Source organism: Labrus bergylta, chromosome 10, assembly GCF_963930695.1.
Source record: "Labrus bergylta chromosome 10, fLabBer1.1, whole genome shotgun sequence".
Lineage (NCBI taxonomy): Eukaryota > Metazoa > Chordata > Actinopteri > Labriformes > Labridae > Labrus > Labrus bergylta.
In genome coordinates this window covers 4,264,521-4,336,609 of record NC_089204.1, presented here as the reverse complement: position 1 = coordinate 4,336,609, position 72,089 = coordinate 4,264,521, and the positions used below count along the sequence as shown (strand labels likewise).

General features: G+C 40.4%; 2 protein-coding genes across 3 annotated transcripts; one reads left to right on the top strand and one right to left on the bottom strand.

Moving 5' to 3' along the window:
* Window positions 1-16,352: 16,352 nt before the first annotated feature.
* On the top strand, window positions 16,353-19,387 carry nanp (N-acetylneuraminic acid phosphatase). Its single transcript, XM_020652006.3, has 2 exons — window positions 16,353-16,499; window positions 18,255-19,387. The coding sequence occupies exons 1-2, from the start codon at window positions 16,410-16,412 to the stop codon at window positions 18,894-18,896; spliced, it is 732 nt and encodes a 243-aa protein (XP_020507662.1). The 5' UTR covers window positions 16,353-16,409; the 3' UTR covers window positions 18,897-19,387.
* Window positions 19,388-28,787: 9,400 nt separating this feature from the next.
* On the bottom strand, window positions 28,788-62,291 carry xpo1b (exportin 1 (CRM1 homolog, yeast) b). 2 transcript variants are annotated; one of them, XM_020651993.3, is made up of 25 exons: window positions 62,014-62,291; window positions 60,489-60,620; window positions 60,076-60,177; window positions 56,105-56,177; window positions 54,292-54,353; window positions 52,059-52,103; window positions 47,344-47,525; window positions 45,921-45,969; window positions 45,685-45,804; window positions 45,377-45,505; window positions 45,130-45,288; window positions 44,584-44,781; window positions 42,656-42,794; window positions 42,237-42,418; window positions 41,594-41,750; window positions 41,316-41,479; window positions 41,098-41,232; window positions 40,826-41,018; window positions 39,497-39,603; window positions 37,294-37,488; window positions 35,017-35,185; window positions 32,880-33,014; window positions 32,608-32,767; window positions 32,422-32,518; window positions 28,788-30,154 (listed from the first exon to the last, which is right to left on the bottom strand). In XM_020651993.3, exons 2-25 carry the CDS (start codon window positions 60,612-60,614, stop codon window positions 30,008-30,010), a joined length of 3,225 nt encoding a protein of 1,074 aa, XP_020507649.1. In that variant the 5' UTR covers window positions 60,615-60,620; window positions 62,014-62,291; the 3' UTR covers window positions 28,788-30,007. The 2 variants fall into 2 exon arrangements, with proteins under 2 accessions (XP_020507649.1, XP_020507650.1); XM_020651994.3 differs by having other exon boundaries at window positions 40,835-41,018; window positions 62,014-62,290.
* Window positions 62,292-72,089: the final 9,798 nt, after the last annotated feature.

Below are 72,089 nucleotides of genomic sequence, written 5' to 3'. Positions count from 1 at the left end.
CTCATGTAACTATTATGAGCTTCCTGTTTCCCTCTGTTCATAAAGTGGTTAAGATTTACGAGCAGCAGCAGGACTCGACCTCGTCTGCTCAGAGGTAAGATGAGCTGTCGACGAGTTATTGTTACAGTGCAACCATCACGTGTGGCAGCTCTGCCCCAACAACTCTCTGTTGCACCGTCTTCTCACGAAAAGATCGAGAGAGGGAGGGGAGGATTTGCAGCACGGTGCAATATCTAATGAGGAATCTCTCAGAAGCAGCTATTAGAGTCAGTGGCATCAGATAAATGGGGAGCTTTGCAAGGAGATCAAGATGAAGCTTGAAAGCCTTGAAAGAGTTCATCTCAGCGGGACAGAGCTGTGTGTGTGTGTGTGTGTGTGTGTGTGTGTGTGTGTGTGTGTGTGTGTGTAAACAGAGCATCATATATCAAAGTGTGTGCGTTGTAGACAACGGATAAAACATTGTTTGAAATACACACTTAGTTGAACACTAACTAGAGAGGATGTCACGTCATTTATTCAAAAAGAAAAGAGTCTCACACTTAAGTCACTCACAGGTCTAAAAGAGGAACAGGTCATGCAACAGTTTCTCCTCACTGCGTACTTTACAAAGCTTGTCACAGTTCAGGCCAGAATTATTCAAAATACTTACTGTTGTGTTTTTAAGAGTTACCTAAAACATTAAAGGCTAAACACTTTATTAGAAAATAAAATCTGAACACTATTTAAATTTACTGCAAAGGAATTTAATAGGTACATTAATAGTGCTTCACAAAGAAACTCCTGAAAAACTCCATATTTTTCACTCAGACTTAGTCCAGAGTTTCTCCTGCCAGTCCGCAAGCATTTTTTCACGAACAGTCTGACAGTGAGCTGATGTGAGAGCGCAACAGGATATCATCAGGAGACTTTATGCACACGACCGCTCGATTTTCCAAGCATGTAGTTAAACTGCTGCATTATGTTTTCTGTTTGTCAGTATGTTCTTCTCTGCTTTCTTTTTTGTTCATATTGTGATTCTTTCAAACTAAAAAAAAAAAGCAAATATTCTCAGCATAGCCACGTATAGCTCACTCTGTTGCTTCGTCCACCACTTTCACATCGATCTTTTTATCGATGTCTTGCCTCAGGAGACCCCTCTGCTCCCCCCTCTCGTCCGACAGGGATAGTCGTCGGCTGTGAGGTGCATGTGTCAACAACCAGATCAGGAGGTTTTCAGGTTCAGACCATTTTTCAGGAATGCACATGTAAAAACAGCTATAAGTGTAAAGCCTATAATAGATTGAAATAAAACACTAAGAGAAGTGGATTTACTCACTGTAGCAGGATGAGCTATATATGAAAGCTATATATAACCAACAATGAGTGGTTCAGGTTCATCAAATATGAGTGTAGTCAGCTGGCTGATTTGGTAATACCTTGTTTGTTATTAACCATGAATCACAGATTTGGTTATCTTTCTGAATGTAGCCCCCTATTTGAGACTGTACCTGATGTTTCTAGTTTCACAGGAAACACTATGTGTTGTGTTTTCTCTTTGTGAGCATAACTTTGGACTAAAACTGAGCCACAATGTATGCCCAAATGTTCAGGTGCTTAAAAAGAGGCACCTTTCGAGAGTACCCTCTTTGATGGCCTTTAAGTGACACTCGAGCCGGCCCTCCTCCTTCTGACATAAGAGTTCAGTATAATTACCGAGCTGCTGATTGTGGCTCTGACAGCTTCTCATTGTGTTGTGTAAGCCCTGCCTGTGCTGCGTGCTGCTGACATGTGTGTGCTGAATTTGACACTTTGAACAGAACTTAGTGACAGACCTTTGTTGTCCTGTGTTTACTCGTTGCTAATTGATGTCGACATGTGCGACTTTCCTTCTCACACCTCAGCTTCAACGCAGCACGTACGAGAACGGGCAATAAGATCAAAGTCACAGAAAAGAGAAAAGAAAGTCATTTTCAGTGTACTATTATTCTTTTATCTAATAGTTTCCTACACTGAGGTATGACGTGACTCTGCATCCACACAACAATGTGGTCACCATGGATCGCATGTTTTTACAGGCATTTAGGTGTATTAAAGCGATCTGTGTCCCACCCTGGAAATTAAAGCAATGCCCGTCGACTGGAACCTGGTGTGAAGGAGTGACACGAAGCCTCCTGGTGATCAGATAAAACCTGCATGCACCTGTGGGAATGTTTTCTAAAATGGGATTGTGTGCCTGCCCTGCAGTGTAGTCTACGTGATATTACCACATTTCTATCTTTAACACTGATGAATTCAGTAGTGGCGGCTATTGTGTTTGCACAGTCGGCTGCTTTTGGTCGCTTTGATGTGTGGTTGGAAATAACCATCAGGTCAGGTAAGGGAAACAGAGTGGTGCCATTTTGTCTGTCTGTTTCTATCAAGCTATTTACAGTTAGGGATCCGGAGGGGTGGTTGACGCTGTCTGCATCTTGATTCACAGTACGATAGCCAATTAGGACAAACAAACTACAATTGCCAAAAATTTCATTGAGAGAAACATGCAGCGATTTTAGAAACTAAATACATTTTGAAAAGCTTATGAAAATACAAACAAACAAAACAATGAAAATGTGCTAAAAAGAAATAAATTCCTGCAAAAAGCAGAAACAAATAAAACAGCAAAGGTGCCACAAATACTAAGAAGAGTTTCAAATTGAGAGACAAAAACACAGAAAATAAATGCAACAGAAAAGTTGTGATGACTGCATCTCCAGTCCTCACAACAGGCGAGCTCCAGGCCTGTAAGAGGATCCAAGTGATGTTTAAATAAAAGGAGATATAGAAGAGGATATAAAATGGATTTGATTAATTAAATTGAACTGACAAGGATCACGGGAGAAGGGCAATGTAATTCGAAGGATCTATCGAGACTAATTACTGAGCAAAAACTTACATCTTAGTACCAAAAAGACACAAACCCATTCTTTGAATTTGTTTAAGTGGGATCATAGTTTATTGAGTTTTAGTGCAGCTGATACATTCAGCGTGTTAGCAGCCATGCACTCAGCAGTAAGAGCTGATACTGCCTGTTTGGAGCATCAAGGGAGTGATGATGTTTTCACTTCTAGTTCAGGAGCTTTGGACAGAAAAGAGGTCAAAGTTGTCCGGCCCAGAGCATGAGAGATCTGCTAAAAATAAAAGGAAAACTGTGACAGCAGGGAGTAACGTTAAAGTTCCAGAAACCAGGATGTCTGGCCTCCGATCAGGACTATGACACTGGGGATTACCAAGACACGGCAGAGGAACACAATGTAGGGGGAGATGTATTTCCTCCCTCTGTATTCCCTGTGGCCCAACTGACCACTATTACACCACTTTCACACATGCACAAAGCTCCTGAAAAATGTCAAACATTGTTGTGGTGAGCTGCATGTGTTAGTGCAAATGGCCACATTTGTAACAAGTAACAGTCTTATTTGACACAGGCTCTAAATGTTTAGTGAAGTCATTCTGCTGCTGAACCGTCATCAGAGATAGTAACAGATGTGTAACGGGGGGGGGGCATAGTACCAATGTGTAACATCAGAACCAACATGAACAGCCCTGTGGTTGTGTACGTGTCTGAGTGTGTGTGTATGTGAAGCTTCCACTCTTGATACTCTTGTTGATACATCGGGCCTCTCGTGCTTCCGCTACATCACAGTCTTAAAAAGGGCTTTTGACTCAGCTTCGTTTCTGCATTTGCAACAACTTTGCATTAATCGGATTAGCTTTGTGCAGTTTGTTTTTTTATTATCAGCACATTTTGTTTTGGATTTGGATCTCTGAGCTTTCAACACTTCTCTTTCTAATGGAGATATTTTCGACTGTTGTAGCATCCTTGCATTTGTCAGACACTAATGAATTTATTTTATCATCTCTGTGGTGTCAGTCAAGTGCAGTGATTGACCAGAGAGTAGACCGTGATATACAGAACCAAGGCTGTGGAAGTTAAAGATAAGAGATGCTAAAGTGTCATTTGCATGGCCTGTTGTGGGTGAAGGTTCAATGACATATATGGTGCTGTAAATTCATACTCTCAAATGTCTTTTTCAAACCGTCTCTTCATTCATAAGACTGCAGGTGTAAAGAAGCCATGGTGAGTGACTCAGTGTACATATTTACTGTGCAACACACAGACACATGTCATGAGAAAGATAATCCAGTAGCAGGATTAGGCAATAAGACCCAGCAATTATCTCTCACGCTGTTCTCACTGGCAGCCACTTTGACTCACAACAGCAGAGCAGGAATGTAACCATAGTCATCGTTAGCATGCTAGCACACCATATCAGCCTTTACAAAGCCGAGTCCCAACACATCATTACACGCTTACTCACCGATCTTTAGTCATGGAAAATGATCTCAGGCCCAAAATCATTTCCAGCACGTACTTTATGTACCCTCAGGTTACACCATTCACAGCATAATTCACTCTGTACACACCTTTTCCACATCTGTCTGTCCCTGGTAGAGGATTCCCGCCTCTTCTGCTCCTCTAGGCTTTGCTAGCATATTTTTTTTACTAGGTCAAGATTTTTTTTAAGAGTGTTCCTTTATTCAAGAGGCTGATGTTGTATAAACTCTCAAAACTGCCAAGGCACATTTGGGATCTTGGGGGTTTTGGATTGGGGTGGCAGTAACTCAGTACATAGGGACTCAAGTCCGGATGTGGCTGCTTGAGAGGTTTTGGTTTACTACCAGAGTACTGACAATAGTCCGTAAATATTAATGGATGAAGGCTGTGTGATGTCACCCATCTGTCACTGCGGGAGGCTTTGGAGTCCCATGGATGGCGGGCGACAAAAATGTTACGCATGTTTGTAAAACAATTGATTTAAAGATTTACTGATTCCAGTCTGTCACTATTGTTTATGTTAAAGATCCAAGTACAGAGCCCTGGACTTCAATATGAAGGTCCATGGCCTGATTCTAAAGGCATGACCCAGTTCACTGAAGTTTTGCTGCTTGTTCTGCATACTGACCTCTACATCTTTGATTTCCTAAGGTTATGATGTGGACCTCCTACCTCTCACTGCAGTTGGATTTGGTAGAAACAGGGCTTCATGACCTTTCTGGATCAGAGGATACCAGCGGCTCACATCTGCCTGCAGGCTGCATCACTCACCATCCAGAGTTCCCCTTCAGTACTGAACCCTGTGTTTTAAGAACGTTCTTCAAATTTTCATACATTAAATTGGAAAAGCAGCAGAGCCAAATAGAAATAACTGTGTTTTTTTCTTGCATAGTGACCCATGGTCCACACGATATGTTTACTTGATGAAAATACACCATGTGTCTGTTGTTGAAGAGGACAACTGAGCTAGAATAACAAACTCTTCACTCGTCACTGTGATGTGTCAGCCGGATAATCTTTAAATATTTGTTCATTATCTCAAACTGGGATGCAAAAATATCACAGTATAACTAGAAATCTACTGGACTAAGTAAAGGTTGACTTGTACACTATTGACCCATTGCAGTGCACACATGAACACATAAGTTGTGTGCAGACGTCATTATTATAAATAAATTGTCTTGCATACGGTAAAGTAAAGCGGTAAAAATATCTCCAAGCGTACACCTTCATGGTCATTGATTTTTAGGTCAGTTTTTCTTAAAATTAGCGACGTTGTATGGTACAAATAGTCCCATCTGCAGGAGTGTATATATAGCCTATTCTGTGTGCTTGCCCTCCGGTCGGTTTCTTAATAAAGGGGGTCGCCCCAGCATCTCATGAGGCTAATATATATCACTTACTGTTGACGAATACCTCATACAATCACACTTCAGAAATACAGAAAAACTCTACCTGTCTGATTAAATTACAACAGCCACTAGACAAACCTCAACTGGTGAGACGCCACGGTGAAACCTTTGCTACTAGTGCTAGCATTAGCAAAAGCTAACCACATATATAACATCCACATCTTAGTGAAGTCTCTAGTTATCACGTCATCTCTAGATTTCTGTATTTCTGAGCTTTAAAATCTTAGTGTGTGAGTTTTCTTTCATCCATGAAGTAGAAAAAGGACTTGGGGTCAAATGGTACTAGATGCAATCGGATCAGAAATAAACATTCCTTGATAAATATATCTTTAAACATGCAGCTTCAAGATTTCAGCTTCAACGTCATGTATGTTCTTTGCAACCTTTCACCACACTATATTTTCTTGATATGATTTCCTTTTAAAAAACTTAACACTGATCTGTAGACTTGGTCGCTCTTTTTGAGGACCACATGCCGGTATAGTTTATTATTTTATACATATTGTGTTCTTAAAGCTCAGTTAGCACTGACTCTTTGATGTACCTCAGCCAAATAACCTGCCACTCAGCCCACTTCATGTTTCTACAGACACACAGGTGTACCTGATGAGAAGAGGAGGCTGATGCCTGACAGAGAAGGACTCTTTGTTGTCCTCTGGTGCCGCTGTACCATGCTGATAACAAAGGTTCCGTTGAGCCTCTACAGGGCCGGGTCAGAGGTCACACTGCTCTCAGCCAGGTGAGATAAAAGAGGGTCCGCCTATCAGTCTCCCCGGGGGCCATCTGTCACTGGCCCTTATCAACATCAGGATCCTGCTACATGAGAAACCCCTGCTAACAGACCCCCAGGATGCCCAGTGAGGAATGTACCATCACCATTGATACTCTCTCTCTCTATTTCCACAGAGTCATTAGATGTAAAAGAATACTGATAATAATGCAGTAACATGTTTACTTGGGCTGTAGATCTTCATTTGAAGTTATTCATAAATTCATATTGTTGTATGTGCTGTATTATTGAAAAGGGGTTCCTATAGTTTGCAGCATACTTGCTTTCATCGCCCTGGAAACAAAATCTACTTGATCCAATTATGTAATGACATAAGCCATAAAGTCACCTCTGCAAGAAGCAGATTTTTCCAACTTCCTGAGGCGAAGGATGGATGGAAAACTTGACTCCACGCATGCTCAAAATAACCACAACCTCTGTATGAACAGGTGGACCAAAACATAGAACATTGCGAAACAAAATAAAGGCAAATACATATTTATATAACAGACAAATATTATGGATCTCATTTGAAGTATCAAACTTTTCTGCTGGCTGGGAATTTAGAATTCATCTTGATTTTCCCTGCTGCAGAGCTCAGTACTCGTCTGTCCAAGATCTGTGTCTTTATTTGCTTTAAAGTCATGTTTTAATCCAGTTGTGATTTTTAAAGTCAACCATAATCTGAAGTTTCATATTACAGCAGAAACTTTGTCCATTTTCAAATAGTGTAATACCTATGTTGGTCCACAGCGCAAAACGTAGTATTTTCACCATTAGGGCTCTAAAATTGTGAAATATTTATGTTTCCTTTTGCCTATTCTTTTGTATAGGCATACCCATTTTCACAGAAAGAAAATCAATCCACTCAGAAGGCAAAGGCCATCCTGGATGACCCTCAGCACACTCTGCATGCAGAGTTCAGATTTCTGCCAACGGGGAGGAGGTTCACTTTTGTTAGGACGGCCAAATTAAACAGATATCTGAGGTAGTTTGTCCCATCAGCAGTTGGGTTTCTGAAAAAGCTGTCAGCATTATTCAAAATACTCTTTACCATGTTTTTCTGAAACTAATGTGTGTCTCTAGTCTGTCTACAAACCCCCCAATGATGAGAGAAGTCCATCCTCGCCATCTTTTACTTGCTCCACTTTTCAGTGTGTGTGCTCAAACAGGCTGTTTGGAGATGTTCCCTTCATGACATCACAAAGGGCAGTAACCCCTCCCCCAGGTGGGTGACACTCCCACAGCTAGGTGTTTGTTCTGCCCTCTGAGTCTGCCTTCTCACCGTAAACAATAGGACATGGAGCGAGAAAGCCCGAGACACCCAAGCCCTTCCAGAGAGGGGGCGTGGTCAGACACAGCTCATTTACATATTTAAAGGTACAGACACAGAAACAGCCTGTTCTGAGCAGGGCTGAAATAGAGGGGTTTATTGACACGATCAAATACAGGATCAGAGTGGATTTAGAACAAGACACTTCACAGACATGTTTGGGGAGCGCTGAGACTTATTTAAGCGCTGTTAAGAAAGAGAATATGTGACCTTTAAGGGGAAATTCCTAGTGAGTGTCATGATTAGAATCATTTTTTTTATAATTTCATCACTAGTAGCAACTCTTTGTACTTAAGAAAGCTTTGTGACTACAGCCCCTGGCATGTGTGCAATATGTGGATTATTCCCTCTTAAATCAGCAATAAAATCAGCTTACGATCAATCAGGGCTTAGTGTCTGTGCTTTGTGTTTGTGTTTGTTTGTGCAGGTGTGATAACATTCTGGTTATTTCCCAGCAAATTATCAAACCAGCTCTGGCAGTCTAGGCACCACGAACAGATACTTAGCTGTTTACTAGAAACAGGAAGGCTGTCAGCAAGAGAACTATAACTCCTGTCCATCTACAGCTGCACACATTTATGTAGCTACATGTTCTTAGGGTATTTTAACAATATGAAAAAATGATTTCAGCTCGATGCAAAGCATGTCTTGACTTTCTTAGTCTGACCTTTGCAAGGAGAACATTTAGGAAAGGCAAAGTCCCCTTTAAATATCTGCTGTGATCTACTCTTTCATACAATATGGAAAAAAGTTTTCTTCTTCTTGGCACCGATGCAAGGGTTCAAGTTGACGGCCTGATGATCTCAGAGTGAACTATACAAGGACGGGGCAGGAATGACACACAGAATCCATATGGAGTCATGTCTCCTACACGTTAAAACCAGACTCTCCATCTGGAAGCTTCTTATAAAACCCTCCTGCAACTGACACTGGACCTGTCATGTCCTCGACACTCCTCCCTGAAGAAGGAAAAACACTTCACATGGAAAGTGTTGGTGCAGAGTCGAGCAGCTACACAACATCTGTTCTCTCTGCTGCCCGTGCGTCTGCATCGCACATCACGATCCGATCAGGAAAGGGGAGGAGTCGGGGCGTGATCAGATTTGTTTTCACTTCTTTGATTAGACATGTCCAGTGTAAACCACGGGAAAAGAGGGCAGAGTTTACAAAGGGAAAGGAAGGTGTCAGGAAGATGTAAGAGAAGACAGAAATGGTCTGAAGACAAAAATAAATCATCATTTATTTAAATGATCAGAAAAACCAGAGGGTGCTGTCCAATAAATAAGAAAGAAAGGCAAAAATAATCAAAATAAATGAATGTCCTAAGTTGAATTAGCCACTATGATGGCATGTGTTGTTGCTGTTGACTGTCATTTAGAAGGCTTGTATTACGCATTCTGGTCATTGGCATAATTTTTCCTTTCTGTAATCTGGCACCGTGTAGTTCCTAGCTGTCCTCATGTCTGTGTTCTCACATGTTTTCAAAATTGGTTAACATATGAAAATCGTCGAGTGTGTGTGTCAGGTGGAACATGCACCAAAGAGCGTCTAAACTAAACTAAATCAGATTGGGCTACACTGACTGTAAAAATGGTTGAAAATATCTCTGTTGTATTTCACTTGTTTTGCTTTTACATTTAAACTGTAATGCATCACGATATCTGACATGAAAAGTTATGTTTGCAAGGACATAGCAAGTTCAGTTTTTACAACTGCTACATCACATGAATCTATCTATTGTAAAGAATCTGTTGATATCAGGTATGTTGGGTGAGCTTACCGGGGAATGCACTTAATATAAAACCATTGTTAAGCTGTGTGATGTAGGCATGCTCACCTTTCTTATGAAAGAAACATATTCCCTCAGCTTTCTTTCTTTCTTTCCCTTTGAAAACCTGACTTTGCTTTGTTGGGGGCGACATGGTGCTGCAGCTACTGTATCCACCATGGATAGAATATTTGTCCACATCATCACTGTGATTAGAAGTATAAAGCCCCTTTCTAAAACAACAAATAACTTCTACTCATTTGTAGTTAGATATCTTCCCCCCCTGTTACAACCACAACCTTCCAGGCGTTAGCCTACTGTCTAAACGAGTGACACGCACCCTGCACACAAGATGATGAATTTTCAGTGATATCTATGCTCTTAGTCTTGTCTCGGCCTCGCCCTGCCTTGGGCTTGACTTGGTCTCGATCCCTAAATGTCTTGGTCTTGTCTTGGTCTGGAAGCACTCTGGTCTGGGGTATGTCTTGGTCTTGGTTAGTGTAGCTGCTGCTGCAGCAGTCACTTGGCTCTTTAGACTGCGATCAGATTTATCCTACGCTGGGTGGACTAAACCATATTGCAAATTTAGTAGGGGTAAGAGGGGCCTCAGAGACAGATGGAGTGTTAAGATTTGTGTTCACTTATTCAGCTCATTAAATTTAGCTTAAAGCAACCTAGAAAAAAGCAAAGAGAATAATTTTATTTCAGGCCCACATGGGCACCTGCTCTACCACCTAGCTTCACTTTTAAAACCAAGAGGCTCCATCCATCTCACATGCACCTTCTATATCGTCTCCCATGACTCTTTTCTTGAACCCTCTCATTTGCCTTTGGGGGCCCCGGGCACCAGTTAGCAGTTTGAAGATCAGGATTCATAAACTTAAACATTTCACAAGATTTCATGTTAAACTTCAAAGAGAAAGAGTTGGTAACCCTGGGTGAGTAGTGACTGACTGGATGTCCCTGCAGGGGTTTTCCAAATGTTGTTGTCTGCACGGCAATGATGTCAGAGTTTCAGAATCACACAGAGAGGCAGTTCTGATAATGAATTAAAAGTCATATCCTGCTCTTTGCCTTCAGTTCTGTTTAGACCTTTTTATCATTCCACTTGGAAAACTTGATATCCACCAGAGACAGAGGTTAAAGAAACACAACTAAAGACTCATATCATTTACAGTATAATTTATATTAATCTGAGCTGGACGAAGACCCAACTGCCTTACTCTGCAAGAGGTCGTCTGACAGTGACTTCATTGGTGTTTTTGATTCTCTTAAAGCCATTGCAGACTTTCCACATTTTCCTTGTATCTTTATCCTGAACTAAAAGATGGTGTCACTCAATAAACAATAATAATTGATGTAAGTCATACCTTATTTAGTATGTAGTTCTCACTATCTTAGTTTTCATCATAATCGTTTCTCCTGTTAGTTTAACGTTTAATCGACATCATATGAATATTCCAGTTGTATCAGTATGACCATGTTGGATCCCTAAAACCTGACACACTAGTTTGATCTGTTGAGAGATTTACCTTCTATAACTTGTTTACAGTGCGTTGTGTCTGCGTTGTGTTCTTCTTGTGTGTGTCTGAGGAAAGCATCAAAGCCTTTCATACATCTCGTCTCAGCGTGTTTCATCTCGCCCTCGTCCTGTCGGTCTGAAAGTGTCTAACTTTGGGATCCAGTGACGTGATGCAGAACAGTTTAAACTCCTCTGGGTCAGCAGAGCTCCATCGCACATGAGTTTACTCCAGGCGACACATACTACCTGATGAGTCAGCTCAAAAGCATCTTCACTGTCTGTTATATCACTACTGTGTACGGCTCGTTAAGTGGAGCCATGATGAATGTGTTATTGGTGTCTTATGTACCAAACTTCTGTACCAAACCAGGTCTCAGGCTAGACCAGCTCCACTCCAGAGGCAGTGAGGGAAAGTGTTAAGACTCAGCCACAGAGCTGTTTCTTTCTATAAGCAGACTATATGGCTGCATTATTTCCTCTCAGCACTGGGGGCCCCTAGTGCTTCATAATGACTAATTAGCAGCTAGTATGCTACTAATTAACATGCTAATAAGCAGCTAGCTAATGCAGAGACTTAATCACCTTAGTTGTAAGTGTTATCCATTTATTTGTACTTTAAAACTGTTTTTATTTTTTTTTACATCAGAGTGTTTTTTTAATGTGGGGTATAATGAGGAGTCCTTGGTTTTAATAAAGATTTATTTTTGGGTTGTTTGTGCCTTTATTGGAGAGATAGGACAGTGGATAGAGTCGTAAATCAGGGAGAAAGAGATTAGGGAATGACATGGAATTTGAACCTGGGCCGCCCGCTTGGAGGACTACAGCCTCTGTACATGGGGCTTGCGCTCTAACCACTGTGCCACCAGCTCCCCGAGTCCTTGGTTTTTTGAGCCAGCTTCAAGTGGACTCTTTAAGAACTGCATTTTGCTGCATTTTCTGCATTGGCTTCATTTTTCAACACCTGGAGATGCAGCTTCATTAAAACCAGAAACAATTTGACATGTTTAAGACTTGGAAACTCTGACACCACATGAATGAAGGGTTATTTTGTGTTCAAACTTAGTGCACAGATGGTTACCATGTGAAAAGATGTCTGTCCTCCTTACGCTTTGGGTCGTACTTCACTTTTCCGTTTCCCAGCTTGAACTTGATCTGGATGGTCTAACAGGGTACAGGCTCTCAGGGTTATACTCCAGCGACCACACCATACCTGCCCCCTCCTCCCTGATGCTGCAGCTGGTTCAGTGTTCGGTCAGGAGAACTCAGGTATATCATCACACACACACACACACACACACACACACACACACACACACACACACACACACACACACACACACACACACACACACACACACACACACACACACACACACACACACACACACACTTGAAGATGTGGCATCTTGCCACACTCTATGGGAGGTCTTTTGTTCTGGTACACTCTGAATGATGCAGAGTATTTGTGCATAAAAGATCTCATGGAAAGTCTACGTGGCCGCCATTGACATGACTGTTACAGAATCCTGATGAGTGGACAATGATAGTGCAGGAGGCCACCAACACACAATTTACATAAGCAGAGAAGTATATCGCTCCTGGATCATGGAGAGCGTTGCATAACGACCCGAAGAGGCTCCGTCCTGACCCAGATCAGGTTGTTTTTGTTTGTGTGTACGTGCAGGTTGCCAGACTCTCTTTGTTACCATGACAAGTGCCATTAGGCACAGCAGTGTTTCTCTCTTTAGACTGTAGTTCATACATTCCCCCGGCATGGATAAAATCTAACATCTATGTGTGTGTTTGTCTCTGTGTCAGAAGACAGGACTGATGGAAGCTTTAGTTCCTGTGCTTCTTTTCTATCGCTGCAGCATTGTCACCATATTTCATCCAAATCTGTCTGATCTGAGGAATCTTCAATATGTCAGCGCTTGTAGATATTGGATGTCAGCGGGTCAAGAGTTGCTCCAATGCGTCATATCTCTGTGAGGGAATCCTCATATCAAGGCTTGACGATTTATATTCTACGTGAGTGTTGTCACGTAGAGATCAGATGGTTTACTATGAAACAAGTTTAATATGTGAGCAGGTATGTAAAGCTTTCATCCAGGTTTATACACCTTCATAAAGGTGGAACTCTGTTGACCATTGGGTGCGTTTACATGGACTTGAGTATCCTGGATATGAGCCTTATCCCTGTCCTGATCATTCAGGATATGGTGTTTACATGCACACAGAGGAACATGCTATTTCATATCCTGGCATCCCAGTTTCTGATCACTGCATCTTATCTGTGGTTTTTATTTTTACAAAATAAACTGCAGCAATTTTAAATTCTGAAAAAAATGAGACCACTAAGGGGTATGAAGGTATGGCTTATCCAGAGGCAACACTCAGTTTCTTCATCACTATGGAAGTGTGATGCTCTCAATGCTGCTGTCTTATTTTATTTTTTTACTAATGTGTCAGTCACCAGGGTAAGGTGTGTACATGCCACAGTTTTATTGGATAGAGCAGTTGAAGAGAAACAGGAAATGCAGCAAAGGGTTGTTATTAGTGGATTAGGGATTATTAGTTTTCATGTAGTCTTTCACATTTTTTAAAATCTGTTAAGATAATAAAAATCTTTTCGTGTGGGCCAGACTTAACTCGAAGAAAGTCAGGCTGTGCCAAACTTTCTTTGTAGTTTACCCCTCATGTCATGTTGGTAAACTGATGGCTCTGTTCTTTTGAAAAACCCGACCCTAATTACAAACCAGGAGCATCTAAAATCCTCTGAACCCCACCTGTGCTTTACACCTGTTCCATCCAGGCAGCATAGACACACACACACACACACACACACACACACACACACACACACACGCACACACAGACACACACACACACACACAGACACACACACACACACACACACACACACACACACACACACACACACACACACACACACACACACACACACTGACCCCAACAAACACCACAGAGGGAGTGTCAGAAGAACATGAGAGGTGATGGTAAAGTCTTTATATCAGCAGAACAAATACACTCAGGTGTTCTCCTCCTGCTGTTTAAAGGCTGTGAGGTGTCTGCAGGAGTGACACCCTTAATAACGGACCTCTGCAGGGGTTCGTGCCCGCCTGAGAGATAGCGTGTGACTGTGTGCATGCTGGCCACCCACACAGATGAAAGAGGAACAAAACGTCGTGCCTCTCCGGTCCTTCAGAGGCCGCCTGCTGCTGCTCGGCTCTCTGAAGAGTCATACACACACATACACACTGTTAGGGAAGTCATTTGCTCCTTTTTCATCTTCAGAGGGGAAATTCCACCTTCACACTTGAACTTCAATCCCCACACATTGACTGTTTGTCTTTCTTTTCCTTCTTTAAGGTTCAGGGTGATAAAAAAAGAAAGGTTTGGAGATCCTTTGCTGCACGTCTGTCATTTTTAACAAGATTATTCCTCCTTTGCATGCAAGCACAGATGCCGTTTGTTCTTGTAATAGCTTTTCCTCACACAATATTTCTTGATTTATAGTTTATCTTTCTGGTCTGAGGTATTTTAAATAATTAGGTGAGGCTCCTCATAAAGGCACTTGAGCTGCAGTCTCAGGTAATGTGAGGGAGGATTGTTGTGATTCCTGCGGGCGCAGCAGGTCTGCACACTGTTGCGTGTGAACCTCTGGCCCGCTGCCAGCTGACAGAGCCAATTAAAGGACAGGTTGCATAAGAATTGTGGTATGTTTTGATTTTCAAAGAGTGTGTGTCACGGAATCAGTGTTTAAATTGGCATTATGCATGGTCAAGAGTCACGTAGGGCATTTCAAACAAGTGATGACTGTGATTGTTTCCTGCTTTTTGATTTTCAAAATAATTCTGCAGTAAAATACGAGCTCCGAGCACAGTTTGGCATCAACAAATGGAAAAACTTACCGACGGTGAAACAAGATGTTTACTGTGTTAAAGAAATAGAATAAAGACAAATGACTTGATTTGATTTTTTTTTTCTAATAGAAATTTCAAACTAAAAAAAAGACTTAAAGAGAGTTTTAGTGAGTCATGCCTCTATTGTCATTTACCTTTTTTTTTTTTTTTTTTTTTTTAACATTTCTTGTATTTTAAAATGTTCAATATTTTTTTATACTGTTCATAAATTATGAATGAAGAGAAAAATAATTATTCCATTTTATTCACCGCAATAAAATTACATTTTGATGTAGGCAGAAACTGATCAAATGTGACAAATCATAATATCTGTTTTAATGTTTTTCTTTATCTTTTTGCATTCGAATAATTCATCATTTTCAAACTGCAAGACTGATTGAAAACATTCACAGGACATTATACAAAAAAGCTATTTGTGTTAAACAAATAAGAGAAAATGGGACACTAATGCAAAAATGATTTTAATACATGAATGTATTTTTAAGGAGATGTTCGCACATGAACTTGAGAAACAAGAGACAAAGATTCAGAGGGAGTGAAACGTTGTGTTTTTTTTAACAATTAGTGATTCTTAGCAAGAGTAGTGTGAGGGACTTTATTTTGAAGTAGGGCTAATTCATGTGCTGTAAGTAAAAATGATAAACATATTTAAATACTTATTTCAATACAGGACATTTGACATGTTTTCAATTACTAAAAAGAGAAATAAAAATATGGGAAATAAGCAAAGACACAAATCAAGAGAACTTCATATTAATATGAGTTAATATAAAGACTTAACAGTATATTATTTTATTAACATATATGTGTATTTGGGGGTTAGGGTTTGTAATCAGACTAGTAGGGTGACCCGAACCCTAAAACTATTAAGCTGTTTAGAATTTAGCTTATTTCAAACAGTTGTATTTATTCAACTTCTTTATGTCTGCTGCCCTCTTGGCCAGGTCACCCTTGTGAAAGAAATCTTGATCTCAATGGGTTAATTACCTGGTTAAATAAAAGTTAAATAAATAAAAATAAGCTTCTGTTTGTAAAGAAGCCTAAATTAATTCATATCCTTGAAATTAAACTTTTAAAGGTTCAAATGATTTAATGGATCTCTTTTAATCATTACATTATGAATACATTTATTTAATCATCGTTACTGAAGCAGCTTCAAATATTTCTAAATTCTGATTCTTTGGCGCCCTCTAGAGGGACAAGCTCGCTAGCGCTATTTTAAGAACTCATACTCCCATCATGCATCTCACCCGAATGTACTTCCGCAATGAAACGAGCGGTGTGTTTATGAATGGTGTGGAGCAGAAATGGACGGTAAAGGTGTGAAGGCGGTTCTGTTGGATCTGGACAACACGCTGATAGAGACGAGCCGGGCAGGTGAAGAGGCGCTGCGACAGGTGAGACTGAACGGACAGGTTTACAGGTTTACAGGTTTGGTTCAGGTCTTATTGACTCTTTGAGGGGGCGGGGGGCTACTTTTAATTTATTGTAATTGTATTAAGTGTATTTATTCATAGATAGATGGTATTACCTGTACACTGGACACGAATACTGAGCTTTATCAAAAACTACACCGTTGGTTCAGCGCCGTCAAAGTTTCAAGCTTCCGGGTTTACTTCCGGGGTGTTTGGCTCAGTGTTGCCAGGCCTGCAGGATAAATAAGCAACAAGGTGAGCTGCAAGGAAGGAGAGATGTTTTCCAAAGCCATATGAAAGGTCTTTGTGGGGATATTTGATTTAAAAAAAAGAAGATAAAGCAATAACTACAGGGAAATGTGTATTTGAGGTTCAAATAAAATAATAATGATAATAAGAAAACAGGGAAGGAAAGAATCAACAAATTATCTGATTCTGTTGTACAGAATATAAGCATGAAAACACAAGAAAGACGTACAAAATATAAAGTATAGAAATATGTTAAATGTGTTCCTGATATTTAAATTACTAATATAGAAAATAATGTATTTAAAGAAACAGGAAGAGAATAATAATAATAAACAGTGAGAGCAACTTTGCATCCAGTGTGCACGGTTAAATTACTGCACAGAGGATTGCAAATGTGGATTATTGAAAAATGAACTGTTTAGTTATTATAACACAGAAAAACAATTTCTACAATTAAAAACAGGAGAGACATAATTTACTGATATACAAGTGACTCTCAAATAATAAGAATATAGTGAAAAGTAAATTCCCCCCCTTAATTAAATTCAAAAGGTGAAACTTTCATATATATATTTCATAAAATATTTAGATTTAATCTCAATGATTAAGGCTTACATGTCATGAAAATCAAGTATCTCAAAATATTGAAATACATCAGAAGACCAATAAAAAAAAACATTTATAAAACAGATAGATGGACCCTTCTGAGAAGCGTGTTCATGTATACCAGTGCTTGGTGGGGGCTCATTCTGAATGAATTACTGCATCACTGCAGCGTGGTACAGAGACAACCAGCCGGCACTGCTGATTGGTTATGATGCTGAGGTCGCTTGGATAGCGGCCTTCATCTCGTCTGTATTGTGTCTGGTGTCTCTCCTCTTCCTCTTGATGACATTCCATACATGCTCTAAGTGATCCAGGTCAGAGGAGGTCGCTGGCCAACCGAACACAGTATTATGGTCAGCTAACCAGTTACTGGTAGTTTTGTCTCTGTGGGAAGGTGCCAAGTCCTGCTGGAAAAGGGAATCAGCATCTCCATAAAGCTTTTCAGCAGACAGAAGTATGAGAACACGACTGTGTTGACTCTGGACTTGATGAAACACAGTGGACCATCACCAGCAGAAGACATGGCACCCTACATCATCACTCACTTTTGAAACTTCACACTGGACGTCAAGCCTTTGGATTCTGTTGCTCTCCACTCTTCCCTCCAGACTCTGGGACATTCATTTCCAAACGAAATGCAAAATTCTACTTTCTCATGGCTGTGGTCATCTCTGATGCTTGTGCACCTTTTCTCTTCCTCTCTTCCTGTCAACTCTATTCTGTGATGCAGCACTCTGCGAACAGCCAGCCCTTTCAGCAATGACCTTCTGTGTCTCACCCTCTTTGTGGAGGGCGTCAATGAGTGTCTTCTGGTTGTGTTTACAGAAGCAGACTGAGAGAATCAGGAAAACTGATGATGTTATCTGTTTGATTTTTTTGCAGACCAGCGACTTGTTGAAGAGCACCCTGGCCCTCGATGACACGACAATCAGCAGCATTTGTGACAAATTCAAGCAGAAGCTGTTCCAGGAGAGTTTCTCCCCTTCAGCTGCCGGGTCCATCGATGAGGTCCGTGCAGGTCACTGGGAGGAGAGCATCCAGGAGGCTGTCGGCAGCTGTTCCTTGCCCTCTCTGCCAGCTCAGTGCTACCACCTGTGGAAGAAGAGCCGCCTGCAGGCTCTCCGTCTGTCCCCTGAAATCTGCGACCTCCTGAAACAGCTGCGGCGCAGGTACAAGCTGCTGCTGCTGACCAACGGGGAAACCCAGACGCAGAGGGAGAAAGTGGAGGCGGTCGGCTGCGAGGAGTTCTTCGATGCCATCGTAATCGGGGGAGAATACGCAGAGCAGAAACCGTTCGTGTCCATCTTCACTCTGTGTTTTAACATGCTGCAGGTGGAGGCTCAGGACTGTGTTATGGTGGGAGACTCTCTGGACACGGACATCCAGGGGGGCTTCAACGCAGGAGTGAGGGCTACAGTCTGGATCAGCAAAGCAGGAAGTATTGTACCAGACGGGTCAGTGAAACCAGACTACACCATCCCTACAGTGCTGGACCTGCCAGATATTCTGGATCAGCTCAAATGAGGACGTGGAGAACTGTGGAGAACTGTCATTTTGAGCGTAGATTTTTTAATTATTGGAATGTTTAAAAGATAAATGTCATCATGAAATTTAACTTTCACTAGAGTCCTGTTGACTTTTTTGTACGATCTGCACTGTACGAATAATTTTGAGATACTGGCATTTAACTTGAGTGATGTTAATTGTTTTTAAAGCTTCTAAAACACTACAAGAGACGGTCTTTAAGGCGAAAAGGAATATTGATATTATAAGAAATGTTTGTATTTTATTTCATGTTTATTGGTAAAGGGACGAGTATAGTGCAAGTCAACCGTTGCCACACACTACAGTATTTGTAGCCTAAGCTACTTTGCCATGCTGTCCCTACATGGGCCTTTAAAATAAAGACTGACCAATAATGCAGCTGATAAAGAAACATTTAGCTGTCATGAAAATCAACCTTTTCTACCTGGACATGTCCTCTGAGTTTGCACAAATAAAACTATGAAAAAGTCCTCAGAAAGCTGCTCTCTGTGACAAAAAGCTTCAAACGTGATTGTACTTGTAAATTAATTCTAGTAGTGACCATCTTCTGCTGCGTCAAAGAAGAATGTGTTGTTCACACACAGGATGTAAAAACAAGAGGAAAGAGAGCGTCTGTCTGGAGAGGAAAGAATACCTGAGTGAGGACTACACCAGGCCCAGCTGTAGTCCTCATCCCCCTGATTACGACCCCACCTCGACCGGAACCTGCAACAGAAAGACAAACCACCTTTACCACCAAGTTATCAAGCTACTGTATACTTAAGCTACTGTATACTTTAACCTCACACCGTATCTAATGATAAAAATATTTTATCATTTTAACCGTTCCAGACATTTCAGTTCACAGTTTTAATTTAAATTTCGATCTGTTAGGGATGAAGCGGCTGTGGTTCAGTTGGTCGAGTCGGTCATCTTTCAACCTGAAGGTCGGGGTTTGATCCCCCATCTCCTGCAGCAACATGTCCGTGGTGTCCTTGTGCAAGACACTTAACCCCCAAATGCTCCCGCTGCTTCATTGGTGGTGTATGAATGTGTATAAATGGGATTAGTTACTTCTGATTGTCTCACTACACAGCAGCCTCTGCCATCAGTGTGTGAATGTGTAGGTGTGACCTGCGTAGTAAAAGCACTTTGAGTAGTCAGGAGACTAGAAAAGAACTATCTCTGATGGAGAAATGGTGATGTGATTATGCTGTTAGAATGTATTCTTGCTACAGACAGTAGTAAGACCCCGACTGGGAACAGCGGTGTGAATAATGGATGGATGGATGAAGGGGGAGGTCGTGGTAATGAATAGAATAATAGAATAGAATTACTTCATTGATCCCAAACTGGGAAATTGTTGCGTTACAGCAGCAGGTTGTCCAAACACACAATATGAGTAAAAAACACAAAGTTAGCAAATCTAAACACAATGTAATATTAAATACAAAGTAAATAAGCACTAAAAAATATCAAAAATAAGAATGTGAATATATACAACCAGGATTTAACTTAAGCATTACTAGTCTTAAATATGAAAGATTAAAGGTAAATGTGCAAAAACAGAGTAGTAAATGGACAGTATTGACATAAGTTAAAGTGCATGAGTGTAGACATATTATCAGCAGAAACTATACAATATAACGGCGAGTAGACAGCCAAATGAAGTGAACATGAGTGCAGGGATAATTTGTAAATTTAACATGTGCAGAACAGATTACAGTATGGAGAGACAGATATGATCATGATGACAGTTCTCTGCTCACATGAGGTGAGCTGTTGTACAGAGTTATGGCCTTCGGTAGGAAAGATTTCTTGTATCTGTCCTTATGTCCTTATGTCCCTTTATCTGTCCTAAGTCTGTTTGTACTTCAGATCAGACTGTGAAACGTTTGTTGAAATTTTAACAATGAATATCATACCAGCATTTGTTTCCATAATGATAAATTGGTATTTTCCGTTTGTAATAATCTGTCATTTGCATCACTTAGACTGTCTTTAATCATGAAACACATGATGCCTTCAGGTGCTGTGACTATCATCCCTGTCCTCATTAGAAATGTCACATTTATCTTGATTTAAAGGTTTCAGTGGTTTCTGTGACCTTCTCTGAGTCACTGCCGTGCTTTAAATGATAGAAGTTAAATGAGGACTTGTAATGAAACTATTTATAGCACATCATCGCTGCTCCCCCATCACGTTGCATTTCATCATGTCTATTTATAACAACGCATTGTTGTTACCTGCCACCCTTTGTAAGGAGGGAAAACAATACTCACTTTGGCCAGCAGATGGCATCATAGGCAAGGCATTGGTGACTTTCTTGAAGTTCTGTGTGTGTGTGTCTGTGTGCGTGTGTGTGTGCGTGCGTGCGTGCGTGTGTGTGTGCGTGCGTGCGTTTCCTGCTGCTAAGAAGCCCAAACAGACCTCTGAAACAACAAATATCCTTGCCAAACTTCCAACTCAAAGACAACCCAGAGACACACTGATGGATGCAAAGTGTGTCTTAGCAAACAAACAAACAAACAAACAAACGGTAAGATGTTAAAGAGGAAAATGTCATGCATGCACACATGCATGTGTAATGCAATGTGTTGAGCTGTCGGCCCTGCTGTCCTTGTTTTTGCAGCTGCCTGATGCTGTATTGTTTTTTGTTCCTGTGTGTGTGTGTGTGTGTGTGTGTGTGTGTGTGTGTGTGTGTCTGTGTGTGTGTCTGTGTGTGTGTGTGTGTGTTTGTGTGTGTTGCAGCCAACAGGGCCCTTTACGAGTTTCTGTCTAACCCGACAGAGTTCAGAGAAGACACCAAGGTAAACACAAGAGCCTCCATCACTTTGGTGGACTTTACTTTGTCGTACTGTAATTTCCCGGAGACCAACCACATGACCATGACCACCACAAGCCCTCATCTCTATAAACGGAGTCTGCTGGGGGGCCAGAAGCTTTTTGGGTTCTTCTCATTGCTTCAGTACTAAAATAGGTTGAACTAACAGGTCGAATTGCAACCCTGAAACCTATTAACTATGTCGGAGCCAAAATGTGGGTTTACTTTTTGCCACTGTATTTTCCTTTGTCTGTGTGTGGCAGACAGGTGGTTGACAGTTTTCCAACCTTGTCAGCCTGTCATAGGTTTACCTGATCGTATCTGATTTGTTCATTGTTTTGTTTGTGAACTCAGTCGGACGTTGTTTGTGAATCCGTTATTGAGAATGGTGTAAATAAACTGATGGAGACAACAATGGACTTAGTTTATTCCTTCGAGGTGAGCATGTGTCCGTAATAGCCAAAAATATGGTCGTTGGTCTGGTCGCTGAAGAGGGGCTAGGTCACTTCTGGAGTTCTTCAGATGTGCTACTGCACTGCACCAAACCACAAACAGCCTCTATGAGACCCATATGTGCAGCCCCCTCACTGTGACATCTCTCCATTAAAGCGTGTCCATAACTCTCGTTTGTTCATGTGTGTCCTTCAGGCCTAAGTGGGCGAGTAGCATGTTTCTTAATATAACTCCTGACATCTGCAAATAAGTGCAGTTAACAATTGAGTCGTAGAGCACATCCCTCAACTCTCCACTCCATTCATGTGACTTGTTAATCAAATAATTAATTGACTTTTTAGACTTTTATATATCCCTCAATCACAACTACAGTGATATGACACTTAATCCAAAGAGCAGGGGTAGACTGTACTCTTTGTTATATTATTTAAAAAATCCCAACATGATTCCACCAATAGGAGAGCAGAAGTGGGAGGAAAAGAAGGTCCTCTTACAGGCAGAAACCTCGAGCAGAACCAGATTCACGGTACACCACCCTCTGCAGAGACAGAAAGAGAGAGATGGATGAAGACAGACACACTGACAAACTTCTTCAATGAAGACTTACTGTAGCTGTTTGAGCATAATAATGGAAATAACACAGCTATAATACTATTATATACGTATGACTGGTAATTGTAGCAGACAGAGTCAAACAGAGAAACTTAGACAAGAGAGCAAAATAAAAGAGTTCACAACCATAGGCCACAAATGTCACTCAATCGGGAAGCGCCATCCTCGAACAGACGAGTAATTTAAAAACAAACGCATAATGTTAAGTATGAAAGTAGTGTTTCATCTTCACCCTGAGGGAGGAGAAGGCGAGATCCTTCCACCCATAATCCATCTGTGTAATCTTCTTTACCTCTCGTCTGTCCACTACCTTCTCTCTTTGCTCTGACTCAGGTGTGACTGTGTTTGTTTGTATCTCCGTCCTCTGCATCCTCTGTCTCTCAGCCGGCCGGCTGTCTGTTTGTGCAGCTGCTCCTTTGAAAACAGGGAGAGGACTGAATCAACCGGTGATCAGGAAATACACTTGGACTCAAACATAAACATGTATTTCTGGAGTTAGACGAGATGGAAACTCCTGGAAAAGACAACATGTAGAAGTCATTATTCTATACCTGCACATCTGAACTCTTTGGATCCGGTTACCTTTACGTTGACGTGACAACAGGACTAGATTCAAAGAGATGTATAATTTGGTAAAGGGCTGTACTCTAACGTTTGCCTTTGTGGTTTATGGACTTCAGCTTGTGTAACGCTTTTCTAGTCTTCTGACTCCTCAAAGGGCTTTTCACATCACAGGACATACCTACACATTCACACACTGATGACAGAGGCTGTTATGTAATGTGATCAGAAGTAACTAATCCCATTCATATGCCGCCAGCAAAGCAGCAGGAGCAACTTGGGGTTGAGTGTCTTACCCAAGGACACTTTGAAGAGACTTGTGGCTGCAGGAGCTGGGGATCGAACCCCCCGACCTTCTGGTTGAGAGATACCCACTCTATCAACTGAGCTGGGATAGGATGTTGGATAGAGCGTTAAATCGAGAGAGAGTGAGCAATGACATGCAGGAAAAGAGTCACTTGAACCCGGGCCGCCTGCTTGGAGGACTACAGCCTCTGTAAATGAGTCGTGACCTAACCACTGGGTTGGATGTATCCACAAAGTTTCTAAAAGTAAACTATCATATGAAGTCCAAACAATCGTTAGATATCTAAATGTTAAGGAATCATTTCAGCTTGCAGCCACAGAATGAGCTTCAACATCAAAAAAATCAAAATAATCCTTAAGGGCAAAAGCGTTTTAGTTTTAACTATTGAAAGGCTTGGAACATTATAAAAAAATATGACTACATTACAGAGAGGATCCCTACACTGACAAGTCTTTTTTTTTTAAATATGTTTACACTTTTTTAAACCATAAAACATAAATGACGACTCACTTTATAAAGCTTCAAGGCTCTGTTAATAAAATAATAGTTTTACCTTGTAGAACACAGGAGTTGATGCTCTACTGCATCTTTTTTATCTTTAAGTGTGACCTCATTGGCCTACAAAACCCAGGCCGGAATCAATTTAAATCTCCTTGTTGCTGTAATATTGACGTTATTCTCTGTCACTCAACGATGCAACCTCACTGTCTCCCTCTCTCTCTCCCGTCATTAATAAACGGTCTCACAGAGCGCCCCTACAGGCTCCAGTTGTAAAGGCTGGATTTGCAGAATTTATCTATTTGCAGATGTTTTCTGGATATTTGTGTTTTGACTTTGTATTATTTATGTGTTTGCAGCGTGTTTTAAATCAATGCAGTTGTTTTGGCTTTGTTTCATTTGCAGCGAGGTTTAGCTGTTGCATTGTTTTGGACGTTTGCTTTTGAATTTGCATTAAGTTTTAAGTTTTTAAAATTTGCTGCACATTTTTCCAAATATAGTTTCAGCCTTTGCTGAGTGCTTGCACCTGTCAGCCACCATATGTGACTTTGCTGTTTTAAAAAAGTGAGTTAGGTTTCAGGGAATATTTGTGTGTGTGAGACATAATAACACTCCTAACATAATGCTCCGATCAGACTGATGTAACATTTGTTTCTGGTTTCAAAAAAAGGATTTCACTGTCAAACAAAAAGGTCTTCCTCTGTAGGGATCCTTTTCTAAATGTTGTCAGACACTTGGAACAACAATCTGAGCCTGTGATTACACTTGGCTCCAGGAAGACTTTTGTTTGACTTATAGTAACTGTCCACTAGGTGGCATTGTGTCACTTTGCAGGAGTTCCCGGGCTCCCCACAATAAACTTTGCCCCAGTTTGACCAAAAACCTGTCCTCTCTGCAACAGTTGAACTACAGGTGGTGTGGAAGAAAGACTCAAATGAAATGTAAACACTGCTGATGTGTCTTCTCTCTGTTTCTTGCAGGTCATTTGTGCAGAAACAGAGTGAGGGTCTGTGTGTCTGTGTGTGGCCTCTATCTGGTAAACTAATTCACAGGGGTATTCAATAACCCTGCCTGCCCATCCAGAGCATGCCATAACACAAGGCCGTAGAGTGGGCATTTCTTTCTCTTATGGCTGGGTGGTAGGTGGTGGGTTTGTAGGCGCGGGCTGCCCCAGCTGTTGCCTCTTCTCCTCGACAGCAGATGCCAAGAATGGCTGAGGATCTGTGGATCTGGGTCAGGACGGGGAGGGGAGAGGAGGGGAGGTAGGAGGGAGGGGGCTCAGTTACAGCCGGGCTGAGTTATGGACCCAGAGAGGGGGTATCAGATATGAAAACGTCAAAGCAAATGGGAAAGTAGTGGCACAGGAAGGAGATGCCATGTCCATGAAAGGCTGCAGAGAAGAGCTCTGACAAGTTTTCAGACTTGGATTTTTTTTTAAGTTCGTTGAAGTTTATTGTGGTCTTCATTTATAAATGCATAAAATTAACCAGATTTTTTTTTTTTTTTTAACTCTAAAGTAAATATGTTCCACAAGTCTCTTCACCTGGTCCTTGCTTTTTTGAATATTTCTGTTCCCTGAAGGTCATACCGGCTTTCTCTGATTTCAAACAGCTTCTGTGTACAGAGAGGAAGCGGGCTACATTATTTGTGCAGCTTTAGGTCAACTTCATCATAAAACTCAAGCGTCCGTAATTCACTGAGAAAACGATCGATAGTGTCAAAAAGAACAGAAACTTCAGACCTGCAGTCATCTTTTTTAAAAGCCGCTGCCAGAAAAAGTGAGAGAGCACTGTCAGAATTGCACAAATACTTTGCCAATGTATTCCTGCAACTTTAACAGTGCTCCACACATTGCTTGTGTGCAATTTTTGGTAATTAAAAACACGTTATTACACAGTATTAAGTGTGCTAGACTTCTATTTTTGTACCCGTGGTTTCAAAACAGGTTTGGATATCATTTGATTTGACTAGGATCATATCTTAGTTTAAAAACTGTGGCATTGTAACAAATCAACTACAGACTACAGACTGTGCAAGTAGACAGTTGTATCACTAAATTCTTGTGCAGGTGGGATGAGGCGTTAGAAGAATCTGCAGGTAGAACAGGTGACAGCTGTCCAGGTTTCACCCTGTAACACCTCTAGTTGACACACTCAAACCCCCACTGAGTCCAGCCAGGTTCAGTCAATTTTAGCTACAGTGTTTATGACATTTTCCCTTCTTACTTCTTCTCTCCTCTAATTTTCTTAACGTCTTTCCTCTCCTGGTTTTGTCCTCGAGTAGCTTCTTTTGCCTTCTTTTTGACTCTTCTCCTGTTTGTCGACTTCCAGATATCCTCTCTTTCTTTGACCTTTCACTCTTTCTCTACCTGATTGCTTTCTGCCTCTTTTCTCTTTCTTTTGTTCTCTGTCTCTCTTTTCCCCTTAATTCATCCTTCTTGATTTTTTTTTGTCCTTTATTTCATTCATTGTTGATCTCTTTTTTTTGGTTCCCTCCATCGTCATTCCTGATTTCTTGTTTCTTTCATCGCTCGCTCTTCCTTTCTTTTGTTTAAATTTTTACCTCCTAAATCTTTTTATTTGTCTTTCCTCCATCTTTCCATTTTTTCCTCATCTGTCTATTTTTTAAAACTTGTTTTTCTAATTATATTTACTCACTCTTTCCCTACATTATTGGTCCCTCTTTTTAATCGCTCTCTCTCAGTATTTTCTCCTGTCGTTATTCTTGATTCTTTTTACATGTCTTTAATCTCACTTTCTCTCTGTCTCGTCCTCACTTCTTCTACTTTCTTTCCACGGTTTTAAACATATCTATATTTGTAATATCTTTCCTCCTTTCTTTGCTTTTTTAAATCTCTCTGTATTTGTACCTTTTTTTCTGTCATCATTCTTGATTCTTTACGCCCTTAATCCAACTCTCTCTGTTTCTCCCTCCTTTTCTTTTTTTACTTTGTTTCATCCCCTCTTTTTTCTTTTTCCCCTGTCTTCCCCCTTTCTGTCTTTCCTTTGAGAAGTCCTGGGTAAGTGTTCTTGTGGACAGGCGTCTGGAGCGCTGCCTGTAAATAAATATGGGCAGCAGTGAGAGTCCTCCAGCAGCTTCCTGTCAGGTTGCATCAGAGCTGACAATTTTTTGGACTGCGTCAGGCGAGTGTTTCAGCTTTCAGCGGCAGAGCGTCATCCTAACCTTTAATGTAAGACCGCTGTGTTAACAGAGATTAGAGGCTGGCTCCGCTTACACCGCACCAACCTTGGCCAAAGGTGTCTGAGAGGAAATGGCTGGATGCCACAGCAAGTAGGACAGATGACATCCATCATCACCCTCATCGTCCACTTTTCCTTTTCAGGAATTATGTTGATGTGTTGAAGATAAAGGAGAAGCAGCAGATTGATATCCAGATCAAAACCTGAAGAGAGGATTAGATTGCATGCTTGATTTCAATAATTTATCACTGTCAGGATGTAATAAATAATCTAATAAAAAATCTACTAAAACAATCTTTGTTTTTAAGATCCCCTCTTCACTCTGAGACATTGAAAAACTTTGCATGAATCGTTTTGTGTCTTAAAACGCGAGGGGATGAGATTGTGAATACATTCTTAATGACCTTGTTTGCAAAAATAGAGACAGGGCCAAGTATCGACATGAAGCTTAGTCTGTTTTCTAAAGCGTGGAGTATGCTGTTAGAAAGAATTAAAATATCTGATCCGCAGGTTGGCTTGCATGCACTTAGTTCACTTCAGGATTGGTGTGATATGCATTTTCCACTTAGATGGAAAACAATTCTAGCAGATGCTTTAATCCAAAGTGACTGACATCAGAGAGTAAGTACAACACAAGCAAGGATCTAGAGCGGAGGAAACTTCAGCTTTAAGTCTGATCGGACACAGGTGCTGACAGGAAGTGACCAGAGGCAAAGCACAACATCGACCGAAGCTCTAATCGGCATCAAAACCATCCTGAAATCGTCATTATCAAACAAAACCATCATCATCATTAAGGTCGTAGGTGTTCATTAAGAGCTGGCTCTTTAGCTTTTTCTTAAAGGTGCAAAGGGACTCTGCAGATTGAATAAAGTTTGGAAGTTCATTCCACCACCAGGGGGCGACAGAGGAGAAGAGTCTCGTTAGAGACTTATGGCTCTGTTGTGAAGGTTGGATCAGACGTTTTCATTGGCAGAGTGTAGTGGGCGAGAGGGAGTGTAGAGTTTAGGTAATTAGGAGCCGTTTTTGTTGCTGTTTTGTAAATGAGCAGCAGAGATTTAAATTTACAACCTTGTTTATAAGACTCTCTAACATCCATCTCCTTCTGATCTCTATGAACTCTTTGAAAACACTAACATATTTTAAACGTTTGAACCCGAAAACTAGATTTCTCCTCACTGAAGTCCGTCCTCTGAGCGTCTGTGTGCTTGAGGTTTTCACTTCAAGCACACTGCATACTGAACTCCAGTTATCTTTTTAAAGAGAGAACAGAGAAACTAAAAACACTCAGTGCACATACATCCTCCTGCAGAGAAGAAGCTCAAACATCACAGTAAAGGAATAAAAGCAAAACAAACCTGACCTGATAGTGACTTTAACATTCTGAGTTTGTATTAAAGACTGTGTGGAATAAAAACATCCGGGCAGAGGCGGGGTTATAAAATTCTCAACTTTAATCAGTTCAAAAAGTTCACAACAAATGTAACACCTCGAGAAGGGAAATCTGCCATTTGAGATTGGGTACTTATTTGGATTTATACATTCTTTTCCTAATTCAACTCGTTGGCAATTCATTTGCTCTGTGGACAAAAAGCCTTTTGTTTATTTGGACAGAAATCAAACAGGTACAAATGAAAAATGCAAAAATACAAAATTAAATGTAAACCCGGTTTTATTTTTTCATTTTGCTCTAAAGGTAGTGTCTCTGGACGCACACTACTTCACGGTAAACAATCTAAATTAGTACAATTCAAAAATCTTCAAAGCCATCTGAGTTAAACAGGAGTTGTTATAAAGATGCAACCAACTAAGAACCCATAAATACCTCCGCCACTTCCTTAAAACATCCCATTAATGAAGGCTCACAAATGAGCAACAATCCTCTTAGAGGAAAACAAAACGCTGATGTCGACTAGGCGACAGCACACACGCGCACACACCCACAACAAAAAAAATAAACAATAGAATAAAAGGAGAAAATGTTCCCATGGTATTAAAGATGCTATACAATTGGGATGATATGCACATATTTGCTTTCCCTAAAAAACCTCCTGCAGGCAGCAGCCAAACACTTTTTAAGGTGAAGCAGAACAGATGCTGAAACGTGATGCAGCATCTCTCGACCTTCATTCATTATCCGTTAAGATTCACATTCTCACACCAGACAAGCGGTGCATGCGTGTCTAGAAGCTTCTATGCCGACTAGACACAAACCCTGCTCAGACTGTATATATAATATATTTATATATAAACAATTATATGGGGAAAGGGGGGGAGAAGGTGGGAGGTGGAGGGAACAGAACATAAACAAGATGGTTTAGTCGTCCTAATCGTTACAACCTCATCATGCAGGTCTCGAGATGGGCCAGAGACCAACGAAACAGAAGATTAACAGTTCTGGAAAGATAACACAAAAAGTCTCCATAGAAAACGCAGATTACGTAAAAAGGGCCACAGGGTGACGCGGTACTCATTTACATATTGTTGGCATTGTTTTGGTCAACAAACATGTGATGGGACGGTCCGCTCTGCAGAGGGTGAGCGGCCTCCCGCCACACTCAAGTGCCTCTCTCTTGGGTTTTGTTGTGTTTGCTGTGGTTAGGGTTTCTGTCTGTCTGTCTGTCTGGAGTACTGTACAGTTTGGTAGAGCTGGGGCTCAGTCACACATCTCCTCAGGGATCTCGTGAGGGTTGAGGATGCCCGGCACTGACATCTGGATCTTGTGCTTCTCCTCCTGTGCCTGACGGAGCGACGCCTCCCTCTCCTCCAGGAACAGGTCTGAAGTGTCCTCACCTGCAAACTCCTGCACAAAGAAAACACCACAGTTAGATTTCAGACAACCGCTTTATCCATCCAATTAACCTGCAGCACAGTCCTGACTTCTCTGGACATCCCCTTCACTGTAGACCTGCACAATACCTAAAGATAAAACATGCAATAAATAAACACATATCAGCTATAACTAACAGTGGCTAATTCTTTTTCCACAGTATCTGTGTAGGTAACACGTTCTCTCTCCTAAAACTAAAATCATTTGAGAGCAAATGAGCTGATCTTTGTCACCACAAAGTCTTCATCCACATATTATCACACTCTCACTCTTTAACCGTCGTGCTAGCTAACCTCCCAGTCACTTAACAATCGACATTAGGTCTGCTCCATTTGTGAGCGCTGGTGCAACACTCAACACTACAAACAAGGGTGGAGGCAGAAACTACAAAACCCAGTGACAGAAAAATTATATTTTAACTACCTGATAAAAAAAAAAAAAAAAGGCATCAGGGATGAAAAAACGGTTTTATGTGAGATTGGTGCACTTGCCACTTTTATCATTTTTCAAGGCAACTTGCCGTCAACTGTTTATTGAACAGGTTTGTACTATATGTGTTTAGTGGTGCAGTGTCGTTAATTCAGTACTGTTTTAAAATCCAGAAACAAAAAAATCTGGTTTTTAAGATCGCACAGGATTAAAGGCCAGTTATTTTTTGAGGGAAAAAAAGAGGTCCAAACTATCGTCTTCATGCGGACTGGATTTTATGGCATGCTACGTTTTAATTGTGCGGCTTACTCTGGTATGACGCATCAAATGGTAAACATTGATATTAATCAAATTACATGATCCCTTTACAACTGAAATAAAATTAATGTTGTGGACAATAAAAACGTGATTTAGTGCTGAGTGGTATTATCCTGTTAAGTGAATTATATTTAATTCAATGAAAACATGAACGTTCAAAAGTACATGCTTCATATTTTAAGTATTAATAGTTAAAGAAATAACATATCCTTTGACCGTCTTTTAACCACATCTTGACTACACTGATTTTTCTTCTTCTTACAAGATCATCAAATTAAGCACCAAACCGCCCTGGGGTCCTGGGACTGACGGATGAGAACTGGCCAATCATATCTTATCGTTGTGTCGCCATCACACGCAGCTTTAAAACAACAATAGAGCGCCACAGCAGCCACAAACCTTCCATACACTTAGAAGGCCGACCTGGCCATGCAGGAAATGTTATTTGTGGAAACATCAGCTAAGCAGCTAACTATGCGGTGCCTGATAAGGTCTGAGAGAGGAGACAAAGCCCACCCAGCACAGACAACAAACAGCAGAGCAGAAGCTGCACAGGACTTTTTTCACTCAGGTTCAGCTAAGCAGCAAACAGAAACACAGATAGACGATTTAATACATTAAAAGGGAAAACCTTAAACTAATATCTCTACATATTTTTATGTCTAGAAGAATAAGTTCAAATGTTTTTAAACTGCTTAGAAAGATGTGTTTGTGCCACTGACAGGTTGCTCTGTTAACTAAATCCCTGGAAGGATCCCTGCAGAGAGAGACTCTTCTGATAAAGCTGCTGTTCTGAAACAGCTCTGACGCCACTCTCTCCAAAGCCACCAGACTCCATTGACAAAAACAGTCATTTAACTGTGCAGAACACAGGAGCTGCTGGGCGGGCTGTTATTGTGTGAGTTTGTTTTGGTATTTTAATGCTGAGTTGGATTATTACAGCAGACCATTAAAAACAAAAAAGTCACACAACAACACAAACAACATGTCCCATGTTCTGTGAGGTAAAATTGCTCCTTTTATTTCAGTGGAGTGTGGTTGCTTTGAAGAGAGCGATGTTGCGGCTGTTTTAACTTTAAAAAAAGAGAAAGGTTTTACTCTTAAAAGATGACTTATATCTGTGGGGGAACAATCCTTCAGTAAACTAAAAATAACCATCTGATCCTGACAGAGATAAAACCAAACACTTTAAGTGGACATATACCTTGAGTGAATTTGCTCTAAAAGATTACATCGTTTTGTAAGCAATTCAAAACATTTAAAAAAAATGCTTTGTTACTTGATTAATTATTCCCCAACATGTGGAAGCAACAGAGGCACAGCTTTAAAGGTATCAATACTCACATTTAAATAATGGGAAATAAACAGTGATTATTGTGTATGACCTTGGGAGTGGAGCGACTTGTTCTTCTCCTTGGAGTTAATTAAAGTATTCTCTGATTCTGACCTCTACATTAGCCGTTTCTAAATGAGTGAAGCAGCCTGAGCCTCACCTTTATCTGGACCAGGAAGTCCCTCAGGTGCTCCTTGAAGGCAGGAATGTCCTGATTTAAGCTGAACAGGCCGGTCACAAACACCTTCACCTGAGCACTAAACAAACACAAAAACAGCCATGGTAAACAAATGTGTATGTTACTAAAGCACAGATAGTGTGTGTGCGGGTGTGTGTTCATACTCACTCTTGTAAGTGAGGGAAGGCAGTCTTGAGCAGGTTGGCCACATACTCCTGGATGAAGCCCTGGTTGTTTGTGGGGCTGGCGGGGTTTAGCACTGTGGTGATCTTTCCCTCCTCCACCAGGTTAAACATGTAGGCCAGGATGGACGCATGCATCGTCAGGCCTGCAGAACACATACACCAACACACCCTTTAATTGGATACATTCATTAATCGTCCAGGAGCTAAGCCAGATGTTGGAGTGTTTAAAGCCGGCTCACTCGTGTGTGAACTCACCCGCCGTGTGTGACGTGTCCGTGACTACAGAGAAGATGTGTTGTAGGATATCACAGAAATACGTCTGGTAGAAGCTCTGAGCGGCTGCTTCCTCCTGGGCCACGTTCTGCAGCATCGTGTACAGGATCTGCAGACCTGCATGAGCAGAAACACACTTTCAACGTCCTGCACATTTCTCACAGGGCTTAAGACTCGTGGTTTCCCGTCGTCCCAGGACACATTGAAAAAGTGTTTGGAACAGAGATCTGCTTAAACCATTCCAGGATAGAGGGGATTTTTGTATGTTTGTAGAACTTAAGCTTAACTAATGAATAGATAAACAGGCGGCCATGTACACTAAAGCTTGCAGAGTTTTTCCAAAATGGCTTTTAAATTTAAAGAGCAACAAGCTGGGGCGCCGGATGGCCTAGCGGTTATGTCCTCAGCTGAGCCCCATGGACAGAGGCTGTAGTACTCAAGGTGGTGGGACCGGGTTCCACTACGCCTCTCTATGCATTTCCTGCATGTCATTCACTTTCTCTCTTCCCGGTGTGCTACTCTAGTCTCTTTCCCACTCTCATTTAATAAGGGCACAAAAAGCCCAAGTGTTAATCTTTATCAAACAAACAAAAACAAAAAAACAAACTGTGAGAGTTTAGTCAGTATTAAAGGCAACCAGAGCATCAGAGAAACACAGAACTTTACCCTGAAGCTGCTTGTTTCTTGTGTCTTTACCGGTTTTAATCACAGGCTCAGTTTGTTTTAGAGAGGAGGAGACCTAAGCAGGTAATTTGGATACCTTTAAAATAACAATAAAAGCCTGCAGATGACAAACACTGACAGAATTTAAATCTTTAACAAGCCCAGCCCAACAAGCTAAGCTCATGATTAAAGCCTCAGTTTGGTGTGCAGCCACTTCACGTATCCTCAGTCCAGCTGAAGTATTGAGAAAAAAACCCCAAAAAAACCACTGAGTATTATTTTTTGAAGGCCTTTGTTAGTTGGGAGAGCTAAAGACAGGAAATGTTGGGAGGAGAGAGTGGGGGATGACATGCAGCACATGGCGGAGGTCAGATTCTAACCCACGGTGGCTGCGATGAGGACTATTGCCTCTGTACATAAAGTGCGCAATATAACCGCTAGCACCCCTGAAAATGCAATTATCTTTACTCAGAGGAAAAATTAGTATACAACCATGAAAAATGTAACATTCACAAAATATCCTTCAGGGATCAAGTTATTCTAATCGATTAACTCTAGTTTATACTTTAGTCAGAGGAGCAGCTTGTCAACAGGCAACTGTTTGGGGCCGTAGGGGGGCTCTGGAGGGCCGAAAAAACTGAAATTAAAAAAAGTTTAGATTTTGCATGCTTATTGTGGGTGTCAGATTATTTATAACATATTGGTGATGATATTTTGTATTTAGCCTCGGGCTCCAACAGACTCATGAATCACCACTGACTCAATTTCATTACTGAGGTCGTACTGGTGATTTCAAAACAAAAACTTTGTTTTCCGAAATAATGTGTTTTAACATTACAAGTCTGTGTCATTTATATTTAGATGTATATATTCTTAATTTAGTTTTTTACAGTTTGTGGATACATTTTAAGTTTGTTACTTCTTCTCTACTTGAATGGTGCAAAAACAGAGTACCAGTATATATTTTTTTCAATATTTTAAGATTTTCATGGTGTTCATAATACCAGCAACAACTACAGATAACAAAATCGAAGTAAAGAACCAACTCTTTGATGTAGACAAGCTTTAAAATCATTTAGGGAAAATTGGTTTCAGGAATATGTAAAGTTCTGGCGCTCTGATTATTTACCTCCTCACGTCTTCCCACAAACCTAACCTGACATGTTGATCTGAGTGAGCTGAGCTTAAGTGTCACAGTGAACCTGCAGAGTCAGCTTTCTGCCTTTTAAACCAAAGTGTTGCTGCTGTTTGAAGACGATAATGCCATCGTGACAGGATGAGACACAACACACAGATAGTTTTACATCATCTAGTATTCATGCTCCAGGCTTTGTTGCTCAGTGTAACCATTCAAATATGTAGCAAAATGTGTGAGTGTGTGTCTGTGTGAGTGTGTGTGTGTGTGTGTGTGTGTGTGTGTGTGTGTGTGTGTGTGTGTGTGTGTGTGCAGACTCACCAGTGTCGGCCACGTTCCTCATAGTGTGTTTGAAGGCCCAGATGATGGAGTCCAGCACTAGCTTGAACTGTGCAGGGGGGATGGCGAGGAATGCAGGGAAGCAGTGAGAGTTTACAGCTTGGAGTAGATAGAAGAAGTGAGTCCTGTGCTCGGGAAACTCCTCAAAGTTCTGACAGAGAAACACAACAGATAGATCGTTTGAATACATTTACACAGATTAAATAATGAGTTTATAAAAACTAGATCAACAAGAAGGAGGCTTACAAACATGTCCAGTTTCTCATTGTTCTGCTAACCTCTTGAGTCACTTCTTTAATTTGCAGTTTTTCCCCAATGCAACCAAAACAGTCGATATTAGAGGTTTCATTCAGATATTACACTGAAGTCAGAGATACAGGCGGTAGTGGGTGTGTTGGATAATGCTCGACAGCCTTTGTATACCACTTGTTTTGACTGACAGATGACACCACTAGAGGCTGACAAAAGCAGAAGGCTAGATTTGCCTTATTAAGACTGTACCAATCACAATTTGAAACAAATCTCTCATCAGAATCAGAAATGTGATTAATGCTTTAGTTTGTTATTAGCTTTAAAACTGGATTACCAATAGGGGCAGCTGCCAATTTCCCCCCTGGTAAGGTGAGCTGTTTATAAAAATATGATGTTTAAATAATTGCTACACAATCTTTCAAAAATCACAAAAAAGGGCAGGAGGGTGAAAAAAGTTTAAATACTGTCAGTCTGCATTCCTCGACTAGTCTGCTTCATGGCTCAAGTAGAACAGGCATGACCTACTTTTTTTCAACTGCAACCTACATATATACACACACACATATATATATATATATAGCAATAGTTTTCAGAGGCAGTGTTATACACATTTTCCTATCACAGATTCTTTTGTCAAGTTGTATGTAGTTAAAATCCTTAAAGCAGTAATGAGCAGCTGAACTGTATGGAGAAACTGATCTGTAGTTTTATGTTCAGTCTCCACTGCATGTGCACAAAAAAATATATAATATAAATTGAATACTCAAACTGATTTCAGCTGCAAGGGCAAATAAGAAGCAGCTAGTTACATGTGAATGAAAGACACTGGCTGCCTTAACATGCACATTTTTGTTTTCACTCTGATGTACCGTAATCTTTCAAATTGAGGATTTTGTTTGGACAACAGCTGACATAGGATGTGATCTAATAAACCCTTTTCACACATACAGAAATCTCCTGAAAAACTCCAGAGATTTGGCTACCCGGAGGTTCTTTAGGCTATGTGTGAACGCAAACAGACACATTTTTTGTGCAGACTTTACCCGGAGTTTATCCGGCCAGACCCCTAGTATTTTTTCCACAGAATATCCAAGTGAGCTGATGTCTGAACGCAGCCGAATATACTCCGGAAATTTCAATTTGAGCCAATGAAAAAAGAATGACGTTTATATAGTGACTGCCTAAAGTGTCTGCCCACGACCTCTACGATCTCCGTGCACGTAATTAAACGGCTGCATCATGTTTTCTGTTCATCAGTATGTTGTTCTCCTCTCTTTTTTGAATGTTGTCATTCCATTGGATTACACATAGCATTGATATAAAGACAAATATTCTCATTATAACGTTGTGTAGCGGACTCTGTTGCTACGGCCGCTACTTCTGCGTTTTTTATTTACATCACGTCTTACCTCAGGAAATCCCACCGCACCTCCTCCCCTCTGACAGGGAAAGTTGCCCGCTATGAGGAGCATATGTGAACGGCTAGGTCGGGAGAATCTCTGGGGTGTTCCTTCTGTAAATATCTAGATATTATCCGGAGTGCATATGTGAAAACGGCTATACAGTGTGGTGTTTACATGCATCGTAGTCTAGCATGTCACCCATCAGTTTAAATTATAAAGTGATGAACACACCATGCGTTAGTCTCCTCCAAGGACTACCTTTCAGCATAACCCCATTCAGCCGTTTTAGCTCCCTGAAGATCTCAGGGAAAATCTATATTTTCTGGTTACCTTGGAGATGTCTTTGTTTTGCTCTTAATTAAGCAAAAGCCTTCAGCTGTGCACGTTCATGAGGGGACAGCATTGGCAGGACAAGTCAATTTGCCAATAAAGACGAGGAAGAACATTTATCCATACAGATTTACGCAAAATAAAACACCCCCAAAAAGAGGACATTGAAGAAGCTTAAATGCAGGTTGAATGTTGGTCTAATTTTCATTTCACCAGTTTGGTGAAAAGGTCAAATATGAATCACCCTGTCAGGTTTAAACAGAGGGTGGCTCACCTTGTTGATCATGTTTAGGGTGCACTCGAAGACAGCATCAAAGATCTGGGGGATCTCACTGGTGATGTGTCCTCCCAGCTTGTTGACGATTGTTGCCATGGTGCTGAGGACCTCGGGCTCGCGGGCAGCAGGGACGTTGCGCTGGTAGTCAATGAGGACGGCGTCCAGCAGTGGTGGAACAAAGTTCTCTCCGACCTGGTAAAAGAAAATAGGAGGAATCAAAAGGGAACGACATGCACCAAAAGACAGGAGCATCCACCTTAACAGAAGTTTGAGAAAAATGACTAAAGATGCAGCTTAAATATCTGCACGTCTAGAAACTTTGACTCACTATGAAGCTACATCTTCAATTGTTAGGCAGATAAAAACACAGCTGAGGGCAGAAATCTTTGTGTTTGATCTGAAAATAGCAGCTGGATTAGTTCTACTTCTTTTCTACTGTCGACTGTTTCATCGATTGTCACGGTGAACAGGATCGTCTGAGGACAGAGTGAGCAAACATCACAGCTGTATGCTTCATTAAGTATTTCCTTTAAGTATGCTGGTATTTGGTCAGGGATGTAAACACATGAATGCTTAAAAGCAGACATACCTTTAGTTGGAAAAAATAAAGAATAATATCATAAATCCATGTGTGACCAAGGTTTGATTTTTGACTTAATAAAAAGAAAATGCTCTCTCTACTCAGACAGATGTTGTCTGCTACACTATACACGAGCAAAATAAGCAGTCCATCCCAACCTACCCTCTCTAAACTGTAAAACCGCTCTGTGATTAGGAGAGCCACCCTGATCCCTGATGAAGCCAATAGGCGGCAGTAGAAGCCAACCACATGATGCGAGGCACGTTCCAAATCAAAACAAACGAGCATGGATGAGAAACTATCCAGCAGCGAGCAAAACTGAAAGCAAAGCTTATGGGGTCGTTTTGGATTTTTACAAGCGTCAGGAAGTCTGGAGTTGGACATGAGTCATGTAATGTGCAAGCTTTTTAAAAACGCCGTAAAATACAGCTAACCTCTGTGTACACATAAGTCGCTAGCAACAACGGCTAGTCTCGCTACACGGGGTCAGTGTGTGCCGCCCCAACCGGCACTGAATGACGCTCAAAATATCCCTCAACTTGTGAAAGGGTTCAAAAGATCACAAAAGCACCTTTAAGCTTTATTTGTAAAGACTGCGTCTGTACAGGGTTGATGATAATGAAGGCTGGGGACAGCTGCTTAATGAGTGTGAGCCATGATATCCCAGCTCGTCTGTTCAACAGTATCTGAACAGTATCTGCAGTGTGAGAGACCACACTGGAAGTTATTTTAAGTTTTAAAATTAAAGAATATAGGATCTCTGAGGATCTGACTTGAGTGTTAAAAGTTGTGGGATCATTAAAACTCTTGTTATTACTCTTGTTGTAAACTGTTATTCTCAACAATAAAGAACAGATGATTAGTGAATTCTTTGAAGGACGCGCTCATTAACCAAAACCAGCATGTATCACAATATTTATTTCGTATTGTGGCCTAGGTATCGGTATATGTATTGTGAGGTTGGGTGAAATACACAGCCACACTAAATAGCACATTTATGTTTCCAAAGTATTTGTGCAAGACGATGTGCAGGAGTTTGATTGCATTTTTTGGTGATTAATAACAAGAAATGAGCCAATAATGGGTGCCTACTACGGTTTCTATTTTTTGTTGCTGTGGTATTAAAACAGTTTTCAATATGGTTTCATTTCAATTTAAATTGTATCCAAGTTTACAAATCTGGTATCTTGACAACCATAAGTAACTTTAACGCCAAAAATGTTACAGATTAAAGAGTCCTCCTCCACCTCCTGCACGTTTAACCAGAAGTCAACAACATCCCAAACTAAATGTGGGATTTCCAGCGCTTACAATAAGTCTCAGACGGACATTCAGCCAATGTGAGCTAAAGGCCAGGTGTGGAATAGTTTGAGACCTGATTGTGAGGAGTTCTTCAGTAAAAACAGCTCATCTAAAAAGTCGTCAGAGGGCATGGACACTGCAGTGTTAAAAATACTCGAAAGGCTTTTTGTATCGAGACAATTCTCAGGTCACCTTGACTCAAATAGACGCCGAAATAAAGGTCTTCTTTGTGAATTCATCTCCGGACAACTGCAGATGCAACTCCACTCACTGTCACATGACTCTACATTTGAGAATGAATTAAGAGCCATTTCTCACCATCTGCGGGTCGTTTGATCTGCTGACCCACCCTGAGATCAGTTTCAGCGTCTCTCGTTTCACTGTTCTCATACTCCGGATCAGGGGCTGTTTGGTCACCATCTCACCTGCAACACAAACAAGACACATGTACTGAAGATACTACATGGAAAAGAAACATTAGCACTTTAATAAACAAGTTTTCTTGTGAGGATCTATGTGTGGGATTTTGTAACAACATGATGAATAATTATGATGTTTGACGGTATCTAATGAGAAGCTGTGATTTTCAACAGTGAAAACAGTATTGCATCTGACACCATATATAAATGTAATGATTTGATTGTTACATATCACATTTGTTTTCTTAGGGAACGCCGTATGCAGTGAACTTTTTCCACTCTACTCTGTGTCTTAAAAAGGTAGAATATTTGTTCAAGCTTCATAAAAGGTTCATTCTTCCTGCACAGATCACCATTTCTTCTCTGCTCTGAATCAGCAGCCAATGCGAGTAGAAAAATCCTTGATATTTGATCAGTACTGACAGACCTCATACGGCATCTCTCCTCCCTTTAAAGCTCAGAAAGATGCAGAGATGAGTCACCAAAAACAGGCGCATACACAGTTAGAAAAAGGAGACAGTCTTTGTGGACCCAAAACAAAATGCAAAAGTAATACTAAAATCCTCCTGAAGACAAGGACATAATGTGAAAGCTTAAATTAAGACGTGAAAATCACTACTGCTGGAACACCCAATAAAGCGCTGAAATGCCATTGCCAAACTCTTTCAATATAATGATAAAGTGTTAATACATTGTTTTAAAGGCATTTGGGTAATCTTCAAACCTGGCAACCCACTGAGACCATGCTGAACTCGTACAAATCCCTGCATGCCTAAACAACAATAAAACGACACAGTCTCTGCCGTGTACGGATCTTTAAACAAATGAAACAACAACTCTCCCAAAAGGCAAGGCACAGCACAGAGAAGCAAACTATAAAGCATTAGACAAACGAACTAACATTGCAGAACTCCTAGTTATAATCCTAGTGACACAGTGAATGATTTGTACGAGTCATGTCACAAATGTGTGACAAACGCTGGAAACATCTCTGAGAAGATGGAGACAGAGTCTTCAGTAGGGCTTGTTAAAAAAAGATCCACATCTGTATTTATCGCCCTACAGTTTGAAGAAATCCTGATGATGGAAGAAGACATCGTACACAAATGTAAACCATCTATCCTTCTACTCATCAGATACCTGAATAATCAAATCATTTGTTCTCATGGAGTAAACTGGATGAATGCACATATAAGTGATCAGTCAGCTGTATGATACAAAGACACACCTCCCTTACCATTAGTCTGAATGGCAGCAGAGATGTTCTCGCTTAGGCACTTGTAGACGTTGAGCATGTCGAGGTAAATCCGTCCAAGCTGGATGACGAAAGGGTGTCCCACCGCCTTACAGGCTCGGACGTTGGTCTTCAGGATGCTGCCCAACTGTTTCACAGTCTCTGGGTCCTTCAAGATGTCCACGTTCTGAGGGGGTGAAGTTTATATTTTAACAAAATGTTCTGACATATGAACTGGTAAATGTAATCATTTAGTCATCTCTTACCTTGGTGGCCTGCTGAATGATGCTGTCCCACACTTGGTTGGGAAGCAACATGTATTTTTCTATGAGGTGTTCTTGTACAGCCTGATCGGTCTGAGCTCCGATCATGTAACCTACTGCTTCATAGAACGTGTGCACCTGAAACCAAACACAAAACTGTCAGAGTGCAAAGGGAGCAAAGTCAGCAGAATTCTACGAATAACTGGAATGTATTGTCTGACCTGTTGAGGTTGAAGATCACAGATGATTGTGTTGATGTTGTTGAGGATCTCATCAATGAAAGGCATCACCTCTCCCACCTGCACCTGGATGAAGTGGCGCCGGCACTTCTGGGCGATCTTGATGAAAGTGTCACAGGCCATATCCTGAACACCGTCGTGGGTCTCTGATGAGGAAGGGACATGGAGGGTGATATTAGACATAAAAGTACTTTTGCATCACACTTTCTGAAACCAAATAAATGCACTCAAGTTGAAAAATAAAATCTGTCTTCTCTCACCATGCATGAACTCAAAGAGTTTGTTGACCACAGTTTTGAGGAACTTCCAGTGGGCTCTTAGGAAGCGAGGATACTGGCCGACGATGTACATGATGTTGGAGGCGATGATGGCCTTGTTGTCCTTCCCTCTCTTCTGCTCACAGAGGCCCAGCAGATCCTGAGACAAACAAGGTTTTATTTACAATCACAGATAATCCTCCGCCAAAGGCACAATGGCTTTATATAAAGGGGTTTATATACTGTTAATCAGTCAAAAGATAAACTACTCATTTAAAAAATGCTTCGATATTACGATCCAAGCCCAAGTAAATAACCAAGGCTATATTTACAAGTCATATATCTCATGTTGACGTTTAGTTGGTCGGCAAAAGACAAGGCTGGCGTTGGTTTTACTTGTTTGAAGGGTCACAAAATATGACGTTACCAATCAGGGAAGGACATCCAAGTGGTAAAAATCCTACTTGCAAGAAAATGTGGGTGTCTCTGTTTTCAGACTCCAAAACAAATGTGAACATAAACTTTGTAAAATAAATTTGTTTTAAAATAACAAAGGTAAAGTGTAGAGGTGGTCTTATAAGTTTGGTAGATCTCTGTGTGTTTAAATGTAAGCACTACAACACGGAGCATGTTGTCGTTTCTGCACCTTGATGACTGTGACCAGGAACCTCTTCTCGTCCTCTTCGTGCATCGCTCCGCTGATGGACCCGATGGCCCAGCACAGTGTGTTGAGGTTCTTCCAGGACCACTCAGTGCCGTTCACCTGGTTGTGAAGCTTCTCTGTCATGATGCGTTCTGTGTCTGCGTAATCCAAGTGAGTCAGGTACACTGCAGGGCGGCAGAGCATAAAAGGGAACTTTTACAATAGGTGGGCAAACTGAAGCTGATAGCTCATCTCTGGGCTGATTTAAACAAGGAGTATGCAGTGTTATCTGTGAAAGTGTTCCTGGACTGATTTACACGTCTATAATCATGTAACTGTCAGTGGTCCTGATGAATTAAACAACGGGCAAAGAAAACATAAATACAGGGAACGCTAATGACTGAGATGCTTTCAAGTCTTACCCAGGGTTTCCCTCATATTCTTGTAGAGGTTTATGGAGTCAGTGTCCTTCATGAACTCTCTCACCACCTCTCCCTGGTCGTTCTCAACCACAAGCACCTCCTCCGGCTTTGCCATCCGACTCACCATAAGCAGACGCACCTGTTGCAAGAGATAAAATACCTGTCAGCACTTACACACGTCGGAGTGTGCAACCTGAGTGTGTATACAGGATCATTTACACTGAGCTCTTATAGCCACACACACACACACACACACACACACACACACACACACACACACACACACACACACACACACACACACACACACACACACACACACACACACACACACACACACACACACACACACACACACACACACACACACACACACACACACACACACACACACACACACACACACACACACACACACACACACACACACACACACACACACACACACACACACACACACACACACACACACACACACACACACACACACACACACTGTTATGAAATGCCATTATCATAAAATAAAAACACACTATTGGATGTTATTTTGCTGAACAAGCTGCTGATTTCCAGTTAAGTTTTAACTAGTAAGTAGCTCTTTTAGCAGCACTTCAGCAGCCACCTGTTGTTGATCTGAGCCAACTGATTCTAGTATGACTGCAAGTTGAGGCTCTCCATGTTACATAATCACAAACAATCCTGCCCTGAACTGCTGTGCACAATCAATGCAAGAAGTTGCATTTCAGAATTCACAGTTTTTGCATTGCACATTTTAATAGCAATCTAAAGGCTTACAGCAGGAATTCTGTTGTGTTTAAATGGTGTTTTACAAATAAAATAAAAATTCTTGACGTCTTTTATCTTACACTAAGGTTAAGACTTCAGTTTGCTTTGTTATGCAGTAACTTCAAAATCTGTGTAGTTACGGTGTTCTGTGTTGTGATGCTATTGGTCAATTTTCAGTCTGTTCGGACTTGGGCTGGGAACCAGAGGGTTGCAGGTAACTTCCCGATAACTGCTGAAGTGCCCTTGAGTAAGGCACTGAACCCCCAAGAGCTCTGGTGCTCTCCCTGTGTAGCAGCCCCACTCTGACATCTCTCCACTAATGCATGTCCACAGATCCTGTTGGTGCATGTGTGTGTATTTTGGGCCTGTCTGTGAGAAGCATGTCTCTCAATAACAGTGTAAAACTAGAACTTCCCTCAGGGATTAAGTATATAAAATAAAGTTAAAACAGAGAGCAGGCCCAATTAAATGTAGCTATAGACCCAGCTAGTGGCAGATGGCTGTATTACAGCTAGGACTCAACATTTAACCGGCAATGTTGGCCTACATTAATTGCATTAAAAAAAGAAAGGTCTGCACACGGATCAGCTCCCATCAGGCAATTATTTTTAAACAGGGAAACGTTTCGATCTACAAGATCTTCCTCAGGCCTTACATTAATTAAAATGTTTATAATTAGTTCAACCAACTAGCAATTCTGGTGCAGATTAGAGAGCATGATGCCATTAATTTCTTAGTTGACTAATTGTGCACATGTCTAGTGCTAACACACCCATAAGAAGAGTAATGATGACATTAAGCATTTAACTAGAATTTATGTTTTAAAATATTGGTCAGACTGGCTTTATATGCTTATGAACATGTATGTTTGGTTAGTTGGCGTTAGCTTACCTTCTCCCTGAACACTGTTACTGAAACTTAAATGTATTGCGTATGTCATCTACATCTTGTTGTCCACATCACATTCTCTGTCAGTCTGTTTAAGCCCTAGTCTCTGTCTGTGAGGCCAATAACACTTACAAACAGTTAATTTAGATGACAGTGAATGCCTCTGTGAATGCACTACCATTAAGTGAAAATCAGGGCCTACAGGTTCTTCAATAAATCAGTGAAGGTGTCCTGTGATTGGCTATGCGACGTACCTTGGAAAGCACAGGCAGATAGAGCTGTCTGCGCGGCGGCACGTCAAAGTGCTGGTTGCCTGACAGCAGAGGTGACGTGGACGTAGAGAACGGACTCTCTCTGTAGAGCTCAGCAGCCAAGTGGTTCCAATACTCCAGACAGATTTTGAAGATCTCCGTCTCTTCCACTTCTGATACCAGTAGCATGTAGTGAAGGGCCTGAGAAAGGACATAGGGAACCGTTAGGCCTCAGGAGATTCACAGTTGGGGGACTGGTTTATGATTTCCCTGATATTGTCACCACATCAACTGTTCAGCCTGTCTCAAAATATAAAGCACCACAAGGCAGAATTATTTAAAGATTCACTTTTGGGCTTGTTATGCCTTTATTACAGAGACAGGACAGTGGATAGAGTCAGGAATCAGGGAGAGAGAGAGTGGGGAACGACATGCAGCAAAGTAGCCACAGGTCAGATTTGAACCTTGGCAGACCGCTTCAAGGACTGTAGCCTCTGTACATGGGGCACACAAACTAACCATTAGGCCCACACTAGACAGAATTCTTACCTCCATTAATGTTTCTCTGAGGTTGAGTCTCTTCTCGATGAGCTGGCCGTGTTCTTTAAGAAACGTACAGAGGAACAGACTGAGGTTCTGGATAAAGTTCTGCTCGTCATCTTTCCCGTTGGCGTAGGCCAGACGGATGTTGGTGTTCAGAGGCAGCATCTGCACGGATACGGATCACATTGATGACCATGATTAGTGTCTTCACGACAAGAAATGACACCCTAAGCGTCGTCTCATCTGGGCTCACCTGTTTGAGTTGACACATGGTCAGCGTGAAGAGTGTGACAAACTGCTCTTCATACTGGCTGACGCTCACACCGGCAATCTCTGTGAGGCACTTCAGAGTCACGTTGCGAAACATGGGCACGTTCAAGAACTGAAAACAATGAACAGAAATTTTGAGTTTTGTTTAACAACTTGTGAGCATAAAACAGCAATTACTTTAAGGAATTTTAATCTTGCTTGGCATATCCCTGCAAACCCATGAGGGAGGATTTGTTTTGCAAACACTTTATTCTGGCACAAATCACTTGATACTCGACACTGCGCACACACCTTGTACACCAATGTGCTGATCAGTTTGGTTTCAAAGATGTACCCTAGAGGAATCCAGTTTAGGAAACGTAAGAGGGTCTCCAGGGTGGCGTGGACCAGAGGGGCATTCTGGGAGTTTTCCTAAAGGTGCAATCAATTAGAAGACAAAGGGCTGAAGAACAAACACTGGTGTTTAACCATCAATAACTTTTAAAACACTGCTTAAAGGGCAAGAAGTGGAGATCTGCTCTGCTTACCATAACAAACTGACAGAGCTGGAATATCTGTGAGAACTCATTGCACATGCTGAAAGAAAAGAAAGAACACATTGTTGAATACACTGGATTCACCAAACACACTCTGCATACTGACTCTTTTATATCTCTTTCAGGAAAACATACTAACATGTATATAATTAAAATCTCAACTTGTTGTTTTATGTGATACACGAGTCGAGCTACAGCGTGATTATCGATCGCGGTCATTTGCCGAGCCAATCCCATTAGACCCTGAAGCATTACTTGTAATCCATTTGCTTTTTTTCTTAAGATTTATTTGGACATTTTCCGTTTGAATTAAAGCCGTTGAAATATTTCTTGTAGGTCACCTTTTCTTTCCGTAAGTGAATTAAAGCTGCAAAGTAATAAAACACGGCTGGAAACTTCTATATCAGAGGACGGAAGAATCTTTTGACTGATAAATCAAACGTGTAACTTTAAAGCTACACACAGTGCGTACAACCATTAGTCAAGCATGGTGGTTTTTGTGGGTGCATTAAAGTGTGACAATGTGTCGTCTACAAATGGTTACTGCACATGATCTGCTACACTCTGCAGATATCTGCCATTGAAAGTAGTTTCAGGTTTCAAGCCAAATCTAATACAACATATGTACTTGAAGTAAACTTTTACATTATTATCTCGAGCTACAGTTGAAAAAAGGAAAAAAACACACGCTGCTTGTTGGGAAACAAAAACAATGAAGTAGTGAAACATTCGTTGTCATCAATCGATGAAAATTAACAAAATTTGTTTTCCTCATGTCCGACATACTGCCTTAATTTATTTATTACAAAATGTGCTGTTTATTGGCCTTAATGATTTTTTTCAAGTTCTTTATTAATCCCTGAGGGAAATTCTGGTTTTACAGTCCGTTATTGAGAGACATGCTTGCACACACATGGGCCCCAATATGATCTTACATGCACACACAGGACCTGTGGACATGCATCAGTGGAGCGATGTCAGATTGGGGCTGCTACACACTGCTATGCAGGGACCTTGCTCAAGGGCACCTCGGCAGTGCCCTGGCACCTCTCCAGCTACCAGACCAACTTTCATACTATGGTCCCCATCGGGATTTGAACCCTGCAGTTCCCAACCCAAGTCTGTACGGACTGAGCTACTGCTGCCCCAAGTGCACTGTTTTCACTATCAAATGCAAAATACTGTTTAAACCCTTGCTTGGCATGATTCATGGAGTTGTGCACCGTGTTAATACAAGTGTCAACTGGAGTCAGGAGGCAAACATGTAGTGCACAGCAGAGGTAGTTTTTCTCTTTGATACAGATCTCTGCATTGCATCGTCTGATTAATGCTATAATATCTTCAAATGCTGACACACAGAGATCGTGTTTCATGGTGCTGGGAGAAGGACTGGAGTAGGATTAAGCATGCTCACCTGTCTTTTAGGTGCTTGGCTTTGACCTGGGTCATCTGTCCACTGGAGAAGTCAAAGACCTCCTCGCTGAGCAGCTTCAGGATCACCATGTTGTTCTGACAGAGGCTCTCGCTGGTACGACTCGCCCCCACGATGTCACTGATGAAGGTGGGCCAGTGTTTAGGCCACTCCTGCTTCAGGATCTACAGACACACACAGACACACGTTTAGGTTACAAGGTTCAAAAGGGATAATTTCTATCTGTTATTAAAGAAGCATTGTATTTGACTCTAGCTGTTAATGCTGACATTTGCCAACTCATTTATGCTGAAGGTTGAGATCAATAAAGCATCTGATTGCAGAAACCATCAAGGTTCCTCTTGTATTATGTCCTCTCTTACTGGGACGGCAAACAGGAAGATTAAGACATCAAAGTTTTACTCACCAATACTTTTTGATACCACGTGTTTTAAAAATGATACTCTGTTAATTTAATGATAGTATCGAGAAAAAAAAACAACTTAAAAAAGAATAATAATGATCTTCAGTTATAGATAGATAGATAGATAGACAGATAGATAGGTGCTTTATTGTCAGTGTATTAAATCTTGTACAGCAGCATCTTGGTCATATATATTAAAGATCTAAGTTATGTACATACAATAAAATGTTGTGCTTATATTTTTAATCAAAATTGATGCAAGCGAAAGAGGGAGCCCAGTCTAAATTTTGCACAAATATGTTGCCAACATTTCAGTGACAAAAAGCTGCCAACATATTTGTGCATCTTAGAGCGTGTGCAGGAGTTTGACTGTAATGTTTGGAAATTAAAAACAAGAAACTGTCCAATATTGGGAGCATAGGACTTTTATCTTTGTTTCTGTGGTATTGAAACAACTTTCGATATCTTTGATTGTTATCAAATTTTAATAATCCAGTATCACTACAGCTCTAGTGCATTAAAAGTTATTTTCAAAAACATTCACATTCAAGAAAATAAGAAAACTACTTTAACGTTTTTTTTAAATGTAAAACATGTTACATCCATTTAACATGTAACATCTTTTAAGATGCATGAGGTGGGTTGAAGATCAAATGGCCTTGGATTTACTCATGCATGTTCACTTGAAGAGGAGCAAACTTCCACAGGACTCCAAAGTTAAACTGATAAAACAAATTCCTTGAATTCACAGTTTTGTTAAATAATCTTACAGGATGGTTCAAAGTCAAGTTCTCTTGATCAATAAACAATACTACGGTAAGAAAACCATGTGGCTCGGTCCTTAATTGATCCTCAACTGCCCGAATCACTTCTAACCCTCCCACAGCACTAAAGAGCTCTCTCTCTCTTAAAGTGACAGTAACCTACCTCACTGCTCTAACAGTAATACCATACTGCTTTTAACTTTACAGAACATCCTTCTTAAACCACATGAATATGACTTTTAACATATTTTATAACTGAACACATACAATGAAATCCTTAAAATAAAAGATGAACTTTCAAACAAAATTACATACTGCTTATTTATTTACGTTAACATGTATGAATGTAACTTGGCTCGTACAATGCATGTAAACAGCTACTCTGTTGTGTAGGATACAACATTAAGAGTAACATTTTATCTACCTATTGAAATAAAAAAAGAGTTTGTATATGTGATGCTGATATGTATCCTTTAAGCCTCCATCAGCCGATATTAATGTGGTGTTACGGTTTCCTTTATTTCTCCTCATTATCCAAAATGTTTGTTATTTTAAGGTGATCTGTTTCGCAGGCAGTGATGTACAGATGTACATAGGTAGTGGCGTGCAGCTCTGGGTAGAGGCATGTGTTTATTAGTATGGTATATTTCTTGCTTTGGATGACATTGAGCTCACTCTGGCTTTTACCCTCTCTGACAAAGAGGTAAACCTCTCGACTGCACTGGATGCCAGGACTGAGAATTTGATTTGGAATTGAATGAAAATGCATTCAAATGCCATACTGTGCAGGAGTAAATGGTAAATGGACTTGAGCTTATGTAGCGCTTTTCTAGTCTTCCAACTACTCAAAGCGCTTTTACACCACATGTCACACCCACCCATTGACACCCTTTCACACAGTGATGGTAGTGATGATCGCTATGTAGTATCATCCATCAGAAGTAACTAATCCATTCATACACCGCCACCGAAGCAGCAGGAGCAATGCAGGGTTACAACCTTCTGGTTGAGAGGCGACGACTCTACCAACTGAGCCACAGCCACCCCAGGAGTATGCTACCAAAAGAAAGTAAACCCATCCTCCTGAGTGTGGAATCTGCTGCTCGAGAGTCCCTGAAGACCAAAACAACGTTACTCGGCTGACGCAGGAGGTGACTCATTCTCAGTAGCATTAATGCAAAGTCACTTGTGTAGTCCAAGCTCCAGCGTGTGTCTCACACACGCACGCACGCACGCACGCACGCACGCACGCACGCACGCACGCACGCACGCACGCACACACAGTCAGTTTTTCATTCAAAATTCACAATGTGGACCACTATTCTACTTTTTTTGGTCTAGTCACCATGAAGCGGCCTGCACTCATGAGACCACACAGGGCAATAAGCAGCTCTGTTCTTCAGCTCGGCCTTTACAGTGCTCAGCACTTTCCTGAAGGAAGGGTACAATTATCACTGATACTATACCTTATATAATGTGTTGTTCTGTCCGTATTATATACTGTGCACCATTGTTAATAACCTCTTTGCAAAACATAACAAACAGCTGCATCAAAAACAGAGATCTTATTGCCTTACATTTCAACATAAATACATCCTTCAGTTTTCTCTCTTTAAGATAGTCTTCTTTATAATCAGGAATCCACAGCCAAGATTATTAACTTGTCCTCCCGCCTAATTCAAGGAGCCTGAATGTGCAGTTTAAAGAGGGAATCATGAATGTGACTGACCTGCCTGTTTTAGAGTCAGATAAGCCAAATTAGAGTGACATCTTCAGGTTAAGAAGCATCACTACAAAAGATGAGGGGAGCAACGAAGCAAACAAAATTGTAATCCAAAGAGTGTCACGTTCATCTGTTTTGTGATGTGCACTGTATGCTGCTGTGTTTCACACACGTCTGACATTCGGAGGAATTTAATGCTGCAAAAAGATTATTCACTATTAGATTGCCCTGCACATAAGTCCTCACTGAAACTACACAGAACAGTTTGAAAGAGTCCAGTTCTTCTTCAGTGCTTGAACTTTACATTTCCTCCAGAGGCAGAAGGCTTCACCTCCTTCATTGACAATCATCTACCTCAGATACATTTTTGTTATCTGCCTAAACAGTCAGTAACCATGAAAGAGAGGGTTTGCTTGTGAGAAACTGAGCAACCACGCTGACTGTCCAGCAGCAGACAGTGAGTCATTATGTTGTATTTTGCTTGGAGGGGAAATCTGTATTTTTAAACGATGGACATATTTTCACATTTTGGACTCTAGATGACTAATGGTCAAAAATAAATAAATAAATAAAAGTCTCCAATAGATTGCCTCAGCCGGCAGAATCACAGAAATACTAACTGAATAAGGCAGTGGTAGAGGACTGGATGGCCTAGCGGTTAAGCCGTGCCCCTCATGTGTGGATGCTATAGTCCTCAGCGGCCGTCGGTTCGAATCCGACCTCAGACCCTTGCTGCCTGTCATCCTTCAAACGATTCCTGTCTCTCTTCAGCTGTTCTATCTAATAAAGGCAAAAAGGCTCAAAATATATCTTATAAATAAATAAGGCAGTGGTCAACTTCCATATGCTTTGTGAAGTATCAGGCTCTAAAGAAAGTTATGTTAGCGATCAAAAGGTCTCATTCTCAAGGTGGTTGTACTTCTAGTATTCTTAAACCTGGGTCCATGTTTGGGGGTCTCACTCAGTAGACTTTGCAACATCTCAAGAGTCCAAAACTGCTTATGACCCTGACATGCTGAAATGTATTGGAAGCATCTGACATAACATTAAATCCATGAGTCAATGCTTCTTTTTAATTCAGAAACAATCTTTATGTACTACTCTTGACATCGACTAGACTCCATTAAGAAATTTTATTTTAGCTTCAGAACGCAGGAGGAGTTGCTGATTTGAGTCTCCAGTAGGACCTCAGAAATCATTGCGTAGTGTACTCTGTGTTAAGGATTTATGAGTGGGGCGTGAGTGTTTGGCTACAACGCTGTTTCCTGCTCCCGTGTGCTCTCTTGCTGTCAGTGTGGATAACTTCATTGAAACTGTTTGCTCCCACTTCTTTGTGCCTCTCCACATTCACTCACATGCAACGCTGTGGTGTTAGAAAAACATTCCAGTGTTTCAGCAGAGGACAATGAGGTGCTTCTAACAGCCAGGCAACCACAACGATGTAGAATAGTGATCGGCCTTCATATTGATATCTCAGACATGATTGAGGCATTACAACCAAAACAACAACAAAAACAAAGACCACTTGAAACTCTAACTCACAGTTCACAGATAATGGAGCCATATTTAAAAGCGCTATAAGTACTGGAGTGATTAGGGTCTCTTGTTTGCACTAAAAGCTTGCTGTTCCTCAAGCTTCAACTCTCAGAGTTGTTGCAAAAAAAGAAAAGTTTTAAGATGAATAAAAAATGTCTTCACCGTTCTTTCATCCTATAACAGCCGACCTTCAGGGAGTGGTCATGAAATGATTAATTTGATACCATTATGCTTTGCTCTGTCATGTAATCTGTCAGTAATGAAGTCTTACCTGAACCAGGATCATGTTCAACTTCCCAATGTACACCTTCTCTTTCTACAAAGCAAAAACAAACAAGGGATTGATTAATGGACGTCACAACACAAGCCTCTTGTCAGTTTAGTGCTTTTCTTTTTAAGTATTTGTTGGGTCATCGTCACACATGTTAAAATAATTACAGGGTGAGATGTCACAAACAGAATAACAGTTCAAGAAACAAAAAGTTTGACATTCATTGTGTTTGTTATAAGGGAATTAGAAGTTTATGATTATACAGCAAATTATGTTTGAAGTCTTGCTTGACATTTGTTTTCTGAATAAAGGAGAGATTTTCTGGATAACCCGCCAGTTATAAAATGCATGCCCCCCCCGAGTATAAAACATACTTCAGTTACTATTCAAGAGCAGTCTGGTGAGTTTGATCATCTTAATCACTGTGATTGTGTTTAAAATGATATATTTCAAAAGGTATGGCAGAAATAAAGCTGGAGTACAAAATCGGTTATCAAATATTAACAGTCGACAGGTAGTGAAAAATAGACCCGGCCTGACCTCTATCCACAGCTAAGTTCTGGTTAAAGATTGCACGTTGGCTTCAAACATTTAAACTGCTAATAAACTGTTCAGCACTTTTGTTTCAAATTAACTTTACCAAGTTTCATTGTCTGAAGAAACAAAAGTGAAACTTAAACTGCACAGATAGTCATGATTTTTATTCAATAATCATTTTAGACCTTGTGCACACTACAGATATTTTCAGACACAACAGATAACTAATAGGTCCCTGCTTCTCCAGGCCAAACCCCATAGCCTTTTAGATAATATAACGTTAATCTTTTTTTTTTTTCAAGAAGAGTATGAGTAGTAGTTTGTTCACACATGATGAGGGGGAGAAAGGCTTTAATGCACTGAACAAGGATGATTTATTATTCCAGACCTTTCTGAACACCTGCAGGACATAAACTGTAAAATAACATCCTGTTATCTTTCTAACTAACTGTACGGGTAAAACGGACTGACTCTTTTTATTCTCAAGCATCTTTTATGTACTGCAGTGAAAGTTAAATAGAAGTGATCAAATAAGTTAATGTCAGCCCACAACATGTGCCGGTATTTTAGGGCTGTTGGCATTAACTTGTTCATCGCTATTAACTATGGCCTGAAATTAATTTTCTTCAATTGCAATTCAACAGGCTATTTTGTCCCTTTAGGCTTGCCGTAGATAGTCGCCCTCAGTGTCTCCCTGTAGTCACAGTGATGTAAAATTTGAATGTCTCATTTCACTTTAACAAACTCTCAGACAGCTCAGCTGACGAGTCCAAAGTAATATCCACCTTATGACATCACACATTTCAATGTTCACCATTCCTTTGAGCTGTTAGACTTTAATGTTTCCCGTTAATGTTGTAACCTTTGATCTAACAGAAGGTCCTTTCTTTATTTCAAAATAAAAGCAGAGTTGAATTCAGGCACAAAGTAACGTAATCTCAGTTTAGGACAGTACAAAATTTCAAAATAAAAGCATACATTTACTTTTTAAATGTTATATAATGGAATTTTAAACATGTATTGGAATTTAGCGATGAATGGGGATTAAAAACTGTAATCGTTTGACAGCCCTACTTGTTTTACATCCCTTACAGAAATAGAACAGCTAATGAACATGAACTCAAACGTATAACTTAAGTTTGGCTGTGTAACCCCTTCTTCACACACTAGCAAAAAGACTTCCTCCCTTCCATGATATAAATGTGTTGTATATGTTTTACAAGAATGTAAAACCAAACAGACTTTCTGAAAGCTGCTAATCCCTCAGGAAGTTAAATTTATTCAACATTAATGAAAAATGAATAGTACTGGACGGCTGTGCTGCCTGTTACTTCTTTGAAAGAGACTTCAGTTAAACACAATCGTAACAACTAAACCCTGTGGTTAGAGTTCAGTCAAGTCGTCTGAAAACACTTTGAAAATCAGCCGCAGTCATCACCTCAGTCTGGACGACGCAGCACTATGGTTACCAGAATTACTGAGGTCTTTCTGAGATTGGCTAGGAGTAATGCCTGTTTACATTTTGCTCTAATGTCACACAACCAACGAAACAAAATAAGATCTACTCTGCTCTGCAGGTATGGCTGAATAAAGCTGTAACTGACTGCTTTTCTTTTTACTCGCATGATATTAAAAACGTGTCCTCCACATAGGCAACCTTTCAATTACCACAAAAATGTAATTAAAGTTGACTCACCTCCACATTTGTTGCATCTGATGAAGTCTTGATAATTAGACCAACAACATACTTTTTGATACCTGCAAATACAAAAAAGAAAAATAATATGTAAATATCCAAGCAAACATATCCTGACATGAAGATTTGCCTGAAGCACATTACTCAGTAACTGGCCTCAATCCTCTGGCTCATAACTAGTTAAATCTTATCCCTGTATTCAGGGTTTGAAAAAAACAACAACACGATGCTGTCTTTCATTTTCATACTGTAGCAAAGTCAGTTTGTAAAGACATTGATCTGTGCTGTAGCTGCCACCTAACAGGGTCTGCCGGGTAAACCTTGGGTCTGTTCAGTAGAAGTCACAATCTCCCACAAGTTCTTACAGACAGTCAAGATAGTCAATGAGAGCCGAGCATCTCCGAAAATGTCTTTTGTCTTGTCTGTAAAAAAAAAAAAAAAAAAAAGAGTTCATTTTCTCATTTCTAAAATTGTGTTCCTGCGGTGTCTGACTCACATTCAGACACAATGGTTGGTTGAAGGATAGGCTGGTGGTCCGGCACTAGCTTTGCCAATTGAACAAAACTTGTTTCTGTTTGTCCAACAGAAGACTTCCTCTTCCCAATAAAAAACCTCTTCTCTGAATGAGTAGTTAGGCGTACTAGATACCAGCATTAAGTTGATATGACAGAACAGATAAATATCGGCTCCTGACATCAGTTCATGCCACATTTTTGCAGATGGGCCGATGTCTGTCAACAGGGATATTAGCTAACACCGATTTTAAACCGATGCATCGGTGAATCCCTAATAATTCATTACATTTCATAATCATCAATTTTTGCAGAGACCAAAATCCTTCAAGGCATAAAGCACGAAGCGGGACAGAAGTGAGAGTGAGGTTGTGCTCCAGTCAGCACCAATACCTGGAGATCTGAGAGGGGGAAATTTGGTTGTTACAAAAGCTAAAAAAAAAAAAGAGAGGCGTAGAATCCATAAAAATAGCAAAAAGTTAAAAACACAAGATATTTACAGTAATTAAAAATGTACAGCAGGGTCAGTTTTTTTAAACCAGGAGCCAAAAGCATCAAGAATCCAACTCAGATCTGTAAATGTCTCTCACTTCATTTTGATTTGTTTATACGAGAACAGCCATATGCAAAATCTTAAATGACTTGAAAAACATAAGGAAACACTAACAGAAGTGGAGCTTAAAGAAGTATCTGCCTGGTAACAAAGACAGGGAAATGTTGATATATGTTAAAGCAGCAAAAGTGAAGCATGTGCAGTACAATGACTGCACTGAATAATATACTAAAAAGAGAAATGTGTGTAAGACATCAAAATGTTGTGACTCCTAGTGGTCATTGTATGAATAAGGCACAGTATTATGTAGTGCCAGTAACCTGTTCCCTTTTCCCCTGTGTGTACAATAAGCTTAATGCCCTGAAACAAACACTGGCATTGTCCTACAAACAAACACAAACTCCATCAGAGCCCTTAAGAAAAGATACCATCACATTAAAATTCCAGACAAGAAATCTAAACAAGCGCAGTAATAACTTTAACCAAAGTTCCTCGACTTCTTCACAAAGCTTTTTCAATCAGTGCCGGCCTGTTCTGGCTGTTTCCTCTCTGAAACAGCTGCCACAGTCCAAAGCCCAACCTGGCTTGCAGCTTGCAGCGGCCAGCGCGAGCCAGTCGTGCAGAAAACAAACCAGCATGCCTAGTGGGGGAACGCTTCTCAACTTGGCAACCGCACGTCACAACACTTTAAAAGGCACTTACACAAACAGAATTTGTCTGTGAATTACACCACAAAATGTAGTTTTACCTTCACACTGATTCCTGGGGAGAATCTTCCATCTTGTTTTGATAACCGTTTCCAGAATCTGAAGAGCATAGTACTGTAACATGCAAGGAGAGAGAAGCATTAGCACAGAGCTTTCACAGACACACAACTACTAGCATTGTGTAATTTTAATAGGCACCAAAAACAGTATGAAGTCGGCCAACTTGTTTCAACTTGCATTTCTAAAAATTGGATTCAACTGTACCACATTTTTCATGCAGATTTTGTAATAGCTTTGCAGAGCATTTATTTGTATTTTTTTTTTAGATCTCTAAAAGCAGCATTAAGCTTAAACTCTGCAGAAGTCCTGCTGTTTCTCCCAGCATCACACCAGACAGCAAAAGACGGCAGAAAAAAAGACAACAATCCATTAACCAGCTTTGTCTCTGATTGCTCTGAGGGTCGGTCTAATGCTCTGGAGAACTTCTATGTTTATGTACTTTCACTGATGCTACAGTCACTACAGGTTATAAGGTTGGGCATCGAGAACTGTGTTTTTTTAAAACTGAACTGGCTCCAGTACATTTGAACTGTAAAGTTTTTAAGAAAAATGCAATTAGATTTTTGTTACCAGCTCCTAAAATCGTAGTACAAATTGACAGATATTTAGTCCTCAGCATCAGTTGTGAAAGAGTCAACACATAAATGTAGTCTGTCTGATGCATGTACTCATCAGCGTGGATTGTTTAAAAAAAAAAGATGGTATTTTTAGAATAATAACGAAGCAGACACAGCAGGGGCGTGACAGCTGCACGGTCACATCGGATCAGATTTTCCAGCAACTTTGTGTTTTTCAAAACAATGACTACAGCAACTCATTGGACTAGATCAAGATTGTGCAAATTATAGTTGAAGTTTATTTTTAATGATGTTACTGAAAGTATGCATGCAAAAAAAGCGAAGAAAATGGTACGAGCAATCATGATTTGACTTTGAGCTTGAAAGCTCCGACGTTTTAGCAGCTAGCTACAAGCTAGCTACAAACTAGCAAAATGTCCTCTGAAATTTCAGTGTAAGCAAGGGGAGTCAGCTGTTCGATCTATGTGGAAACAACTTGTGCTGACTAACTGGGGAGATACACTTCATTTTCCACATAGTCCGTGGCGCTGCTTTGCGGACCCTGAGTGAGGTTGATTTGCTGTTTATTCGGTACCTGTTTTGACTTTGTGTTGATTAAGTGATGGAAAATACAATCCTGAGTCTGGTTATTGTGTTTAATTTTGAAGTTGACCTGATGCTCTGTGCGTTTTGTTGTCTGACTTCCTTTCTACTTAGATCTTTTCTGTCCAGTTTGACGCATTCTTGCAACGGCTCCGCCGAAAAATAAACTTAATGCATATTTGAAAAGGAGCAGAGCGTAGTGGCACTGCTGGCACGCTCCAGAGACAGACCACAGCACTTGCTGTGGAAACAGGAGCATTGAGTGGCAGCGCTTCGCTGACGGATAGCGGCAAACACGGACTACAGTATACTGGCAATTAGCAGCTTTGGGAAATGGCACGGCAGAGGTATAAATCAGGCTCAATCTTACAGTGGCAAAATGTATAAATACTAACCATGTAAAACAAATAATATTAAGAAAAGCTTTTTGCCAGCTAATGTTAGCTAGTGACAAGTAATCCTTAAATCTGTTAAAATCTTTTAGTTTGTCTGTTTTGGAAGTCAAACAGAATGCAAAGAATCTGAACAGGCCCCAAGTAAAAAACAGATTTGACATACAAATCCGAACCCATAAAAAGTCATCGATACCCAACCCTTAAACATGTGAGCGACTTTTCTGACACCAAAACATAGATTATTGTTCAAATCCAAGGTGGGCTTGAATCAGATCCCTTTAACTGGTGTGTCATAAGGAACAGCAAGACCAACCACAGGTTATGCCGTATATTCATTTCAGATTGCTGAATAGTGAAGCATGAAGAGAAAAAACAAATAAAAAAAACAAACTGTTTATTAGTTTTGTTTTTCATCTAATGTTACTTCAACTGACTGTTTCAACTGTAGGGATCATCAATTGAAGAGTATAAAAAATAAATTAAGAATGGCATGTAGTAAAAGATGTTATTAAAGCAGGATTAACAATGTGCTACAGACAATGGGACGCTGCAAGATTAAAGGTGAAATCTCCTCAACAGCACACTCACTGACAGGTGTCACTAGTGCTGCACACATTTCTGGCAGGTTTTGTTTCACCTTTAACTGCCACAATGTCACAAAACCACCACAAGAGGTAAGAAGAGAGAAGTGCCAAATGCTTTGCAACTTTTAAGCTGGCAAATTCACATCATTAGAGGGTCTTGGCTGAAGGACTGAGGGGAACAGAGGGGAGAGAAGGGAGAGGATGCACTGTAAAAAAGGAGAGAAGGGTGGGACGGGAACAGAGCCATGATCCCTACAGGTGAAATTAAGCCCTCAACAGATTGTCTCTCTAGAATGGATCCTACTGACTGCAGCCTGCACCCTCCCTCTGTCCAATGAAACAGATGCAATAGAAACGGATGAACAGAATTCAGTCAAAGGGAATTTAAAAAGGGTAGACCTTGTGGAGGCCTGCCGTCAAAGCCTAGCTGTGTCATGATGCACAGGATGACACACCCCTTTTCTTCCTAATACAAGCCATAAACATAATGGAACATTGTGATTAATATCAAATAGTCACAACTTGAATTCATGACATTGTTCATATATCAGAAGCACTGCAATAACTAAGAAAAAGCCAAATGTTCAAAGTGCCTTAAAATGATGCACCTTTTTAACCAATGAAACAAGATAAAAGCAGAATCCAAGAGGTGTTTACCTTGTGTTCCCTCTTTTCCTCTAATGCTCTTTTTGGAAGACTTAACATTTTAAACACTAGAAAAAAGCACTGTTGATACAGCAACTTAGACATTAGTCATGAACGTCAGTATTAAAAGCAATCTTACAGGCAAGCCAAAAAAGAAAAACAAGGCAATGTCAAGGTGTGTGCTTTGAGGAAGTTCTGAGTGCATCAAGGTTTATAATTTCCCGAGCACATGCATTCAATTCAACTTCTGGACATCAGACAAGGTTTTATTATCCAAGCATTAAAGTTTTTTTGAGGGGTTGTTATTAAAATTGTGAATCTCTGAATGCATAATCACTGGAATTTCTGTTCACAGGCAGTTTGCTGTATCATCAGCTGTATCAGTGCACAGGTGGGGCAAAATGTACACATATCTGTAGACGAACCAAATCTGAGAAGTGCAAATACCAGCTGAAACTAGCCACTGGTAATTATGGTTTATACAATTTGATTCAGGTTGTACATTGGAAAATTAAGGATGTGTGTTAAATTAAACTATTGCCAAATCTCCCCATCTGTGTGACTGTTTATATCAGCTGGACAGATACAGATACATTAAATACAATAACTTATCAGAGCTCATGCTTCTCCAGCTCTTTGCTCTGAAGCAGTGTTTTATTTTATCCTTGTATTTATTTATTACTATGTAATGTCTTGGATTGTTCCTGTCTCACTTGATGAGTGTTAAAGAAAATGGCTCATGATGTACAATTCAGACCAGTAACCCTACTAAGTCCTGATAACAAGCCAAACTGTTACAATAAATATTAACATCTCATTAGATTGGTATAAACTAAAATAATTGAGGATCACCACCAGAAAATCTGTCAATCATTTACCTGGTGGTTTCATACCCAACTGATTTTATGCAATAGAAGTACAGAGGTCCTGAATTGATGAAGAAGCAACTGCTGTGTCCACGTGCACTAAAACAACAGACTGCTTTCAATTAAAAAGATCCACCGAATAGTTTGTTTCAAATCATTCAAAACATCTGGTTAGCAAACCCCTGTGGCCAAGTGTATGTGTTGCTTTTTGTTTTTTTGTATTGCAAATTGTGACCAAACACTTCCTCAAAGCACATGCAAGAGTCTTCCCACTGATGTTTTCTGGACTGGAGCTAACTTACTTTGGTGTTCATGTTCTGGGAGAACTCGAGGATTGTGTCCACTCTCGTCCAGGCGTCTGGGTGCTCTTTTAAGTGTGTCAACACTTCCTGTGCCATCCTTTGCTGTTTAACAAAAATAAATGACACAATATATGAATGACACTTTAAATGTAATTTATTGATATACAAATTAAATGTCTAAAGTTGGAGAGCATAAACTTAAATATTTACAGATTCTTTATTTTAGAATTGATGCACTGTATTTTGGCCAGGTGTGAAATAACAAGCACTAGTGGCACAGAGACTTACAACTTACAAAACATTTATCAAAATAAAAAGCTTTTCCTTTAACTCAAGGCAAACAGTTGGACTAAAATGCAAAATAATGTGTGCCGGATGGTTAATAAAGCATTTGCATATGAGTCACAACATACCTGAGGTCCAACCCCATGGTATAGACAGTTCACCACATTATCCAGCAGGTTGATATCCAGTTTCTGGTTGAAGTCCAGCAGCTGCTGTGCTGCATGGTCTGCTAACATTGTCATAATTGCTGGCATAGAGCTCTGTAAGGAGGACAGCAGAGGGAGGGGGTCATGAGTGCACAGAACACATTCAACCGGACAAAGTCATGTGAACTGTGTGTTTAGAAACAATTCCAAACAGCTGACCACTAAACAAAGGTCCCCCTCGACCCACAAGAGAGATGTCATTTTGAGAAGCTCATGTGTCACAAGTTTGACAGTATTGAAAAAGAAACAGAGAGTTGTGTTGGCTCCCCTTCTGTCACTAAAATTTGGTGACATTTTTAGGCACTTAAGTCTACCCCAGGGGTCAGGATTTGTAAGTAGCCGCGCATTCAGCAGACAACTGAATTCTGTCTTTCAAAATGGTCACAAAACTTCTGTGAAATAAAGGGCTTTACCCAACTTGCATCACGCTCTCTTTGCAAAATAGGTTAATATTGATCTGCATGTAGATCATTCATAAAAGCACAAGCAGGAACCAGTATAAAGTTAACTACTGCCATCTGTCTTCTAGTAATCAAACACATATTTAAGTGACCATATTAAGACGGTTAACGGAGCCACGTGCCGGATATACTAGGCGACGTCACGTTGTTTACATCTGCTAGTGACGGGGATCACTCCTCCAAAACACAAGTCGCAGGGTGTGAGGTTAAAAACACTCAATAATGGATGCAGCTTACAACTGTGTTGACAGTTACTAGCATTGTCTGTAATGTAAACCACGCTGCACCAACACACCTCACATGCTAACATTAGCTGGCTTTAACACTGTTCTTCAGGCTAGCTGTTAGCACTGTGGCGCACAAACAGTTCACATGTGGGGCTTCATCAACCACTCCCACTAAAGGATACCAGGGACGGAGGGCGCCCATACATGAATCTCCCTCTCAGTGTCCCCTTTTTTTTTTACGACGCCGTTTCTGGAAGTTGACGGATTGTGTCGCGGCTGCTCTTCGCGGTGCCTGGCAACGGTGTGTCGTCACGGTTACACGGTTTCGAACGCTTTACATTACGGAGATTAAAGTTAACGTCGGCTACCGCTAATCGCCTAGCAACATCATTTTGACATCCGCTCACATCACCGGAGGGATGCTGCTGTGGTGGGAGAGGCACGGATTGAATCACTTATTCATCTGTATTGTCGCATGTTACGAGCTGTAGCCTCGGTTGACTTTTAGTTTGGTCAAGTTGTAGCACTTTTGTTAGCTAATCCGTATAAAGTGGTAAGCTAAGCTAGCGGACAGGAGGCTATTTGAATACACCACTGATGCTATTCTGAATTAGCTGAAGAAAAACCATGACAGGCAACGTAAACCCCATACAACACAACTTAATACCAACACCAATATGCATTTTATTGCCTCTACAAGTTAAGTTTAGGTACGTTAAACACAGCAAGGCAGGTTTGCACTTCACCCCAGTTACCTACCTAAAGTCCGAGGCTCTGACTGAAAAGAGGTCTGCCAGAGAAGCTACAAGAAGATAAAGTGAGTAGTGATTAGAAAAGATTCTTATTTCTGCAGCGTTGACTATCTCCAGCTCCAGCAGTGAGTGATGTCTGTATGAACCACTGATGTGGATTACAAAACTACTATCACGGAAAACCCTGCAATATGTCCCTCCGATACATTTTACGAAACAAAGTAAACCTTGATTCACTAATAAATTCCTGTTATTAATTTTCCAGCGGGGCGGTGTAGAGGTTGTGTGCCTGCGCCTCCTCTCCTCTCTCAACTAACTCTCAACCGGTTGAAACCGGTTCAGACTGGGAGATTCCATCTCGGTTTAGTTTTCAGCCGATGGCGCCGCGTAAAGTTTGGACTGGGGTCACGCCCACTCTGCGCCGTGATTGGCTGCGGCCGCGGCGGAGACTTCCTACTTGGCGTCTCATTGGACGATTCACCTGTCAGTTTATTTCAATTCGCTCAAGCGCCCACGCGACTACTCCGCCCGGAGAGAAAAGGAGGGCAGCAGACTCCCATGCAGAATGGACTTCTACATGACTCCGCTTTTCACAATAAAGAATAAGTAAGCGATCACTGTATAGAACCTCTATTAAGGGTCAAGTTACCATCACTAATGTTCATGCAATATAGCATTGCTGTGCAAAAAGGGACTTACAACTCGTGGCTGTTTACGTTTTTATCCACTTAAACTGTGTGTATGCTCCTCTTCTTTTAAACGTAATATATCCCTAAAGGACGGTGCCTGTGTCATTCAGTTACACTGTCGGGTTGAGTGATGTGAAAGACCTCTAGTACCATTCATTTGCCTGTTGCTTGTAAGCTGGTAATTTTCCACCAGCCACGAGTGGGAGTGGTTACATGATCATGAACGCACGGGGTTAGAAAAACGACTTGAAGGAGAATTTGTCTCCCTTATGGGCAACAGCAACAAAGTGGACCGTGGACGGTATAAAAATAAAGTGTCAGTAGCAGTAGAGACTCGAAATGTAGGGGCACTGTGTTTATTTAGCTAATTGAGAGCCATATACGGCGTGCAGCGCTGTCAATTGAGGATGCAAACATGACAGCGTTTTTTTTCTCCTTTGTGGTCACGTGGTCCAGCGCGCTACTTGATGGAAAAATACTGGATTTGGTGTGTAGTGGAGACAGTACACAACCCAGTAAAGTCATTCAGGGAGGCTTTTTCGAAGGGCGTTTGAGCCTTTACCCAGCAACACTGTCTTCCTCTCATCTGTACATGTCTTTGCTGTGCAGAAGAGCATTTATATACATTGTTTATGTTATTTGAAGTAGTGCCATTTCTGCAAACTCGTTTTTCTGTTCTATTGGACTTGATTTTATAAACAAACGTCACTGTATCCTTCAATGTGTTTTAATGCATCAGCTGAGGAAAGTCTGACATTGCAACAAAATCTTGTATTACTTTTTTATTTTGTTATAAAGTTGAACATTTGTCCAAACTCATGATGCATTATAATAGATCTGCTTAAAGAATAATATGCGGTTGTACTACCAGTGCATGCAACTATGCAAAGCATCATGTCATATCCTAAAAAACAGTACATCACTTAAAACATTTTTTTAATGTGCATACGATTTCTACAGAATTCCTAAGTAGACCTGCGTCATTATTTGCTTAATCTCCCTTTTCCAGTGATAATGAGTAAATTTAGGTCATTTTCTGGAGATTTCAATTTATTTTTCTAGTTAACTTGGGATAACAATCCTGTTTTTTCTCATCAGCATCATTATCCTGAGAAAATGTACTCATTGAAAACAGTAAAATAAAATGCCTGGATGTATATCCACTCTACCCACAATGGAAGTTATTATATCTGTTCACAGTTGGAGTGCGACTGTCCTTGGATCAGCCTCACACCCCAGACAGTTGGCCAATATCTGAGCCTTTGTTGTTAACAAAGAGAATGTCAAAGCCTGTTGTATGTGTTGGTTTATGGATGCATTTTGTTTGCCCTCAACCCCGATATATTCCTCGACTCTTCTGCCCCTAGAAAGAAAAATAAACACACACCTCTGGACACAAACTGGTCGGCCGGCTTTTCAGGAACACAGCAGTGTCTGAAGTTTAGATGAAGATGCACACTATGCTCCTTTGTATGCACTGTGTGCTCAGTTTTCCACACTTGTGATACAGAATGCAATATCAAATTGCCAAACAATTAAGCATGCATTTGACATGTAAACCACTGTATTGCATTTAGTATGGTCCAGAGGAATACATCAGAAAACATCAGCTATACGTAGTGGCAGTAAGTTAAAGTGATGAAAAAAAACGGGCCTCACACCACTAATGATAAGGGGCTAACAATATGATGATATAGTGATAATAGTGGTAACAATCATTGTAAGAGTAACTTAAATCATAACAGCACATTTCAAACAAGGAATTGAGCACATGACACAGGGAAGTCAGAAACATCAGCTTTACTTTCACTTTATAAAGTTGCACTTGTTTATTACAATTAAAGAAATAAATGCTCTACGATGAAAATCATTTCATTCAGAGAGAGATGTGGTTGAACTGCCTTTAGGTCCTCACTGTCAACAGAGCTGAGCTGTGAGTGCAGTGCTGGAATTTATTGTTACACACGTGTGAAGTTTGGAGGTAAGCAACCCCACTCAAGTGAGGCACAGGCTGGTTAAATCTCGTTCTGTCCGGTTCGGCCATGGTAGTCCATTTGCATGCATTATCGTTGCACCACACGGGAGCTGACCTCCATGTGGCAATCAACTTTTTTAACAAGTTTAATTTGCTCTGTTGGCTTCTTACTGCTGTTGTCCAACAATATAGAAAAACATCAGAGAAAGTGTGCACAAGTTCAGACAAATCAGACAATAACAAAAGTTCTCATCAAACGTATTGTAAAAAAAAACCTGCTGATACTTCTGCTGATTCTACTAAGAAAACTAATGTAATAATAATAATAATAATAATAATAATAATAATAATATTACAATGAACCTTTGTAACATAACTACCTTTTGATAAACCTTTTACTTGAGTCCATTCTTTAACCAGGAATTAGTAAAAACAAGTAACAGCGCCATCTTCTGCAGCTGATCCGTTTACAGTGTCACATGCGATCCTGGAGCGCCCTCTGCAGGGGAAACGTCAGACATGCACCCATTTAAACTGTTAAAACCGAAATACAAACTACGTTATGAAGTATAACCATAGACTGTAAAAATATCACACAATGTAAACTACTCACATTTAGACCATGAAAACTCCGTTAATGAAACACTTGTGTTTAATTTAATAAAAAACAAACACAGGGGAATCCTAGCTGTAGCTTCAATCTAGTTTTTAACTGGGTTAAAAAAGCATGTGTATTGTGCAAAATAAAGTACAGTCGGTGTACTAAATGAAGTGAGATATACGATTTCATAATAATCTTAAAGTTTATTTACATTTGAACTTCAACTGTCTTTCATATATGACTGTTTTAGTATCTGTTTTGTTCAATGTTCAAAGTTTAGTTAAAATGACCTCTATACAAGCTGATCTGTATTTCTAAACTAATCATTCAGAATTCAACCTTAATGTTCCTACAGCAGGTCTAAAGTCTGAAGTGTAAATGAAGAGTTTTATGTCTAACCTGAGGTCAGTGTCCTCGGCTGGGTTGCCCGGGTGAGGCTGTCTGATGTTCGTGACCCGAAACACCCTTTGACCCCCGGGATATATCACTGATGATGTGTCTGAGTGCATCATAATGTATGTTGCAAAAAAAAAAAAATCTAAAATATTTGGAGATCTCTTTTCCATCTTACTGCTTAGAGTTCATCTAATCTCTAAAGGCTAGTTGACAGCTTCTGTTTATATGTTTTAATCGATATACTTCATGCTGTTAATCGGTTTGATAAAATCTGTTGGTCTCTTATTTTATATACAGACCTTTCTTTGACTTCTCTTTCTTTTCTTCTCCTTCGTTTGTTTTTGGCATATTTCTAACGACACTACTTGTTTTTTTTAATGTTTGAAATAAAGACATCATTCAATAAAGTAATCCAAAAAACAATTATTTGACATCCTGGTGATTTTCTCTTTGTAATCTTGGACAAATATGTAAAATATTTTGAAATTTGTTCTCTGTTGGGAGTTTGCCCTGTTCAATGTGTGTGTGTGTGTGTGTGTGTGTGTGTGTGTGTGTGTGTGTGTGTGTGTGTGTGTGTGTGTGTGTGTGTGTGTGTGTGTGTGTGTGTGTGTGTGTGTGTGTGTGTGTGTGTGTGTGTGTGTGTGCGTGCGCGCGCGTGTTTTCGTGCAGCACGTGTTCAAATGACTGGGTAGGATTTATTTTGTGGTTCATTTGAAGTTCATTGGATTGTAGTCGACATTTTATTTTTTACTGTCCTTAATCTATTTTAAATGTCCTTTGTGATTTTTCTAATTTGTTGTGTTCATGTTCCCTGACACAGATTTATAAAGCAATAAAACATGAAACAGAGTTTTAAGGCACCTCTTCATAAATACATATACATACTGTATGTTGGTTTACTGCCCCCTAGTGTTGGATAAAAGCATCTGCGTGATAAATACATGCAGGTGTTGCAACTTCTGGATGAGACTATTATTAAAGATCTCAATAAAACAGTATTTAAACCATCCGTCATTCTAGTCCAGCTGGTGTTTTGCAACTTGACCTTTAACTTCATATGAAAACAACATTAGCCATCTGTCCACTAGATGGCAGTAAAGATTCAAATAAAACATGAATCTGCAGCAACTCACCACATCTTTTCCTGGGAACTCTTCAGAAGCTCTCATGTCTCGTAGGTACTGTGAACAACCAATCACAGCATGTATACACTGCACTGCAGGCCTGTACAAAAAGAACAACCCATCTGACATCATCATTGTGTTGGTCCACTTCTTCAAGTTTACAACTAGTGACTTGAGTGCAATGAAACAGACATCTAAAACGGAACAAAAGCACCACCACACTCTCTTAAAAGCTCAAATATTTATTTTTCACATCCAGTACCAGACCAGCAGCTGAACTACTCCAAGGCGATGGAGCCGGTTGAAGCACAAAAATGAGACGACAACAAATTATATCAACAGAATTCAAGGGTCTTAATCTGTATTTTGGTGGCATCTTTTTAGCAGATTGTTCTTGCTAATGAAACAGACAATTACTCAGAAACCTTGAACAGAACCTGTATTTTGTGCTGGTTTGTTGTAATGTATTGACTAAATCGAACAGAAGAAAGAAAGCTAACCTGTAGTGGTTCATAAAGCTTCAGACTCTTTATGTGCTGGACTATAGGATGGACATTTATGACTCTGAGACATGCAGGCGTCTTTCTTTTCTATATCAGCACCTAGCCCGTATTACCATGGTTACAAAGTATTTGCATGTAAACACACTCATTGTGTTTATGCTGGAATAATGCACTTTGTGGTGTTTAATTTTAGAGATTTGTAAAGTGCACAGATCTAAATACAGGACAGACCTGGACACTGTTAACTTTATAAAACAAACACAGAGCATTACACTCAGGGAAGATGTCTGCTTCAAAGGTAAGTTTGTGTACTCACTTCACTCTGATCATTATGTCTTAACGATGATCATTAACAATGTTTTCCCCTCACAGACGATCAAATTGTTTCCGTACCCAGACATTGAATTCACCGCCGAGGATCTGCTCCACGTGTCCTTGCCTTTTGGATGTGTCGTAAGCGTCCAGGTAGCTTACACATCTGAAAATCCACTCTTTCAATGTTTGATTTTCACTCACTGTTGTCAGCATTTTAATAAAGATGGGGATGTGTTTTATTTTTCATACATTTCAGAAAATAGGAAGATGTGGACATGCATGGGGCCTGGTGACTTATTCCGATGCTACTGATGCTCTGATGGCCACGATGGAACTCATCGACAACAAAACATTCACTGTGGGTCGACAAGCACCACAGAAGGAGAGAAAAGTCCAAAATAAAGGATCAGAAAGCCCTTGCAGCAAACCTGACTTTTTCCGTGAAGATGACTTTAATTACATGCCACCATGGAGACGTCACAGACCTCACAGACTTTATCCACCTGTGTACAGCCAGGTATTCAAACAATTTGAAGTCTCTATGTGGATTTAAAGCTGCCTTGATTTGAATTAAACTTCTCTTTTCCATTTTTCAGCCAGAGTATCTTCGTATTTACAACTTGACCAGAAACTTCCATCAAAGGCACAAGGTGCTCTGCCTCCTCCCTCTGAGCTCCACCATTGTGGAGGTATGAACTCTTAAGTCAAAGTGAGAGTGTGTGATCTAAAGTACGGGGGACCAGACTGAAAAATGGGGACTAACGATGGGTGTGAAAAATAAAACAAAGCCTTATTCACTTATCTGTGCCCTTCTTTGAAATGTGTCCCAGTACTTATTAATTGAACTCAAAGAGATGAGATGTATTTTAACTTTGACTGTGCTGCAAGGATTCAAGGTTACCAGTACAGCTATGCTGGTGGGGCAGGTGATCTATGGGACCAATGTTAAATGTTCTAACCCCCCAGTATGTTATCCATCCATCCATTACCTTAATCGACTTATCCTGTTCGGGGTCGCAGGTGGCCTGAGCTGATCCCAGCTGTCTTTGGGCGAGAGGCAGGGTTACACCCTGGACTGGACTCCAGTCAATCACAGGGCTGACATATAGAGACAGACAACCAGACACACTCACATTCACCTACGGGCGATGTAGAGACACCAAATAACCTAAAGAGCATGTCTTTGGACTGTGGGAGGAAGAAGGAGTATCCAGAGAGAACCCACACATGCACAGGGAGAACATGCAGACTCCACACAGAGAGGCTCCCGTCCGACGTGGATTTGAACCAGGAACCTTCATGCTGTGAGGTGACAGCGCTAACCTCCCAAAAAGATGTACAAGCAGGACCCAGATTTAAAAACATTGTCTGTGCGATCTTAAACAAATGCTTTACAGCCACCTGTTGCTGCTGTAAGCAAAACGCTGCACATTCTGCACATCCACCACAAGATGGCGCTCTGGTCCCTCTGAAGTAAGCCAGATACATGCTACAGCTTAAACACTTCAACCCCACAGACAGACACACAAATTTAGTTTTTCGTTTAGTTTTTTTGATTGACGTATATTCACTTTCTCTTCTATTAATTCTGAATTATTAATGGTTCTTCTTGCTTGAAAACATTTATGTACAACTGAAAAACACTTAAAATAAACCACAAAGTAAAGTTCCTTTGACCGTGTGTTTTGTAATGCATTTTATTCTGACATTACCTTTCTGTTTATTTTAAGCATTCCCTGATGTAACTTTCAGGCAGTGACCTATTTTTCCATTTTAGTCCAAATTTAACTTCACATGATGTAGTTACATCAAACCAGAGCAGGAAATCAGTTTTGCGGTTTTGTTTGTCAGCTTGCAAAGCTTTTGACCTGAATTACTTCACAGAATGAACTTCTTTTGTTTGGCAGAAACATTTTTCCTGGGAGGAAATGTCTGGTTTTGTTCTTTTAACTGGACGTGTTTATGGGCTTAAAGATGAAGTCCGTATAGCTTTTAGTTTTAGGTTCCTAAAAAGGATGATGTGGAAATGGCAGACAAAGCAGAAGTCAACAAACGAGTGCTAAAAAAGAACATACTTGCAAGCAAATATGAGTATGAAGCAGCTTCTCTTTGGGCAGGAAAATCCCACCTGTTGCTACCTGCTGAGTTCACACATCTGCCAAATTTGACAAGAGGGTTGGCAGGAAACATTCGGGTAAAGACGTTAGATGATGTAAAGATGTTTCGTGCAAGTGTGAAAGCATAATTTCTCCCTTTTCATTCATCCTATCATCATCATAATAATAATAATAATAATAATACATTTTATTTAAAGGCACCTTTCAAAACTCTCAAGGTCACCTTACAAAGAAGAGACAAAAACAACAAAGTAACAACACAACGATAAAATTAACATTAAAAACACAAATGTACAGAATGTAAAAGAGTTATGAGACCTATGGAGAATGATCAGACTGAATATGCCAGTTTAAAAAGATCATCTAAATATGTTCATAAAAGTAAGCTGACTGCCTTACGATCCTCAATAAACTGATGGTGCTTCTTGTGGATTATTTTCACATGTATGCAGTTGGAAAATATCAATGTATTGACTCTTTTTTGACCTTTATTAAATTTGCCTTAAGTGATTTGTGTGCTCCAGCATTTTCTTTGTTTCCTGTCTTGAAGAAGGTATCCACTGAATTATTCTTTGTATGTATAAGAATCTTCTCTGAGAGCACCGACCTCCATTTGAAGAGTTTCCTTCTACTTTGAAATATTATTATTTACCTCATTAAAGGTAAACTAATTAATTAATAGTTCTATTGAACTGTTGATTTGGGGGGACTTGTGAGAAATGGAATAAAAGAGAATCCATGTATCTGGTCAAGACCAGATTTTATGGTTGTAAACTTTTCTGCATAAACTGTACAAATAAACCCTCTATATACTGTAGACTTCTCAGGTCAACTTCTTTTCTTCTTGACCACTATAGAAACCTTGTGTCCCGCTCTTATGAGTATGATTATAGCACAGCTTGATTTATAGCAGCAGAACTTGTTGCGATAACAAAGGCAGTCTGTCTGCAGATTGAAACTTCGGCATTGAAGTATTTGCTTTTTAGGTAAAGAAATGTGGTGTGCTCTAAGATGAACAAACAAAATGAGTGGGGATTTTATTCCTCAAGGCTGAAGAAATGTATGCCAGAAAAGAAGACAATATCCTTGATATAAAAGTGGTTGATATTCTTCAGAACTTTTTTAAAAATACTGCATATTAGCAAATTTCCTGCAAACGTAAATCAGAATTTGATAGAAGGGCAACTGGTTGAAGATCTTGAAGAAGCCTTTCAGAGGAGAGGTGATACGGCTTCAAGATCTTCAACCAGTCCAGATGCCTTTGGATCAAGCTTTAAATGTACTGTGACCTGCAGGACGACTGATAGACAGACTTATTGCAAAGGTCTTTCTCACTCTTCAGCTTACGTCACTGTCGCTTTTTAAAGTCCAGTCATCTTTAACTTTATCTTTTAACTGGAAGATTTAGTCATCAGATGTCTAGAAGTCATGTGAAACACACGCCCAGATGAAGAGAGAGAGAGAGAGAGACACTAAAGTGCAATGTAAAACAGATTTGTTCGTTAAGTTTACAGGTATGTATCGGGGAGCCTGTTTGTATTAGAGAAGAGAAAACAACGATCACCATAAAGCTTTAAGAAGAGCTGGGCACTAATGAAAGAAATGAGTTAGCCTTACTCACTCCTCGTGATGTCCTTTCTGCCATGCACTGCGCCACCAGCGCCCCAACTGATGTGTTTTTATGACCCACAAAAGCAAAATAAGACCATAAGGGACATGATGGCATATTTGATCTTGTAATTATTTACATGTCTGACACTGCAGCTGCAGGGGAGGTGTCAGACAAAGTGTGTAACTGCACACTGCCGGGAAAGTTGCATTTTGGAAAGATTCTCAGTGAATGAATCATGAATCAACCTTTTTTTCTGGGAAAGCATTACGTACAGGACAAGATCAGAAGATAAGATACTAACCAAAAGTTTGTCACATTATCTTTAAAGGGATTTTTTTGTTGTTGCTTTACGATCCTTACTTTGAGAAAATGTTTTTGAGACATCTCAAAGTGCTTGTTAAAAATCTTTATTCTGATCCTAAACTAATAAATTCTCTCTTCTCTGAGGCATCCCATCATTGTCAAGACACTCTTCAAAGCTATTTTTTTCATTACAGCAACATCAATATTGATCTATACTCAAAATTAGTCATGAATGTATTTTATTCTGCCTTAGGCCTTTCCTTTAATTCAGGACCCCTGTAGAAGAGGTCTGCCCTTGAAACCCATTAAGTTCCAGTTAATAATTTCCTGCAGATTTAATCACAGTATAAACAAACTATAGGGCTGACAGCAATAACTACTAAATCACGATTTGATTAAGGTCTGAAATGAATGCATTCCTGTTTTTAAATCGTGCAATCTTTAAATG

What these genes read in the sequence shown, in the direction of transcription:
- nanp (XM_020652006.3), top strand. Translation starts at nt 16,410, where the DNA reads ATGGACGGTAAAGGTGTGAAGGCGGTTCTGTTGGATCTGGACAACACG. An exon ending in GTGAAGAGGCGCTGCGACAG is followed by an intron (nt 16,500 to 18,254) that starts GTGAGACTGAAC and finishes ATTTTTTTGCAG; the next exon opens with ACCAGCGACTTGTTGAAGAG.
- xpo1b (XM_020651993.3), bottom strand. Translation starts at nt 60,614, where the DNA reads ATGCCAGCAATTATGACAATGTTAGCAGACCATGCAGCACAGCAGCTG. An exon ending in TCAGACTAATGGTAAGGGAG is followed by an intron (nt 39,604 to 40,825) that starts GTGTGTCTTTGT and finishes TTTGTGTTGCAG; the next exon opens with GTGAGATGGTGACCAAACAG. An exon ending in GAGGAACGTGGCCGACACTG is followed by an intron (nt 33,015 to 35,016) that starts GTGAGTCTGCAC and finishes CTGCTCATGCAG; the next exon opens with GTCTGCAGATCCTGTACACG.